Raw genomic sequence first — 72,089 nt, 5'->3', positions numbered from 1 at the left:
GTAACAAAATAAACTGATGAACAGAGAGGATCCAGAGACATGGAAGCATGGAACAGAGTGCAGAATCTCGGAGGGAAGGCGGGGGAGGGTGGGTGGGTGGGAGGTAATCAACCAAAGACCTTGTATGCATATATGCATGGACTCAGAGAGTGGGGTGGTGAAGTCCTGGGGTGAGGGTGGGAGTGGGCTGGAGGGAGTCGATGGGGGACAAAAGGGGACATATGGAATACTTTCAACAGTAAAGATTAAAAAGAAAAACAAACAAACAAAAAATTAGTGAGCATTACCTTTCTGTTTGGTGAGGGTATTCATAGCTCTTCTTCAATCTTTTTGCTACTATTGGTCCAAAGCTGTGGAAATAACTCCAAGTAAATTTGACCCAGTTTCTTCCCTGGCCTATTTTTCATCCTAAGAACCCAGCCCCTGAATTGGGAAAACCCCCAAGTGGTAAGGAACCCACCCCCTTTGAAGAAGCCAGCGGATGATAACTTGCTTTTCCTTCCATTGCCACCATTGATAGACTTTAACTTCTCCATGACCTGCAGCAGGAAGGTGGAACCACAAGGTGCCAGCCTTTCTAATGATCCACCAATGCTTCCAGACCTGTCCCTCATAGTATTGTCCCCCCCACCACAATCACCACCACCACAATGTCATTTTCTTACTTCCCAAAATACTGCACTGCTTTCTCAGAAAAAGAAGGGACCCATGATTCTCCAAGTCTTCCTTTACTTGGTCCAAACTGTAATTTATGCAGCAGCAATTCCATGATGTTTGTAAAAGGTGGTTAGCATTTTCCTAAATTCAGGATGTCTTACTTTACTCCCCAAATTTTATTTCTTTAGTCGTTCTTTTGTGAGTGGTTTGGGGGGAAGAGGGTCAAGAATCAGAATCAGTACCATGTAAGCTTGCTCTTATATGTTCATATTCCTTGGTTATCTACATTTCCTAATTTTCCTAAAATTTATACTGCTTGTGCAATTTAACATTTTAACTAAGTTTATTTAAAAAGACATGTCATTAACTTTCATCTTATATTTTTCAGTCAATCAATTAATTCTGGCAACAAATATTTGAGCTTATAAAATGTTCTAGGATGACATTATCTAATTTGTAATTGTCTGTTTAAATAGAGCCCTTTACTCCCTTTACTATTAGTATGTTAATTATATGAGCCAAGCAGAATGCACCTCTACTCAGAAGACTATAGGAGAAAATGATACAATTAAGTTTTTATTTTAACCTGAGGCATTCTCTATGAGTATTTTCAATCCCAAGGCTATTATAAACAGGACAAAAACATCAGCATTTAGATTAACAGCTGGATTTTGTTTAAAATATTTCCTTAATTATAATCTATTTAATTTGTTTTGCAGTTTAAGGGATTTTTGTTGTTATTGTTATTGGTTTCCAGAGAAAATCTCTTACTTGTGTTTCTTATATGATAGTTCTGTGTTTTGGGGATGCAGAACTGAAAAAATATTATGGCAGTTGTTTTTGAAAAGCTGTCTTTTTACTTTGCTCTTTTTAAGTTTTGCACCCAAGCAATAATTCCCTTTTAGGAATAGGTCTTCAAAAAAAGTCATATCTCACTAAATCATGCAGAAATAGAAATTGCCAAAATTAGAGGAAGCTCAGTGAATCTTGGGGGGAAAGTTCCAAGGGGGAAAAAAAAGAACACAAGTAAATCCTGCTAGTATATTTACTCCCTCTGGAAACTCAGAAAGACCTGAGCAACATAAAGCTAAGTGAACCCAAGATGCTGGTTTTCTTCACCTTTCTGCTTTTAGAGAGACTGGAGACAAAGCCCACCTATAACCACCATAGCAACAGCTCTCAGAGAGCCAGGGTGGAACTTTATCGTTCATTTCAATAGAGACCAATTTTAATTTTAGGACTCCACATATGACTCAGACTTAAAATCTTCAAATTGTAGAGACTGAAAATGCATCTTTGACAAAAAAAAAAAAAGTGGAAGAAATAAACTAAGTATCAAGATATGATGCCAATGATAAGATGACGCTGGTGTCCATGCAATGTAAATGAAGAAAAGGAAGTAGAATAACTGGAACATCCTGGTGTCAGGAAATTGGGCTCCATTCTGTCTCTGTTCTTTTGCTTGTCTGCCTTTTCATGGGAGCACAGTGTTGTGGAATGAACATTGGCCAGATCACCAATAAAAACAAAAAAACCTTCTGTTTTCAATGTAGAAAATGGATGACATCCTTAGCTAATAAGTGTTTCATTCTATCAACAGCTCTTGTTAAATATATTAAATATGGTCTCTGTCATCAGATTTCACTGTTTCGGAAAGATGCATCTGTTATATACACAGAAAAGCAGGCCATCCGTGAAACATGAAAGCTACGCAGGACGCATAGCGGAGGCAGAAGGCCTACCCATCCTACACCTAAGTGGCAAAGCTCTGCCATATGGTTCTAATCAAAGACCTCAAAAGTACACTTCATATCAAAATCTAGAGAAACGACTCTAGATTAAATGCAGGCTCAACAGATATTAATTGCAGGATTCAGTAGAAGTATTTTGGTTGTATAACATATATGGTCATTTCTGGTAGATAAACTGGATTTTTACAGGCCCTTACAGAATCTATAAAGAAACCTACCTACTTTTTATAGTCTTTCTGACAATATTTTGTATAAATGTTGACAGTTATCCTTTAAATTGTGTTAACTGGGTATTGAAGAGCAGCAAGAAGCAACGAAAGGAATAAATGGGCTCAGTAGGGATAGTGGGAGTGGTGAGAATCTATCAGTGATAGAAGTTGGAATAACAACAGGGAAAGTGCAGAGGGACAATTAGAGAATCTACCCCAAACCTAGGATGCCTCCTTCTTACTCTTTGAGATCACCTACTGCTGTGCCTCACCAGCCCAAAGAGAGACACAAATCTCAGCTTCCCAAGAGAGACGGAATAATGGTCCTATAATGGCCCTTTAAAGGTGCCTACATTCTAATTCTCAAGTCCAGTGAATACGTCACCTTATATGGCAAGAGGGACTTTGTAGAATTTAGTTTTAAGGATCTTGAGGTGGAGAGATAATCCTAAATTATCTTAGTTGGATCAATGTAATCCCTAGGGTCCTTATAAGAGAAAGGAAGAGGAATCTAATAAAAACAAACTCATAAAGACAAAAGAGATTGGTGGTTGCCAGAGGTGGGGGGTCAGGGAATTGGGTGAAGGTGGTTAAAAGGTACAAACTTCCAGTTATAAGGTAAGTAAATTCTGGGGATGTGATATATATCATGGTGGCTACAGTTAAAAATATTATATTGTGTGTTTAAAAGTTGCTAACAGAATAGATCTTAAAAGTTCTCATCACAAAAACTTTGTAACTATGTGAAGCGATGAATGTTAACTAGATGTATTGTGCAATATACATTTTGCAATATGCAAATATCAAACATTATCTTATACAACTTAAACTAATACAATGTTATATGTCAATGACATCTCAATAAAACTTGGGGGAGAGAATGAAAAACTTGTTTTCAAAATGATTGTACAAATCTTATAGTCTCAAATTTGTCCCACTAGTGTTAGGGCCTTATTATTCTTAAAATCTCTGTAGGATCCAGTAATGCTCCCTCTTTCATTCCTGATATTAATAATTTGTGTTTTCTCTCTTTTTTGTTATCAGTCTTGCTAAGAGTTTACCAAATTTATTAAACTTTTTAAGTTTCATTCTAAGAATTAAAAATAGTATTTGATCATTTTCTCTAGGTTTTTCTGTTTCCTATTTCATTTATATTTTTTATTATTATTCTTTTCCTTCTCACTTTTATTTTTCTAACTTAAATGGAAACTTGATTGCTAATTTTAAACATTTCTTCTTTACTATTCTTTTAAAGCTATACATTTCCATCTAAGCTAAATAAGGTATATTCCACAAATTTCTATATATTGTGTTTTCATTATCATTCAGTTTAAAATATTTTCCAATTTTTCTTGTAATTTCCTTTTGACTCATGGGCTCTATAAAATGTACTATTTAAATTCCAGGAAATTGGACATTTTCTAGAAATTTTCTTGTTACTGATTTTTAAAAATTCTACTAAGGTCTGAGAACATACCCTAAGATTTCATTCTTATGAAATGTATTGAAAGTTGTTTCATGGCTCAGGATAGCATCTATTTTGGTGCATATTCCATGTGCTTTTTAAAAGAATGTGTATTCTTTAGTTGTTGAGAGTGTTTTATAAAAAGGCTTAATATTGTTATTCAAATTTTTATGTCATTCTTATTTTTTAAATATTTAAAACTAGTGGCCTGGTGCATGGATTCATGCACATTGAAAGGAAATTAATTAGAATAAATATTTTAATATTGCTATTTGCCCTTTCTCTATAATAGAAGTGTCAGAGGCGAGAGGGCACTCTGCAAAGTTGCTGTCGTAAAGGGTGTGGAACGCAAATGCAAGTGTGCAGTAAACCAGATTCGAGGCCAACAGTGCCCCAGCAGCAATATAACCCATGGCCAAAGGTGGAATCGTGTGGTCCTGGGAGGAATCGGGCTCCCTCCTCTCTGGTTCCAGGGTGCATCACCAGAGAACCACCTCTGCCAAGTCACTGCAGCTCGGCAGCTCCTGCGTTGAGCATCTGCTCCCTGGTAGTCAGTGCACGTCATACCTACAGATTGGTCGGATGGTCGGACAGTCACTTAGCCTTTTATATATAGAGACCAGAGGCCCGGTGCACGAAATTCATGCATGGAGGGGGGTTGTCCCTCAGCCCAGCCTGTACCCTCTCCAATCTGGGACCCCTCGAGGGATGTCCGACTGCCCGTTTAAATGGGCAGTCGGACATCCCTCTCACAATCCAGGACTGCTGGCTCCCAACTGCTTGCCTGCCTGCCTTCCTGATTGCCCCTAACTGCTTCTGCCTGCCAGTCTGATCACCCCCTAACCACTCCGCTGCCAGCCTGGTTGCCCCCAACTTCCCTCCTCTGCCGGCCTGGTCACCCCTAACTGCCCTCTCCTGCAGGGTTTATCACCTCCAACTGCCCTCCCTTGCAGGCCTGGTCCTTCTCAACTGCCCTCCCTTGCAGGCCGGGTGCCTCCCAACTGCCCTCTCCTGCTGGCCATCTTGTGTCCACATGGGGGCAGGATCTTTGACCACATGGGGGCAGCTATATTGTGTGTTGCAGTGATGATCAATCTGCATATTACTCTTTTATTAGATAGGATAGAGGCCTAGTACAGGGGTGGGGGCCAGCTGGTTTGCCCTGAAGGGTGTCCCTGATCAGGGTGGGGTTCCCTTGGGGCGTGGGGCAGCTTGAGCGAGGGGCCTGTGATGGTTTGCAGGCTGGCCACGCCCCCTGGCAACCCAAGCGGAGGCCCTGGTATCTGGAATTTATTTTCCTTCTACAATTGAAACTTTGTAGCCTGGAGCTCCCTCTGTGGCCAGCAGCCATTTCTGTTGGGATTATAATTGAAACTTTGTTGCCTTAAGCGGGTGGGCCCAGCCAGGGTGTGCGGAAAGCTTTGCTTCCCCTGTTTCCGGGGGCAACCCTGGCCTGCTCTCCCAAGCTCCATTCTGCCGCCATTTCTGTTTGAATTTGTTTACCTTTTATAATTGAAACTTTGTAGCTTGAGTGGAGGCTTAGGCCTGGCAAGGGCAGGCGGAAAGCTTGGCTTCCTCTGTTACCTAGGAAACCTTGCTCTCTGTGGCTGTAGCTATCTTGGTTGGGTTAATTTGCATACTCGCTCTGATTGGATAGTGGGCATGGCTTTGTGGGCATGGCTTGTGGGTGTGTCGGAGGTATGGTCAATTTGCATATTTGTCTATTATTAGGTAGGATTTTTAATTTCTGAGAGAGGGGTGTTAAAATCTCAAGTTGTATAATTCTATATTCCTCTTTAGTTTTGTTACTTTTAGTTTCAGGTATTTTGAAGCTCTGTTTTGAAGCATATACATTTATGATTCTTATGGCTTCCTAACTGGCCCTCTTATCATAATGAAGTATTCCTCTTTACTTGTTTTATTGATCTGCTTTGTTTTGAAGTCTACTTTTCTTATATTAATATAGATCACCAGCTTTTTTACCTCACTATTTAAATGGTATATGATTTACTTTCAATCTATCTATCTCTTTCTATATTTAATGTTTACATACAAGTATCGTTAAGAATTGCTTATTAATCCAGACTGACAATCTCTGCATTTTAGTTTAGTTTCTTTACTTTTAAAGTAGTTATTGATATGATTAGTTTTCGGCCTACTTCATCATGAATTGTTTTCTATTTTTGCATCTGATCTTTGTTCATTTCTTCCTCTTTTAGATTAATCATATATTTTGAATATTCTATTTAATTCCTCTATTGCCTCCTTAATTCTTTCTATTTGTACTATTGATTTTAGTCTTATGAGATACAAAGAGTTCTGGTGATGGATGGTGGTACCACTAAACTGTACACTTAAAAATGGTTATGATGGAAAATTTTTATGCCTTTTACCACAATGGAAAAAAATTTAGAAAAAGAATAAAAGAGATGTTCAACTTCCCTTATAATTAATCAAATAAAAATTAATAAAAACTTTAAGATAAAAAACACTAACAAATGAATAAGGGGCTTCCAGTCAAGATGTCAGAGTAGATAAATGTGCTATTGGCATCCTCCATGAGAACTTCAAAATTACAACTAAACTACAGAACAAATGTCATTGAGAACCACCTGAAATCTAGCTGACCGAAGTCCTATAACTAAGGATATAGATAAGCCATTTAAGACTGGTAGGAGGGGCTAAGACATGGAATAAGCTAGTCCCATATCCATGGGTGGTGGTTAAAAATCAGAGGGATATCTCAGCTGTGGAAGTCTCTCCCTGAGGAGAGAGGAGTCCTAGCCCCATACTAGGCCTCCAGCCCAGGGTTCCAGTGCTAAGAAGAGAAGTCCCCGTAACTTCTGGCTGTGAAATCCAGCAGGCATTGTGGCTGAGTGAGACAGAGGGCTGCTGGAGTCCTAGGCATTCCTTTAAAAGGGCCCATGCACTGACTTACTCTCCCACTAACTCTGAGCTGCAACTGAGGCAGCAGCTTGAAAAGTACCAGGGACAAATGTGGAGGATCTGAATGGTCTGGCTTCAAGGAGAGCTGGAGGGGCAACTTTGTCCCAGACAAAAGTGCTGGCAGAGGCCATGGTTTCTTTGCTGAACACAAAAGTGAAGAGTGACAAAAGGGAACAGAATATCCAGGAACTGTGGGACAAATACAAAAGGTATAGCATACATGTAATAGGAATACTAAAAGGAGAAGAGAAAAAGGTACAGAACAGAAGAAATATTTGAACCAATAATGACTGAGAATTTCCCCCAAATTAGTCAATGATTAAATTATAGGCCCTGGAAGCTCAAGGAACATCAAGTAGGATAAAAGCAAACAAAAGAAAACAAACAAACACACAAAAAAATCTATACTTAGGCATATCATTTTCAAACTGTAAAAAAAAAATCAAAGATAAAGAAGAAAATTTGAAAGGTGCCAGAGGGGGGAAAAGTTTACATACAGAAGAGTAAAGATAAGAATTATATCAAACTTCTCAGAAACGATGCAAGAAGAGCGTAGAGTAAAATATTTAAAGTACTGAGAGAAGAGAAAAAAAAATCAACTCTGAAATCTGTTTCCTGCAAAATTGTCCTTTAGAAGTGAAGGAGAAATAAACTTTCAGGCAAACAAAGAGGGAATTAGTTGCAAATAAACACCCCTTGTAAGAAATCTATACTAATGAAAGGGTAATATGCTAATTAGACTGATATACTGGACGTCCTTCCAGACAAAGCCGCAGCGGCTGTGAGGGCCGAGGAGGGCAGGCAGCTGTGGCGGCTGTGAGGGCTGCAAGGGCTGAGGAGGGCAGGCAGCTGCAGCGGCTGGCAGTGGCAGCAGCAGCAGCAGGGTGATGGGGGTGGCGCCTTTCCCTGATCGGCCTGGCCGCCTCCCGCAGAGGGAGGCCAGAGGCAGCAGCAGCGGCGGGGTGATGGGGGCGGCGCCTTCCCCTGATCAGCCCAGTCACCTCCTGCAGAGGGAGGTCAGACTGCGGCTTAGGCCCGCTCCTGCGGGGAGAGGGCCTAAGCAGTCAGTAGGCCATCCCCTGAGGGATTCCGGACTATGAGAGGAGGCAGACTGAGCTGAGGGATCCCCCCTCCAGTGCACGAATTTTCGTGCACCGGTCCTCTGGTGCACGAAAATTTTCTCTATTTTCTTTAGAGAAAAGGAAAATAATATAGGTCAAAAACTCAATGTACATAAAGAAAGGAAGAGCACTGGAGAATGAAAAAGTGAAGATAAAATAAACGCTTTTTATTTTCTTTTCTTATTTAGTCTAACAAATAACAGTTTGTTCAAAATAACAATAGCAACAGTGCATTTGATTATGTATGCTTTTGTGCATGCTTATGTATAACCAAAATGAATCATACCACTGATACAAGCATTGAGGGGGAAGAATTAGGAATATTTTGTTCTTATGTAGAATTTATACTACCCGAAAAGCAGTATAGTGCTATTCAAAAGTGGGCTTGAATTAGTGGTAACTGCAAATTGCAAACTCTAGAGCCGTGGTCAGCAAACTGCGGCTTGCGAGCCACATGCGGCTCTTTGGCCCCTTGAGTGTGGCTCTTCCACAAAATACCACGGCCTGGGCGAGTCTATTTTGAAGAAGTGGCGTTAGAAGAAATTTAAGTTTAAAAAATTTGGCTCTCAAAGAAATTTCAATCGTTGTACTGTTGATATTTGGTTCTGTTGACTAATGAGTTTGCCGACCACTGCTCTAGTATGACCACTAAAAAGAGTTTAAAAAGAAGTATAATTGATAAGCTAAGAAATAAGACAACATTGAATCATAAATGCTCAATTAAACCCATGAAAGACAAAAAAAAAGTGTGGAAGACAAAAAATAAGAAAAAACAAAGGACAACAAATATAAAACAGTAACAAATATGGTAGAATTAATCAAACTATATATCAATATCACTTTGAACATCAACTATCTAAATGTACCAATTATAAACAGAGGTTGTCAGAGTGGATCAAAACAAGACCCAACTGTAAATTGTCTACAAGTAACCCTCCTTAAATATAAATACACATATAGATTAAAAGTAAAGCGATGAAAAAAGATATACCATGCTAGCGCTAATCAAAAGCAAGAGTACCTATATTAATTTCAGACAGAGCAGACTTCAAATCAAAGAGTTATCATGGATAAACAGGGGCATTACATAATGATAAAAGGATGAATTTTCTAAGACATAACAAACCTTAAAGTATATGTACCTAACAACAGCATCAAAATGCATAGGCAAAAGCTGATAGAACTGCCAGGAGAAATAGATGAATTCACTATTACAGTTGGAGATTTCAACATTCTTGTAACAAGAAATAAACAGACCCAGCAGGCAGAATATCAGTAAGGAAATAGTTGAACTCAAAAGCACCATCAATCAACTGAATATAATTGACATCTCTAGACTATTTCATCCAATAACAGCCAAACATACATTCTTCTCAAACTTACCAGGACCATTCACCAAGACAGACCACATTCCAGGCCATAAAACATAACAAATTTGAAAGAATAGAAACCATGCATGCTCTAAGACAACATTGGAATTAAGCTAAAAATCAATAACAGAAAAGGAGTTGGAAAAATAGCTGGTGTGGGATGTTGATATTGGGAAAGGCTGTGCATATGTAGGGTAGGGGGTGAGTGGGAACTCCATTCTGTTTGCTCAATTTTGCTGTGAATTTAAAACTGCTTTAAAAAAGTAAAGTTTAAAAAGTAGAGGAAGAAATAAATCAATAAAAAATTTAAAGAAATAGAAACATTACCAATAAAAATGTAGGTGCTACAGTAAAGCCAATATTTTTAAAGTGGCAGGTGTGATCAAGAACATTACCTGAAAAGACTTTCTGAACCTCCTAAAAATGACTCTAACATTATAAACATGTATTTATATCAAGCATGTCTGCCATTACTCAGTCCAGAAATAGTGTCATTTAAGCAAAGAAAGAGAGGTAGTATCAGATTCTTAGAAAGAATACAATGACAGAATTGTCTTATAATTTGAAACATTTGGATACGAAAGCCTATTAGAATATAATATATTCAATATACTGGAGTCAAAATCACTGAACAATTTAATTTTAAAAGTTTGGTGGAAAATGAAATGCAATTTTAAATCCTTTAACTGTTTCCAGAAAACAGTTCTCTCTCCTCACAAAAAGAAGCCTAATATAATCTCATCTCTAAGCTCTAAAATTATTTTAAAGCAAAAATATTAAAATAATCAATAATCATATTAAAGCCTTAAATTAACTCAAATCTTGGTGGCATCCTCATTTCATCTGTAATGCCTCTACTTAATCCCCTGAAAAGTCTCTTTAAAAAATAAAGGTATACTATGGGGAGAAAATAATCATTCTCTTCCGAAATGCATGATCTCTTATGCTTCCATTGTCTCCACCTTCAACCAAGTGAACCTGCTGATCTGTGGTGAAGTCTGTTGACTACAGCTTAAACTGGCATTTCAGAACAGAAAGACTTGAGGCTAATAAAAGGTGATCCATTGAACTTTGCCTCCAAAAATGAAAAAGAAAGAGAGAAAGAGAGGGAAAGGCAGAAGAGGGGGACAGCGAAAGAGAAAGAGAAGAAATGTGGCGCGTGCAAACACACAGACACACGCATACACACACACACACACACATACACACACAATTACACAGTACACAAAGTACAGTCTGTAAAAATTCTCAAATGGACAGTTTCTAAGGCTTTGAATGTGACCTTCACTGAAGGTTTTCTCAGATAAATGAAGAGCTGCTGCCACCTCATGGAGAAATGAAAGATCTCATTTAGAAGTACTATTCTGCAATCACAAATTTACATCTGTCTTTTCTCTTCTATTGGACTATTACAAAGAAAGTAACTACAAACGTTACTTATAGAAAATGCCCATTCTTCTTAGTATATGATTTTCCTTTAAAAATGACTAATTCAATTTTGATGATCATAGTATTAAATAGCACATGCATATGAAAAGAATGAAATAGTCTCACTTTATTACTTAGATGTAGATATATCATCATTCAAATTCTGTTCCCCAAACATGACTGGGCAGAGATGCAGTCTGATATGACAGGCTACTGTGCCCTGAACACACACTTTACAAAACTAATAGCTAAATTTCAAAATTTAGAGAATAGCAATATTGAATTTGATCTTGATGCTCCATGTCCACCTTCCCTGTAACATCCTAACTGAAAATAAAAAAATATTTTGCTTTTTGTACTGCTCTCTTTCCAATTTCAGCTCTTATATCAAGCCATGTGATCCTAGCAATACAAATGGGCAAGCACAAGAGCTAAAATACAATGAAAAATTCACTTCCAAGGAACATTCATATCTTAACGATCAAACAAAACAATATCCCTCTCTCTGCAGAAGACGAATCTACACTAATAAAAGAGTAAGATGCAAATTGACTGCCCCTTCGTGACGCCCACCAGCCAATCAGGAGTGAGTATGCAAATTAACCCAACAAAGATTATGGGTTAATTTGCATACACAGGTGTCAAGCAGTGGGGGGTGGGGCAGGACTCTTGCGTTGTCGCCATGGCGACGATGCAGGCATTCCGCACTGCCCCAGCCACTCCGGGCCTCTGGGCAGCATGGGAAAGCAGAAAGGCGGCTCTGGGCCGGAGCAAGGCGGTGCCAGCAGCCAGGGGAAGGAAGGCCCATTTTTGCACGAATCTTCATGCATTGGGCCTCTAGTATTCTATAAGTGTGGATAAGATACAGAAAAATATAACTTCAAAGTCTGAATGTAATTTATTTTATTGTCTGTCTCATCCCACTACAATATAAATTCCATGAAACTTGGGTACTTGTCTGTCTAGTTCTAGGTTGTAGACAATTTCAATGATTTATTTTGTAAATAAGAAAATTAACATTGGTTTACACAGTGATAACCACTATATTTTCACTAGCAACTGTATCTTCATTGCATTCCCATGTTTATGAAAACATTTGATGCTGCCCATCCACAAAATAAGACTGGTTTTCTTTTAAATTTGAATCAAAGCAGATCTAAAATTCAGTTAAGGTTTAGAAACTACTGAATTTACTTCAATCTCTGTTTTCAAATACTAATCTAGGAACTGTAATACTTATCCTTTATGAGTCAAGACCCATTTTTTAAAAGAAAAAAAAAAAAAGCTTTTATCCCCTAGTACTACTGAGGTACAATTTACAAATAAAATCGTAAGATATTTAAAATGTACATTGTATACATATGCATTGTGAAAGAATTCCTCCCATCTTGTTAACTGACATAACTGGGATGTAATTTATACAAATGATATTTATCACTGGAGCTTGAAATGGGATTTCCATTTAAATCATTTGCAACTAAGTGAATTTTAATATTTCCATATCCTTCCCTTTGAATGCTTCAACCAGGCCTTCTTCACTATCAAATTTGTGTTTAAAGGTAAGGTTTTTACAATTCTGTTTACCTTCTGTTGACCCTACTCCAGCCCTTACTTAACCAGACCTTAATTCAATTTGAAAATAAATCTGAAATTCTTGTATTTTGCATATTCTTATTCAGTTTCTTACAAAATTGAAAGAAAGAATCTAAAGGTAAGTTTGCTTTTAATTTCATCACCAAGACTGGTTTATATAGAAATCTCCAAAAATATATTTTACACATATACACACACAGTAGGACTTCAATGGGTTTTTGTTATATTATTCTTTATAACATATCTACATTATCTATATTCTTTTAAAAATGAAAAAACAATGAAATAAAAACAAAAGAATACATGGTTGCAATATTATTATCAGATTAAGCAAAATTCAAGGCCCAAACTAATTAAGACAAAAAAGGAATATTATATAGTAGTAAAAGATAAAAAAATCATAAATAATATATGTATTGTGTCTCTTTTTAATACATTTTTATTGATTTCAGAGAGGAAGGGAGAGGGAGAGAGAGAGAGAAACATCAATGATGACAGAGAATCATTGATTGGCTGCCTCCCACACACCCCCTACTGGGGATGGAGCCAGCATCCTGGGCATGTGCCCTTGACCAGAATCAAACCTGGGACCCTTCAGTCCGCAGGCCAATGCTCTATCCACTGAGCCAAACCGGTTAGGGCTATTGTGTCTCTTTATGGACTAAATAACATAGAGCTAAAACTTGATAAAACCATATATCTTGATAATACCCTTAAAGCAACTGTTTCAGAATTTGACAATGATAAAGAAGATGTGAATGATAAAGGTTTTAATTAATAAATGCATCTGTATAAACTTTGTTTTCTATAAATATATATTAGATTACTTATCTCAATGAAGTAGTTTTAAAAATCAATAAAAACCTCAACTCCATTATTTATTATCTTTTGTGACCTTGGAAAAGTTACTTAATCTTTCTAAGTTACTATTTCCTTTTCTGTAAAATAAAAACTATCACACCTATTCATTGGATTGTTGTGACAGCTTACTAATTTTTTCCTAGCACTCATGGAAATATATCTAATACATATGCCTTTAAGCAGCGTATTCCATGCAGTAGTGTGATAAATGCATTTGAAGGTTTAATGATTAATACAAATGAAAGATAAGCACAGGATCTGGCACCTATGAAACAGTTAATAATGAGTTATTTTTTCTTTTTGTAATTATATTTCTTTCTGGTTTCCATCTTCCATGACTTGAGTGCTAAGTACTTTTTAGACTGTCTTTGTATCACAGTTCACTTCTACTTAGAAAAATGTTAGATGCTCCAAACTGGTCAACCCCAACATATTGCAATATAACATACCAGGTGAATTTCTCTTGCCTTGGATGCCCTCAGCTATCCAAATGTAAATCTAAAATAAGTAATGATAAAAACATAAATCAACCAACCAGAAAAAAAAAAATCAAATTATGGCCACCAAGAAAACCTTATTAATTCCAAAAAGTACAGAGATTTTATGTTCCATTTTCTAACCATAACTGAATTGTAAACTAGAAGTTTACAAGAAAAATTAACCTAAAAGGAAAAAAGAAAAAAACAAAGTCCTTACAATAAAGACCTACTCGTCCAAGTAGTTTTTATATAAAAACAATTAAAATGCATTATAAATAAAAAGAATACTTGATATCAAAATCTCTGGACATAGCTAAACTATGTACAGTAGAAAATAGTATAAATGCTTCTATTACTTAAAAAAAAAGACTGACAATAAACTAAGGATGCAACTAAAAATCATTTTTTAAATTATAATAAATCCAAAGAAACTTATAGAGAATTAAGAATCAAGGTTGATGACTCAGCAGTCCCGCCCCTCTAAAAATCCTGACCCAATTATATATATTTTATTGATTTTTAGAGAAAAGGAGAGAGAAACTTCTATGTGAGAGAGAAACATGGATTGCCTCCCATATGAGCCCAGACTGCAGATCAAACCAGCAACCTAGGTATGTGCCCTGACCAGGAATCAATCCTGCAACTTGTGGTATATGGGACAATGTCTAACCAACTGAGTCAGACAATGTCTAACCTGGTGGATCAGGGGAAGGCACCGCCCCCATTATCCTGCTGCTGCTGCCACTGCTGGCCTGTGCCTCAGCTCTTCATAGCCACCCATGGCTGCCTGAGCTTCGGCCCTCACAGCAGCTACAGCTTTGTCTGGAAGGACGTCTGGAAGATGATCACTCTAATTAGCATATTACCCTTTTATTAGTATAGATTTGGGGACCATTACAACCACACAGAACTTAAAGAAAACACATGGCCCTGGCTGGTTTGGCTTAATGGAGAGAGCATCGGCCTGTGGACTGAAGGGTCCCAGGTTTGATTCTGGTCAGGGGCACATGCCTGGGTTGCGGGTTCGATCTCCAGTAGGGGGCTTGCGGGAGGCAGCTGATCAGTGATTCTTATCATTGATGTTTCTATCTCTCTCTCCCTCTCCCTTCCTCTCTGAAATCAAAAAAATATATTTTTAAAAAAAGAAAACACATGATCTTCACTTTGGGCTTTGTCATTTTACAATACCCTTGTGCAGTATTTTAACTTCCCTCAACTTTCCTTTACCCACTCTTAAAATGCAATCTATTTTGGGGAAGATGATCAGGAAAGTGATTCCAGTGGGTAGAAGGTTTTTTTTGGAGGGGATGGAGTCGTGAAAATATTTAAAAATTGAGCATGGTGATGGTTGCACCACTCTGAATTTACTTTAAAAAAAAGTTCATTGTACACTTTAGGTGACATGTACAGTATCCTATATAATAAAGAGGTAATGTGCAAATTGACCATCACTCCAACACACAAGATGGCTGCCCCCATGTGGTCAAAGATGGCCACTCCCATGTGGACACAAGATGGCCAGCAGGGGAGGGCAGTTGTGCGCAATCCAGGCCAGCAGGGGAGGGCAGTTGGGAGGGACCAGGCCTGCAAGGGAGGGCATTTGGGGGTGATCAGGCCAGCAGAGGAGGGCAGTTGGGGGCGACCAAGCCTGCAGAGGAGGACAGTTGCGGGGGGACCCAGGACGGCAGGGGAGGACAGTTAGGGGCGACCAGGCTGGCAAGGGAGGGCAGTTAGGGGTGACTGGGCCAGCAGGGGAGGGCAGTTGGGGGCAACCAGGCCTGCAGGGGAGGACAGTTAGGGGCAATCGGGCCAGCAGGGAAACAGGTAGGCTTTGATCAGGCTGGCAGGGGAATGGTTATGGGGTGATCAGGCCTAAACAGGCAGTCAGACATCCCTCTCACAATCCAGGACTGCTGGCTCCTAACTGCTCACCTGCTGCCTTCATGATTGCCCCTAACCGCTTCTGCCTGCCAGCTGATCACCCCCTAACCACTCCCCTGACAGCCTGATTGATGCCTAATTGCTCCCCTGCCAGCCTGTTTGCCCCTAACTGCCCTCCCCTGCAGGCCTGGTCGCCCCCCCCCCCCCCAACTGCTCTCCCCTACAGGCCTGGGTCCCCCGCAACTGCCCTTCCCTGCAGGCCTGGTTGCCCCCAACTTCCCTCCTCTGACGGCCTGGTCACCCACAACTGCCCTGTCTTGCAGACCTGGTTCCTCCCAACTGCCCTCCCCTGCTGGCCATCTTGTGGGGGCAGTCATCTTTGACCACATGGGGGCAACCATCTTGTGTGTGGGAGTGATGGTCAATTTGCATATTATTCTTTTATTAGATAAGAATATATAGGATAGAGACCTGGTGCATGGGTGGGGGCCAGCTGGTTTGCCCTGAAGGGTGTCCCAGATCAGGGTGGGGGTTCCCTTGGGGCAGGGGGAGGCCTGGGCGAGGGGCCTGTGGTGGTTTGCAGGCTGGCCACGCCCCCCGGCGACCCAAGCGGAGGCCCTGGTATCTGGGATTTATTTATCTTCTATAATTGAAACTTTGTAGCCTTCAGCAGAGGCCAAGGCAGGCCAGGGCTGTGGAAACTTAGCTTCCTCCATCGCTGGGGGCAACTCAAGCCTCCTGCTCTCTCCAGCTCCGTGGCTGCCGCCATTTTTGTTGGGATTTATTTATCTTCTATAATTGAAACTTTGTAGCCTTAAGCGGAGGCCAAGGCAGGCCAGGGCAGGCGGAAAGCTTGGCTTCTTCCATTGCCAGGGAAACCCAAGCCTCCTGCTCTCTCTGTGGCTGCAGCCATCTTGGTTGGGTTAATTTGCATACTCACTCCTGATTGGGTGGTGGGCGTGGCTTGTGGGTGTACTGGAGGTATGTTCAATTTGCATATTACTCTTTTATTACATAGGATAATGCTGGAAGTCCTAGTCAAAGCAATCAGACAAGAAGAAATAAAAGGCATCCAAATTAGAAAGGTTTAAGAGTAAAACTGTCATTATTTGCAATGACATGACACTGTATATAAAGAACCCTAAAGATTCCACCAAAAAACTACTAGAACTGATAAATGAATTCAGTAAAGTAGCAGGATACAAAATATCCAGAAATAGGTAGTATTTTTTACACAAATAATGAACTATCAGAAAAGAAAACAATCACATTTACAATTGAATAAAAAAACTATGAATAAATTTAACCAATTATGTAAAAGACCTATACTTGCAAAACTGTAACTGAAGAAGATACAAATAAATGGAAGCACATACCATGGATAGGAAGAATTAACATCTTTAAAATGTCCATACTACCCAAAGCAATCTGTATACTCAGAGCAATTCCTATTAAAATACCAATGACATATTTCACAGAACTAAAACAAATATTCAAAAAATTTATATAAAACCACAAAAGATCCTGAATAGCCACATTTATCTTGAGAAAGAAAAACAAAGTTGGAGAAATCACATTATCTGATATCAAACTAAACCACAAAGCCCTAGTAATCAAACAGTGTGGTACTAGTATAAAAAAAGACATAATATACATCAATTGTAAAGAATAGAGAGCCCAGAAATAAACCCACACCTATATGGTTAATTAATATTTGACAAAAGAGGCAACAAAATGCAATTGGGTAAAGATAGTCTATTCAATAAATGGTGTTGGAAAAACTGGGCAGATATAGGTACGTGCAAAAAAATGAAACTAGACCACCTTCTTACACCAGACACAAGAATAAACTCAAAATGGATTAAAAACTTAAATGTAAGACTCGAAACCATAAAAATCCTAGAAGAAAACATAGGCAGTAAAATCTCAAACATTTCTCTATGTTTTTTTTTCTGATATATCTCCTCTGGCAAGGAAAACAAAAGAAAAAAATTAAGTGAATAGGCCCTGGCCAGTGTCGTCCAGTTGTTAGAGCATCAGCCCCATGCACAAAAGGGTCTTGTGTTGAATTCCTAGTCAATGGCACATACCTGGGTTGTGGGTTCACTCCTTCCCCTCAGTAGGGGCAAGTGCAGGAGGCAACCAGTCCATGTGTCTCTCACATCGATGTTTCTCTTTTTCTTTCTCTCCCCCACCCCTTTTACTCTGAAATGTAATGGGAAAAAATGCTGGAAGCTACCCATTGTCCACACTATCATGAAAGTGCTGCAGGGAACACAGAAGGCTGATCGACCAGGCTTTAGCAAGGGCTAAAAGCTATGCACCGATTGTTCTGTCAAGACAATGGTGGCTCAAGGGAATCCCCAAACCTGATAATCTTTTACTGTTTACCAAAACTTACCTTTGATATGCATGTTTGCTTTGCTAAAGGGCAAATGTATATTGTAGTAAATAAAAAGCTATGGGTCTGGAGATTTGGGGAACCTCTCCACTAGAGAGTAAGGTCTCCGCCTGGCTCCCCCCATGCCTTCTAAATTTATATTTCTTGTCTAGTGTATCTGTTTATGCACAGCCCCTTCTCCAGATCCTTAATCCTCACTGCAAAAGGTTGCGGGGAAAAAATGTCTTCAGAAAAGGATTAAAACCAAAGTAAACAACAACAACAACAACAACAACAAAGAAACAAACAAAAAAAACAACAAATGGGACTATATCAAAGTAAAAAGTTTTTGCACAGTAAAAGAAACAATCATAAAAATGAAAAGACAACCCACTAAATGGGAAACTATTCAGCAATGATATATCTGATAAGGGGTTAATATCCAAAATTTATAAAGAACCCAAAAGAAAAACAAACAATCCAATTTAAAATTGGGCAAAAGAAGTGAATAGACACTTCTCCAAATAGGACAAACAGATGGTTAATAGACACATGAAAAGATGTTCACTGCCACTAATCATCAGAAATTCAAATTAAAACTACAAAAAGATATCACGCCGTCTGGGGAGGAGGATCCAAGATGGCGGCGTAGATAAACATCTGGGCTGGTGCTGCCCACAACAATTTCCAAAACTACAACTAAAAGACAGAACGTCTATCACCCAGAACCACGGGAAAGCTGGCTGAGCGGAACCTCTACAACTAGACCGAAAGAGACGGTGCAATCAGGACACAAATGCTGAAAAACTGAGGTACAGGGGAGCACGCGCACGTTACGAGCTGGCGGCGGAGCCCAGCTGGAGGCGGGCTTTGCTTGCTTCAATCCGAAGAGAGACAAGCCCCCAATCTCTCTGAAATCCAGTTTCTGGGGAGAGACTGGGCTGTCTGCCAGCGGGTCGGAGAGTGAGGGTGGCTTACTAGCAGAGCTGCGTGGAGGTAGAATTGTTGGCTGCGCCGGGGCGCGAGACTGCAGGGACGCGGTTGGAGGCGGCTCACTGCCAGCCATTGCTGTTGGCCACGCCCTAGCCTAGTGACACCCTGAGACTCCGCCCCGCACAATCTACAAAAACACCCAAGCTCCTAGCAGCGGCTTTTGCATATGAATGGCCTTCTCTATTGCAGTTTAAACTAGTAAACTTGCAACCAGTACAGACAGCTCCAAGGCCTCCAAACTCCAAGCAGGGAGGAGAGGATGCCAGTTCTCGCTGTAGCTCCTGCAGGGTAGCCTCAGACAGCAGCTGAACTAGCCAATGCACCTAGTGGTCAGTGTGAGACACCAAATTTCAACTCCTCACATCCATAACTGACACATTCGGGAGGCGGACTCAGTGAGCACCAAAGCCCCACTCAAACAAGCCCTGTACCACAAGCGTGTCTCCAGCGCAGCAGCGCTTCCATTATAGACACAACAGGTCCTCACAGCCAATTGTCCTGGAGGTCAATTCCTCCCAGTGTACCAACAGCAATCAAGGCTTTTAACTACACCAAGACTTTCCACTCAGCCCACAAAGGGGGTGTACCAAGAGCGACGACCTAGGGTGATTGGGGAAGCTGAGCTACCGGCCCCTATAGGTCACTGGCCACACAAAGCCACTCCATCAACAGAGGGAGGCAGCCAAAATGCGGAGACACCGAAGTATGTCATGAATAGAAGAGATAGAGGAAAGTAAACTAATGGACTACACAGTGTTCAGAACCACATTTATAAGGTTACTCAAGAATCTTCTAAAAACTGCTGAGAAACTTGAAGAGACCTTCAAGGACCTTAATGAGAATACCAAAAAAATGGAAAAGGACCAGTCAGAAATTATGCATACACTGTCTGAAATAAAGAATATACAGAAACTCAACTGTAGACCACCGTACCCCAAGAGTCAAACCAAAGATCTGGAATATGAGGAAGAAAAAAACACCCAACCAGAGAGGCGGAAAGAAAGAAGAATCTAAAAGTGTGAGAATAGCGTAAGGAGCCTCTGGGATGGCTTTAAGCGTACCAACATCCGAATTTTTGGGGTGCCAGAAGGAGAGAGCAAGATACTGAAAACCTATTTGAAGAAATAATGACAGAAAACTTCCCCCACCTGGTGAAAGAAATAGACTTACAAGTTCAGGAAGTGCACAGAACCCCAAACAAGAAAAATCCAAAGAGGACCACACCAAGACACATCATAATTAAAATGCCAAGGGCAAAAGACAAAGAGAGAATCTTGAAAGCAGCAAGAGAAAAACAGTTAGTTACCTACAAGGGAGTACCCATACGACTGTCAGCTGATTTCTCAACAGAAACTATGCAGGCCAGACGGGAGTGTCAAGAAATATTCAAAGTGATGAACAGCAAGAACCTACAACCAAGATTACTCTACCCAGCAAAGCTATCATTCAGAATTGATGGTCAGATGAAGAGCTTCACAGACAAGAAAAAGCTAAAGGAGTTCATCACCACCAAACCAGGATTACATGAAATGCTGAAGGGTATTCTTTAAGAAGAGGAAGAAGAAAAAAAAGGTAAAGGTAAAAATTATGAACAACAAAAAGACATCAAATACATACCTACCAACAAGTGAATCTAAAAATCAAGTGAATAAAAAATCTGAAGAACAGAATAGACTGGTGAATACAATAGAATCAGGGACATAGAAATGGAGGGGATGGACAATTATCAGGGGAAGGGGGTCTGAGGGGTGCAGGAAGAGATTAGACAAAAATCTTACACCTATGGATGAAGACAGTGGTGGGGGGGTAAGGGTATGGGGTGGGGTGGGGAATCAGGTGGAGGGGAGCTATGGGGGGAGGGGAAAGAGGAACACCTATAATAATCTGAACAATAAAGATTTATTTTTAAAAAAAAGATATCACCTCACACCTATCAGAATAGTTATCATCAATAAATCAACAAACAAGTGCTGGTGAAGAAGTGGAGGAAAGGGACCCACATTCCCTGTTGGTGTGAATTTAATTGGTGCAGCCACTGTAGAGAAAACAGTATGGTCGTTCCTCAAAAAATTAAAAATGAAACTGTCTTAAGACCCAGTGATTCCACTTCTGGGTATATATCCAAAAAAACTCAAAACACTAATTGGAAAGAATATATGCACCCCTATGTTTATTGCACTGTTCCTTAAAATACCCAAGCTATGATAACAACCCAAGCGCCTATCAATATACAAGTTGATAAAAAACTGTGGTACATTTACTGGAATATTACTCACTCATAAAAAAAGAATAAAATCTTACCATTTGTGACAGCATAGATAGACCTAGAAGGTATTATGTTAAGTGAAATAAGTTAGTCATGATTTCACTTATATGTGGAATCTAAAAACAATATAAACAAAGAAACAAAACAGAAACAGAACTCATAGATACACAGAACAGATTGATAGTTGCCAGAGGGGTGGGGGGTTGGGCAACTAGGTAAAAATGGTGAAGGGACTGAGAAGTAACATTGGTATTTATAAAACAGTCATGGAATGTAAAGTAAAGCATAGGAAATATAGTCAATAATATTGTTATAACTATGTACCCAGGTGGGTACAGGAAATATCAGGGTGACCACTTTGTCAAGTATATAATTGTCTAGCACTATGGTGTACACCTGAAACTAATACAAAATAATCTATACTAATAAAAGGGTAATATGCAAATTGGTCAGGATGCCCTCACAGTAACAATCAAACAGCAGGCTTCGTGGGGCGACCAGGCCGGCAGGTGGGTTAGTGAGAGACAACCAAATGACTAAACAGCAGGCTGCGTGGGGCAACCAGGCTGGCAGGGGGGTTAGTGAGGGACGACCAAATGACTGAACAGCAGGCTGTGTGGGGCGACTAGGCTGGCAGGGGGGGAAGTTGGGGGCGACCAGGCCAGCAGAGGGGGGCAGTGAGGGACGACCAGGCCGGCAGAGGAGGGCAATGAGGGATGACCAGGCTGGCAGGCAGAGGCAGTTAGGGGTGATCAGGCTGGCAGGGGGGGCAGTTAGGGGTGATCAGGCAGGCAGGCAGGTGAGCAGTTAGGAGCCAGCAGTCCCAGATTGTGAGAGGGATGTCCAACTGTCGATTTAGGCCCAATCCCCTGGATCAGGCCTAAACAGGCAGTGGGACATACCCCGAGGGGTCCCAGATTGGAGAGGGTGCAGGCTGGGCTGAGGGGAACCGCCCCCCCCTGCACAAATTTCGTGCACCGGGCCTCTAGTAATGAATAAAACACTAATTGAGGAAAAAAATAACAGGAAAAAACACACACTTTATACTAATAAGATATACTCCAAGAATGTAAGGATGGTTTGGCAATGGGAAATGTTCAACATAATTCATTATATTAAACCAAGCAACAAAACCATTTGCTTATACCAATACATGGAAAAAACAAACAAAAATACATAATGAAATGAAAAAATTCAGCTGCCATTCCTAGTTACATTTAAGTCAAGTATTAGAAGAATAAAGCTAAACCAACTTTCTAAAATATTAAAAACTATTTCTTAAAATTAAGAACAAATAGTATCTTAAAAGGCAAAATACTAAAACTATTGTCATAAATTCAGATCAGACAAAATTATCTTTACTTCCACATATTATTTTGAGCCTAGTAAATAAGAAACACTAAAAAGAGATTGGCACTAATAATAAATTTGGTAAGGTGTGGTTTGTGAAAACATAAACTATTTTTTCTCTATTACAGAAAAAAAAATAGAAAAATTTTAAAATCTTGATACTCTATAGTAACAAAATTGATAAAATGCCTAGGAATACATTAACAAATATAGCTAGAGGGTAGACCTAAAGAATATTCTAAAATGTTATTGAAGGATATAGAAACTGAATTAATGCAAAGACATGCCATGTTTCTGGACAGAAAGACTTTTTAAAATGTCAGTTTATAATCTAATATATAGATTTAATACAGCTCCTGTCACAATTCCAAAGGACTTTATTTTGTAACTGGATAAAGTGATTGCCAAAATAAGTTTAAAAAAATAGTACAGGAAAGAACTTGACTTACACACAAACTATAAATCAAAATGGTCATACGTTGGCAGAGGGAAGACTATATTTGTAGAACAGAATAGAATCTAGAAATAATTCAACTGTATTATCTATTAATTGAAAAAACATCCATGATTCACCTAGCAGCTTGGTGTCTTCACTTCCAACATCTTTCTTCCACTCAACCTCAGGCACCCACACATGTTTATAATTTCTCTCTACTCCCAAAATCTCAGTCAAGAATCTCTCCAACATTGCCTATTTTTCCAGCTCCCTTGCCTTGGTATGTACATTCCAAAATATTTGACCATATTAGGAACCCCCATCCTTTGGTTCTACCATATTATTTTCACTATCAAAAATTTCCTACTGAACTCATTAGTTAAAAGACCAATGACGGTTCCAGCTGAGGAGTGGACATCTAAGCACGAGTTTGTTTCTAGGCCCTCACAAGTACGTGATAAAAATATATTAAGGAATTAAAGAACAATTCTTTTTTAAAAAAATATATTTTATTGATTTTTTACAGAAAGGAAGGGAGAGGGATAGAGAGCCAGAAACATCAATGAGAGAGAAACATCAATCAGCTGCCTCCTGCACACCCCCCACTGGGGACGTGCCCGCAACCAAGGTACATGCCCCTGACCGGAATCTAACCCGGGACCCTTCAGTCCGCAGGCCGACACTCTATCCACTGAGCCAAACCGGTTTTGGCAAAGAACAATTCTTAACAGTGAAGAACATTCTATGAGGTATTTCTAAATTTAAGCAAAATGGAGACAACATGGATGTGTCTCATGGATAAAAGAGGAGAAAAAGCAGGTCTAGAAAATGTATGTTGAGCCTGCAACAGAGGCCAGAGCCCATGTGCCTGTGGGCCACAGAGAAAGCCCCAGGCAGCATCAGATACAGTGGAAGTGAGGGTACCAAGTGAACCAAACATTATATACAAGCAAACTTTTTGGTAATAGAAATGTTCCAGATCTTAATTGTTATAATCGTTACATAAAGGCATATTTATTAAAACTCATCATGGATAAAATGATTGTCAAAATAATTACAGTCAAAATATAGTTCTAAAATCTATGCATTTTATTTTATGTAAAATATACTTCAATAAAGATACTTTTAATTGCTCTAGAAACATATTCTCCACAAATATGAAACAACACAAAGTTACTCACTGCCAATACATGGGCAACTGGTTGAATAAACTGTTGAATCCACAATGGAGGACTTGCAAAAGAATGAGGGATAGCTCAATGAACTAAAGATGTATAAAGAGCTTTTTCAGGTCACATTGTTAAGTTAAAAAAAAATAAAGAAGATCCCAAAGAATGTATATAGTACACTACATTTTGTGTAAGAAATGGAAAAAAGAATATTGCATGAATTTTGCAAAAAGAAAAGTGAAGGGGAGGGCGCCCGGCTGGCATGGCTCAGTGGTTGAGCATCGGCGTATGAACCAAGAGGTCATGGTTCAATTCCCGGTCAGGGCAAATCTCTCTCCCTCTCCCTTTCTCTCTGATATCAATAAAAACATTAAAAAAAAAAAAAAAAAAAAAGACAGGGAGGGCGTGAGATCAGGATGGAATCGATAGGTATAGGAACATGACTTCTCTGATTTAGCTTTTAATATGGTATTAACTTTTATTTAAGAGATTAAATAAATTAAAAGGGATTTTAAAAATCCTAAAATTGAATACAAGCAGGAACAAATGAATTTATGTCAAACAGATAATTAAACCACATAGGAAAAAAGAATTTATTCACCAGGACATCCCCCTACCACTGCCATACTCATTCTTGTGTCTCATAAAAAGTGCTTTATAGGCTTGGCCAGCGTGGCTCAGTGGTTGAGCATTGACCTATGAACCAGAAGGTCACAGTTCAATTCCCGATCAGGGCACATGGCCAGATTGTGGGCTCAATCCCATTAGGAGTCATGCAGGAGGCACCCGATCAAGGATTCTCTCTCATCATTGGCATTTCTATCGCTCTCCCTCTCCCTTCCTATGAAATCTTTTCCTTGGAATTTCCATTTTCTTTCCTCAAAGAACTATAAAATCTCATAGATTAATTTGTGAACACAGGGACAGAAAGGCGGAGAAAGAGCAAATGAACTGACATTTATCTTCTTCTGCCCTAGGACATTCAGTGCTCCTGGCATTGGACTCAGACCAGGACTTACACCATCACTTCCATTATCAAGTTTTTGGACTTGGGCTAAACTACACCACCCGTTTTCCTGGTTCTCCAGCTTGCAGATGGCAGATCATGGGACTTCTTGGCCTCCATAACTAAGGTCAGACTGGAAATACAACTAAATTAGGGAACATTCACCCGGAATTACCAACTGAAGTCCAGCTGAGAAGGAAACTTATATCAAGGATGGACGGAAAACACCTGGAGATTGGTAGGAAGGGTGAGGTCGAGAGAAGCTGACCCAGCTTCCATGGGTGGCAGGCCAAGAGTGAAGATGGATCTCTTGGCTACCAGAAGGTCTTTTCCCTCAGATGATCAAGGCCCAGAACCCAGGCTGGGCTCCACAGCCTGGAGTACCAGAGGCAAGAAGAGTAGCCCACATAGCATCCAGCTAGGAAATGGGCAGGGCTTTCTGGTAACTGGGGAGACTGGAGCCAGTCAGAGATAAACAATAAATAAGGCTACCAACAATAAAAAATATAGTTTAACAAATCTATTATTAGATAAGAACAGCAACATGCAGAGATGAATATACAGATGATCCCATTAAAAGAATAGGAGTAAAATAATATATATACACTAGAGGCCCAGTGCACAAAATTTGTGCACTAGGGGCAGAGGGTCTCTCAGCCCGACCTGTGCACTCCCGCAGTCTGGGACCCCTCGGGGGATGTCTGCCTGCCTACTTGCTGCTCCTTACCACTCGGCTCACTGCTCCTTAGTGCTACCACTGAAGCAGGAGAGGCTCCCGCCACCACCGCTGTGCTTGCCAGCCATGAGCCCGGCTTCTGGCAGAGCGACACTCCCTCTGTGAGAGCACACTGACCACCAGGGTGCAGCTCCTACATTGAGAGTCTGCCCTCTAGTGGTCAGTGCCCATCATAACAACCAATCGTTCTGGTCATTCCACCATAACAGTCACTTAGGCTTTTATTATATAGACTAGTGGCCCGGTGCATGAAATTCGTGCACAAAGGGTGGGTTAGCTCAGTCAGCTTGCACCCTCTCCAATCGGGGATCCCTTGGAGGATGTCCGACTGCCAATTTAGGCCCAATCCCTAAACCAGCAGTCAGACATCCCTCTCTCAATCTGGGACCACTGGTTCCTAACCACTCACCTGCCTGCCTGCCTGATCGTCCCTAACCTCTCTGCCTGCCTGCCTGACCGCCCCTAACTGCCTCTGCCTGATTGCCCCTAACATACCCTCCCCTGCCAGCCTGATCTCAACCCCAACTGCTCTCCCCTGCTGGCCTGATCTTGCCCTCAACTGCCTCTGCCTGCCTGATCACCCCTAACTGCCCTCCCCTGCCGGCCTGATCTCGCCCCCAATGGCCCTCCTATCTCGGCCTGATCTCATCCCCAACTACCCTCCCCTGCCAGCCTGGTTGCCCCCAACTGCCCTCCCCTGACGGCCTAATCTCGCCCTCAACGGCCCTCCCCTGCTGGCCTGATCTTGCCAACTGCCCTCCCCTGCCGGTCTGATCTTGCCCCCAACTGCCCTCCCGTGGCAGGCCTGATCTCACCCCCAATGGCCCTCCCCTGCTGGCCTGATCTCGCCCCTAACTGCCTCTGACTGCCTGATTGCCCCTAATTGCCCTCCCCTGCTGGCCTTATCTCGCCCCCAACTGCCCTCCCCTGCCAGCCTGGTTGCCCCAACTGCCCTCCCCTGCCGGCCTGATCTCGCCCCCAACGATCCTCCCCTGCTGGCCTTATCTTGCCCCCAACTGCTCTCCTCTGCCGGCATGATCGCCCCTAACTGCTCTCCCCTGCCGGCCTGATCTCGCCACCAACTGCTCTCCCCTGCAGGCCTGATATCACCCCCAACTGCCCTCCCCTGCCGGCCAATCTGGTTCTGATTAGTCGGTTTCTATGCCAGTCAGCGTCAAAAGCTCTGCCTCCTAGGCAGCCATTGGCTCCTCACACTTCACCCAAGATTTGGTTCTGATTGGTCGGTTTCTATGCCAGTCAGCGTCTCCAGGGCTATCTCTGGGCCTAATCAGAGAGGCGGGGCTGATCAGCAGCCCCCGTGGAGGCCCTGAGAGAAACAGAGGCACGGCTGCTGGCGAAGCCTGGAGAGAGAGAGGCAATGGCTGATCAACAGCTGCCATGGAGGCTGCAGATCAGACCCTGCCTCTCTCTGGGCCTGATCTGCAGCCACCTCAGCAGTCAGTGCTGGGTCACCACGGCAACCCATCACTGACTGCAGGACTGACTTCTGGTGTTCGGTCCAGCCTTCAGTCGGTCGTTACGGACCCTGGGTTTTTATATATTAGGATATTTGCATATGATTATAGAGGCATGGAGAAATGCAAAAAGGGTACACAGGCCAGGCTGTAACACTAATGACCTCAGGGAGGACGGGGAAGAGTGCATTTCCCATGACAGAGAAAACTAAATAAAAAACCATGAGACACTATAAAACAACAGGTCCTTAAAATCACATGTATGAAGTTGACTCACTTATATGTATATATCCACAAATATATGAAGATAACCTCACTAAAATATTAAGTTACTTAACAATATTGGCTTTCATCAACACATTAAGCCTGATGGATAAAGAGCCCCTACATATGCACTTTCACAGCATACATTTGGTTGTAAGAAAAAAAGAAAATCCAACTCAAACTGGCTTCAACAAAAAGGAATTTATTGGCTCTCATAAGTGAAAAGTGCAGAAATAATCTGACTTCTGTTCCAATTTGATGGAGGTTCCAAATTGCTTCAGGGTTCCAAGTTATAATCCCTCTTCTTTTCTTGGTACTGCCCTCAGGCTGGCTCCTTTATGTTAAAAAAATGATCTGCAGCAAGGTCAGACGTGAATCCTCATACCACACTATCTCCAAGAAGGTGTCTTCATCAGCAGTTCCTGAGAAAGCCTCAGCAAACATCATTTAATAAGTAGCCTGATCCAGGTAAGGTGCCTATCTATCCCTGAACCATTTACTTTGAGTGTGTGTTGGGGGGGCAAAGGAGGGGGGGAGGCGGGGAGAGCTGCATGGCACTGTTTAAAATTAACTGGGTTAACTCTAGAGCTGAAAGCATGGCAGTGCCATCCAAACCACATACTCAGTAATGGGGGGAGTGGGAGAAGAGGCGGTAATTATACAAAGAAAAAGTGAGTGGTATTGTGAGAGAAGGAAGTGGATGCTGGATGGGCAACCACAACATACACGAACAAGGAATTTATGCAATAAAATATTAAAAGTATTCAGTCTAGTTATCAAAGAAATATAAGTAAAATCATATAATTTGTTGCTTATCAGGTTGATAAAAAAAGAAATATTGTTTGTGTGTGAGAGAGAGATGGTGAAGGGGCAGGACTGAAAATCGGAGCTCACACTGCTATTGGAAAGGTGCTTATGTACAAAGCTGTTTTAACTAAAAGGCACGTAAGCAAATTTCACACCACAATTAGAAACATTACTGGTTTCTAAATATGCAACAAAAAGCTAACAACAAATAGTAAAATTCAGAGTCCCATAACGTAACAGAAGTTGACTACCTTTCCCCCCGTTCCAATCTGATAGATGTTTCCATGTTGGAAAAAATAAAGATCAGATTTCCTGGGTAAATCTATATTCTTTAAGCTCCAAGTCTTGACTTGGTCTATCTATTTCTTTCTATTATCTTCTTTCAACATTCCTAGACAAAACCCAGAATGAAGCCTATAGTTGACTAATCTTGGCACAGCTGGGGTCAGAACTAGTAAAATGTCTTCTGAAAACTGATTAAGTGCTTTTACCCCATACCAACTTGGGAAAATACACGAGGAACAAGAAATTCCCTAAGTATGATTGTTGAAATAGACCTCAATACATAGAAGCATAATGCTTGAATACTAAGAAGACTTACAGTCTAGAGTACCTACAGGATTGTTCCAGTTCACTTGAAAATCAGAAAAAATATATACTAAACTGTATTTAAAGATATTACAGCTATGAGGTAGGTCTGTGCCATCCCAGAGGTAGAATAAATAAGTAGTGGCATAAGAAGGATGCTCTTATAAGCTATGGGGCCAATCCCACACTTTGTACAGAATCATGTATATTTAAGTATGCAAACTACAATGAATCAAAATGAAGTCCAATTCCAGTGCACTCAATTAGAAAATCAACACCAAGTGTGAATTTAGATGACAATTAATTACTTGAAGTGAAAATACCTCCCCTCGCCCCCACAGAATTAGATTTTGAACAAGACTGTTCCTGGATTTTTCTCAAATCCAGTTACAAATAGGAAGTTAAGGTGCCATAAGTCCCCTGACATTGTACTATTCTAAGTCAGAGATTTTTATTCCACCCTGAGAAGATAAAATAACTGAGACAACCTACTCCACTACCTTAACTTTTTGGTTAAATGACTTGTACATGGCTGGTTTACATCAATGGGATTTATTCTATAACCCAAAAATCTGAAATATTTCTATTATACATAAAAAAGAAAAATAAGAAATAGGAAAACTCTTTCAACCCTGCTGAAACTAGTCACAGCAAAGGGAGCAGTGGTCAAGAACATGGATTCAACAGTGAAGATGCCTTAACTAGAATTCAACTCCATCACTGATTAGCTATGTGATCTTTGGGAAGTTACCTAACATATCTGTGGTTTCATTATCCTCATTTTTTTTTCTTTATTGATTTCAGAGAGGAAGAGAAAAGGAGAGATAGAGAAACATCAATGATTAGAGAGAATCATTGATCGGCTGCCTCCTGCACGCCCCTGACTGGGGATTGAGCCCAAAACCGAGGCATGCGCCCTTGGGCGGAATCGAATCTGGGACTCTTCAGTCCGCAGGCTGACGCTCTATCCACTGAGCCAAGCCAGCTAGGGCTCATTATCCTCATCTTTAAAATGGAGTACCAACCAATCTCTTAAGGTTGCTGTGATGTTTCATGAGATAATTCAGCACTTAGAACAGCACCTCACACAAAGGCAACTTTCAATAAATGCTATTACTCCATATTAGGAGTAATTGAGTATATGTTTGTTTAGGTCTATTTCTGTATTCCAAGAACTCAAACACTATATCCTAATTGTTCTAATTTGCAACATCTGCATAAAGCACTTTAATACTTCAAATGCTTGGAAAATAAAAATTAACCAATTCCTTTCAGTGGCTAATTTTAGATATAACAACTACTTCACTTAGAAAACCTCCACTATGAAACAATGAGCTTGCAACAAAATAGTAAAGGGAAAGCTACAGACTACCATAGAACTTGAATAACACTATATTCAGAGGTTCTTCAGCTGTTGAGAAAAATAGGTAAATGGATAATACTTCCTGAACAAATACATCTAGGGAAAGCAGGCTATATTTATTCAAAAACTATAAAAGGTTACAATATAAATCAAACAAAATTAGTTTTTAAAAGTTAAGTGACTCATGTATCCAAATTCTGACCAATTCAAGGCAATAATACAATGTACAGAAAGATTATTATATAGCCCAAAGGAGCAAAAAGCAATAAACAGAAATGCCTTATCAATACAGATACTACATGAATATACAAATCTACAGTTTTAATGTAACAAACAAATCCTAAGTACATGTGTTGGCTACCTTTTTCCAAATTAAAGTAGTAAATGTTTTATACTTGGTAAAAACATATATACTGTACACAACTTTTAATCACATGTAATGAGGTCTAACAAGTGTGAATAAAGTAGAATATAAGGTTTTATGTGGAGGTGGACATTTCAGAAAGAACCCAACTTCAAGTAAATCTACTATCACATATATTGCAAAGATGACCCACAAAATGTTTATCCTTTACAACTGCATACAGAGAACAAAATGCCCAGAAATTAATATCAGAATTGTACTGTGAAGGATATTAGAGTGACTGACTTATCTGAAAAGACAAATTACTTACTTGGGGGCTTAAATAGCAGAGGTCAATGTGAATTAAATAACATGAGTAAAAGAAAACATACAATGTACAATAGCTAGAGGTTAAAAAACTGAATATCGTGGGAAAGATTTATTAGTCTGTACAAGTTGGTTTTAATAAAATATTGACTTGTTACAATAAATTACCAAGATTTTCATTGCAACACTATTTTCCCACACACATCAAAATCTGGAAGCAATATGTCTTTCTCAAATTGTCATTTAGTGTTTTTTTATCCCAACCCTCAAAATACAGACATAGGTTTTTGAATATCAACAAGCCATTTATGGAAGTCATTAGATACAGCTATTCATAAACATTACACAGCTACAATGGAGGTACCTGGACAAACACTACCAACATTTATAGAAAAAAGTGTTGGTTTCAAAGTGTAAGTACTAACATGAGTCACATAAACACACTATTCGATCTTTCCAAAACCAAAATGGGGAAAACCTTATTGCCATTCTGCCAAACACCCACTGAAAATGCTGCACTAAGGGTCTTGAATCCAATGTACGTATCACAGAATTAAAACTCTAGTTAAGCAACTCAGCTACTCATTGAAATTAAAAAGTAAGATCAAACTTCTTTAACATACCAATGCTATTTTAGAAGCATCATCAGAACAGAGATTTAATTATAAATTGGCCTGGATTGCATCCTATAAAGAGAATTTTGCTTAGTACCAAAAGAGAATGTCAGCAAACATCCTAGGGAAAGCTGTGGAATCATGCTCTTTGTTATTCTGGAAGAAACTCACCAGGTCGGATACCTGCAATCTCTCGGCAGTTCTAGGAGTTCTACATACCAATTAATTCAGTAATTGATAGGAGTATTTAAGCAAAAAGAAGACCAAAAGTAGACCTTGTTCTCACATATATTAGATAGGTGGATTTTTAAAAATCACATGATAAATGTAAATCATAAAATCAAGTGTACTTATAAAGGTACACCAATTTTATGTTACATAAAAAACTGTAGGCTGCAAACTGTGCATGCTTACCATAACATTTTACCTGGGAAAGCCAATGAGTGAGATTTCTTGTAAATACTTATGCCATGATACAAAACAAATATGTGCAAACTGCAAGGTCCCTAAAATAGCAGTTAAAGAGTTTATATACAGAAAGATGTCACTATCTGATCAAATATGGCATTTCCCAGAGTCTATAACACAGAACAGTAACCTCCACAGGCTCCTCCATGGCCTTCTTCCCTGTGGGACAGTTTGACTCCTTTATTCTGGTTCTCACTTTCCCACAGTCCAGGCGTCTGAATGATCTTTTCAACAAGTTCCTCAAAGGCACACTGTACACCATCACAGGTTTTTGCACTTGCCTCTGAAATTCAAGGGAAAATGTCATAGTATATTCTTTCTGACCATACGCCTATGTTTTTATGGGAAATTATTATGGTATATAGATCAGCCTACAATATGTAAAGACCCAAAACAATTTCCCCCCAACAGGTTTAATATTAGTGAATTTCCTCAAAGTCTCAGTGCCTGTCAGCTTTACCATTAACGCATCTCCCAGATTAGCTAACTTTCCACCACCTGCCAAAAGCTGCAGTCAAAGCCACCAGCTTTATTCATCTGGGCTACTGTATTTTAAGAGAATAACTAGCCTCTTGATTCTGCTTTTATGGTCCATTTTCTACACAAATGGGTCCTTTTTAAAAAGAATATCAGATCACAGCACTATTCCCTTGCTTTCCACCACACTTAGAATTAAAATCTATTCCTTTACCATATCCAGTGAGGTCCAACATGACCTTTTTAAATCCCAGCTCCCATTATCACCAACCTTTCCCCAACACACACTGCTCCAGCCAGAGCTTTCTTCCTGTTTCTTAAATACACTAAACTGGTTTCTACCTACCTCAGGAAATATCTGCTATTCTCTCAGCCTGAAATGCTCTCCCTCTAGGTCTTCACATGAGTGATTCTTGCTTAAATGTAATGTCATTGCTTTAGAGAACTCTGCCTAATCAGTTCCCACACCGGTCATCCTCTCTTTCCTTACAATGTTTTATTTCTTTCAGATGATTATTTACTTATTTAACTGTTTCCTATACTAAAACATAAGCTCCATGAAAACAGGGAGTTCATTCTATTCACTATTATATCCTCAGTGGCCAATCAATATTTATTAAATAAACGAATAAATGTTGAAATGAAGGACACCCAGCAAGTAAGCAGTAGAGGGAGTACTCAGTTCCTTTCTAAAACTCCCTATACCTTCCACTTACAGCACCCTGCTTCTACCTATATATGATGTGCTCCCATATTAATTTATTGATTCCTAGTCAATTCTAACACTATGGACTAAATTAGTAATTCCTAAAGCTGACTTTACATTAGAATCAACTAGGGTGTTTTTTTATATATTGCCTTCTAGGCCTTCTTTCAAACCCATGATAAGGCACAGGGGCCTAAAATTTTGAAAAGCTCTACAGGTGCTTCTGATATAGGCGGTCCACTTTTCTAGATGAGGGGGTCAGCAAACTTTTTTTGTAAAGGGCCAGATAGTAAATATTTTAGGCTTTGTAAACCATATGGTTTCTATTGTAACTGAACTCTGCCAAGAATCCAAAAGCAGCCGTAGACAATATATAGGAACCTGAGGGTGGCTGTATTCCAATACAAATGATGGGGCCAAATTTGGCCCCTATTGTAGTTTGCCAAACCCTGCTCTACCATGCTTCTGAAATATTAATGTGCATGCAAATCACACGAAGATTTTATTAAACTGCAGATTCTAATTCAGAAAATCTGGTTATAGCTTGAGATGAAGCATTTCTAGCAAGCTCCCAGGTGGAGCCACTGTTGCCAGCACATGAACCAGCAAGGTACAACTTTAGCACTGGGAGCATGGCTTTATTGAATGGCATTACATCCTGAGAGGAATTATTTGACTGTGTTCTGTATGACTTCATATAATGAGATCCTATTTTTTATTATAGAAGGAAAAATAAAGAATCTGATTCTATAGTTAGATTTTATAGCATGAGACAACTATGAACTAAATACATCTATCTATAATAATAAAAGCGTAATATGCTAATTAGACGGGACGTCCTTCTGGACAACCTTCCAGATGAAGCAGGGGCTGCAAGGGAAGCCCAGGTCCCGGGTGCCAGAAGGAAGCCGGTGCCGGCAGCTGGGAGAAGGAAGGCCTACACTTGCACAAATTTCATGCATCGGGCCTCTAGTATCATTTATAATTAATAGAGAAAAATTTAACAGAAATTCCATTTTTAAATTGCTCAGTAACAATTAAATGATAAATATTCACACACCTACCTATAAATAACATGGAATGCTTTCGTGCAAATTTCAGGCCTTCATTTCTATCAACTTCACGATTTTCCTAAAAAATAGATGCAAAGATTTTAAAAAACTACCAAGACACAGAGAAAAATGCCAAGTGTCTAACTTCTTACCTTATCAATTTTATTTCCAACTAGCATGTTTACTATGTCATTTCTTGTGCAGTATGTCTCCAATTCATTTAACCAATTATCCAGCTTAACAAAGGTGTCTCTTCGTGTGACATCATAAACTGAAGTAAAAAGAGTCATTTATTAAATAAGCATTTAAAAATAAGAGCAATGATATCATATTTTTTATATAAAATAGGAACTAACATTACCATCTAGGAAAATCTGTTTTTTTAAGTCTTTTATGCTTAACAATCAGTATCTACTAATCCAAAAGAAGAAACAAGTACATGAAAAAAATACACATTTCAATTTTATTAATACATACTGTAAGAGAAATTAGTTATATCCTGTGTGATAACTGAAAATTAATTTAAGCAAAACAACTGCTGCCCCCATTCATAACAATAAGAAAATGAAATCTGTACAAAAATGAAGTGTTTTGGTTCAAATCTGTGGCAAAATATCAAAAATTTTACATGAATTTAAATATCTATGACCCTGTTAATTTGTTTCTTACAAAGACCAGAATTTGAAAACCCAAGTAAAATTAGTACATGGGATCCTGATTGTCTTCCTCTGTTATCACTTTCACATTATTGTGAATTATAGTAAGTAAAGAGCTTTATTAATTTACAGTATTTTCTAAACTTAGGAGATGCTAAAACCAAAACAATAAGACTCACTGTCAAATTAATAGAAGTAAAACCAAAGCCTCACAAGTCACAATATGAAAGAATTCTCCCTACAACTGGTCAATATTCATTTTAAACCATTTCCCAGGAGCATTAAAAACACTTTTAATGCAAGCCTGCAAGACAGAGCAGCAAGCACTATCAGCAAGCCTGCAAGACAGAGCAGCATCTGAGGTGTAGGTGTAGGTTCTGCTGCTCCAGAGCCTGGCCTCCAAACCTCCCAGCCCAGGATAGCATCTGTCAGCTCTGGCCTGGCTCTATCACAGGAATGTCGTTGATCATTATGAAAATCCCAGAAATGTGGAGTCTTTTGACAAGACACCTAAAAATGTTGGAGGATCTGTGGGGGCTCCAGCATGTGGTGATGTAATGAAATTACAGATTCAAGTGGATGAAAAGGGGAAGATCGTGGATGCCAACTATAAAACATTTGGCTATGGTTCTGCAACTGCCTCCAGCTCGTTGGCCACTGAACAGCTGAAAAGGAAGACAGTGAAGGAAGCCTTGATCATCAAAAACACAAATATCATCAAGGAACTCTGTTTTCTCCCTGTGGAACTGCACTGTACCACACTGGTTGAAGATACAATCAAGGCCACCCTGGCTAATTACAAACTGAAATAAGAATCCAAAAAAGGCAAGGTGGAGAAGAAAGAGCCCTTGGCAAAGCTTCCAGCAGGACACATCAGCTGCTAGCCCATCAGTCATGCAGTAAACATAGATTTCAAAAATCCCTCGCACACTATAATAAAAGAGCTATGTGATACCCACATTTGTGGCTCTACTGCAAGCAAAATACAGTTTAGTTGTTCTGAATCCTGTGGTTTCTTTCAGCCCACTTTTATCACTTTAACCCAATTTGTGTATATTTTGTATTGTGTGTATGGCCTTAAAACTGAAATCAGTAAGTCTCAAGTTTTGATAGTATAAGAAATGCACAAAAATTTATTTTACCTGAATCTACTTTGGGGAACATTACCAATAGAACTCCTTACTATGGTTATTTGATAGAACTAAGTATTATACATAAAACAGATCTGCATATATCTATACTAATAAAAAGGTAATATGCTAATTAGACCGAGTCGACCGGACATCTTCCGGACGTCCAACTTCCTTCTAGATAAAGCCACGGTGGCAGGGGCCGAGGCAGAGGCGGTTAGGGGCGATCAGGCCGGCATGGGAGCAGTTAGGGGGTGACCAGGCCGGCAAGTAGAGGCAGTTAGGGGTGATCAGGTAGGCAGGTGAGCGGTTAGGAGCCAGTGGTCCCAGATTGGAGATGGTGCAGGCCGGGCTGAGGGACCATCCCCACCCCCTGAACGAATTTCATGCCCTGGGCCTCTAGTATAATAAATAAATGAATGTAAGCACAAAAAATAAAGGACAAGCACTTTTCAATAAGTTACAACGAAAATCCACATTTGGTTTTTAAATTTTGTGTGATTATAAATCAATAGTGTTAAGGGCTTTGGGCTATTTTTTTATGACTAATAAAATGCCGCTAACTGAAAATCAGTTTCTGGTAATACTCTGAGACCAACTATATGTGGATTAATCCTCAATTATTTCCTTATTAACATGTACTTTTAAGTCTAATAAATTAGTCTGATCTTTATTTTTCAATTGCTTGACAAAGGATTGAAAATAAATTTTGAAAGTTCTGTTCCCATTGCAATTAGCTAATGTTTAATAATAGGGAAGGAGCAAAGGGAAGGCCAGACATTATGAGCATGGTCATCTGGGCAGCTTCACCAGAAGGCTGCAACTTTACACTTCCCAGGGAACCACCATTCCCCACAGATCACCGTGGGGAAGATACAGGCAAGCACCCTCCCTATGTCAGGGTGATGTGGGGAAGGTGCTTGTCTGTCAGCCTAACCTGGGAACAAAAATAATTGGCCAGAGGGGAGGAGGCAATGCAAGCCCAAAAAATTTGGGAATACATAATCCAAAGACAAATAATTATCTCTTTCTTGTGCCTCTGGCTTTGCTCCTGCTTCCTTGCACTCACCTGTGTGCCCTCTCTAGTCATGTGGCCCTAGAAGCCACATGGCCCACAGCCATGTGAACCCCACATGCAATGGACTGCAGCTGGGAACACAAGCTAAACTAGCCAGATGCTGGACTGGACTTGCAAATATAGAATGGAGATTCTGGGTATTGGCTTTAATCCTAGCATTGCTGAAGATAAGATTGGACTTTTACCATGGCAAGATAGAGGGAGATGAGACCTTGGAAACACAGGGGTTTAATGCCACAGAAATAAAACTTTCCACAAAACTTCATCCTCCCATGGGGAGCTCAGGAAATTCTTATCCCAGAAGCACCCCCATCCTAGCCAGTTTGGCTCAGTGGATAATGGCCTGCGGTCTGAAGGGTCACAGGTTCGATTCCAGGCAAGGGCACATGCCCAGGTTGCAGGCTTGAGCGTGCAGGAGGCAGCCAATCAATAATTCTCTCTCATCACTGATGTTTCTGTCTCTTTCTCCCTCTCCCTTCTTCTCTGAAATCAATAAAAATATATTTTTAAAAAAGCACCCCAAGAAGCCAACTTCCATGGGCAACAGGTGGGGACCCAGGGAGCACCTCACCAATAACCATTTCAATATTCATTAATATTAAATGAAGTTAGCACAATGTCAAGTTACACAAAAGTAGCCCTAGAGAAAAATAAAAACATATCGATCTTCACAGATAAGGAAAGTCAGAAATTACTATAATAAACAACAACATTTTAAAAATAGTATATTAAAATAAAAACTTACCTAATATAACACCCTGTGCACCTCTATAATAGCTGGGAGTTAATGTTCTGAACCTCTCTTGACCAGCAGTATCCTAAAAGTGACAATCAATTACTATTAAATAAAAAAAGTATAAATAAAAGACATTCAAAATACTAAGTTAAGAGTAGAAAGTAAACAGCATTATTAAAAATATCAATGCACAAGCTGATTTAAAATTTGAAATTTAAATGTGTTCTCTTAATGACAAGTGTTATCTTAATATATAAAAACCCAGGGTCCATAACATCCAAAACGACCGAAAGCTCCACCAACCGGAAGTCAGTGCTGGGTTGCTGTGGCGACCCAGCATTGACTGCCCGCCACTGCGGGTGCTGCGACCCAGCACTGACTGCAGATCAGGCCCGAAGACAGGCCTGGAGAGAGAAGCAAGGTCTGATCCACAGCCTCCGTGCAGTTGTTGGCCTTTGCCTCTCTCTTTCTCTTGGTGCCAGGCCAGCAGCCGCGCCTCTCTTTCTCTCGGGCCTCCACTGGGGCTGCTGATCAGCCCTGCCTACCTAATCAGGCCCATTGATAGGCCCAGAGACGCTGACTGGCATAGAAACCGACCATCAGAACCAAATCTGGGTGAAGTGCAAGGAGCCAATGGCTGCCTAGGAGGCGGAGCTTTTGAGGCTGACTGGCATAGAAACCAACCAATCAGAACCTAATCTGGGTGAACTGCGAAGGCAGAACCTAAGGTGGGGGCTGAGGAGGGGTTTTAAGGGCAACAGCTGTTTGGTGTAAGGTGTAAGAAAGCAGTTCAATTTTTTAATGAGCAGTTTGGCAGTATAATGCATATGGCTGGCTATCAGTCCAGATATATATATTATGTATTTTTGTCTGCCAAGAGCATCTCCTCCTGCTGAAAAAGGCTTATCCCCCCATTTAAGCAATCCTATCCTATATACTCTATCTATACTAATAAAAGGGTAATATGCTAATTAGACCAGGTCGACTGGACATCCAACTTCCTTCCAGACAAAGCCATGATGGTGGCGGCCAAGGCAGAGTCCATTAGGGGCAATCAGGCCGGCAGGGGAGGGCTGTTGGGGGTGAGATCAGGTCGGCAGGGGAGGGCAGTTAGGAGTGATTAGGCAGACAGAGGCAGTTGGGGGCGAGATCAGGCTGGCAGGGGAGAGCAGTTGGGGGCGATCAGGCAGGCAGGCAGAGGGGTTAGGGGCGATCAGGCAGGCAGGCAGAGGGGTTAGGGGCAATCAGAGGCAGTTAGGGGTGATCAGGCAGGCAGGCAGTTGAGCGGTTAGGAGCCAGCAGTCCCAGATTGCGAGACAGATGTCCCACAGGGATCAAGCCTAAACCGGAGGTTGGACATCCCCCAAGGGGTCCCTAACTGGAGAGGGTGCAGGCTGGGCTGAGGGGAACCCCCTTCCCCCCCGTGCACGAATTTCATGCACCGGGCCACTAGTCTATATATATAAAAGCCTAAGCGACCATTATGACCGGATTACCACAAGACCGGCCGGTAGCTATGACGTGCACTGACCACCAGGGGGCAGATGCTCAATGCAGGAGCTGCTCCCTGGTGGTCAGTGTGCTCCCACAACCAACCTCCCGAGGCTGGCCAACCTCCCACGGTCCCTCCCCCCGGCTGGCCAGCCCCGATCGGCCTGATCACTGGCCAGGCCGAGGGACCCCACCCATGCACAAATTCATGCACCAGGCTCTAGTATTAAATAAAATTAATTGCTGACTCATCTCAAAAATGCACCTAAGTAAAGGTGTTCTACCACTTTGGATTTAAGATTTTTATCAGACACAAAACCTATTTCATTGAAAGCTATGGTTCTCAACTCTGGCTGTGCAATGAAATTTCCTGGATAACGGGTTCCAACCTACAAATATTCTAATTTGATTGGTCTAGTCTAGGGACTGAGGGAAGTTTTTAAGACCTTACCAGGTGATTCTAACATAAAATCAAGGTTGAGAACCACTGGTTTAAAGAGAATTACAGGGGTGTCTTATTTTAGGTAAGCAACTTTTAGGTTGGATTTTTTAAAGTGTCTTCTATATATTTTCTTTTAGGAAAATGCATAAAACCAAAGCACTCATTTCTGACTCATGCTAGGGGTGATAAACATAAACTGTACACTAGCAGGAAATTAACCCTTTGCACTCGCTTGCTTTTTTCTCGATTCCTTTATTCTAATGCTAACCATGTTGAGTCACACTCGACATCCGAGTGCAAAAGGTTAAGATTTCATGAGGAAGGAACCTCATCTGCTTAAATACCAGTTTAACCCCAGTGCCTAGAGAAAGTCCTGCCATTGGATAGCTGCTCAACTTCTGTTGGGGGAAAACAAAATGAAAAAACTAACAAGTCTCTACTTCCAGGATGGTTCCTTCTGCCTTCTTTCTACTATCCTTGGACTGTGGCTTCAAGGTACCTAAGATTAAGCAAAGCAGGAGTTGGCAATCTGCTGCCTCAGCTCACCATGTGTTTTATTATATAAGGTTTTATTGAAGTTTTATAAAACCTGAACACAGCCCTAGGCCCATTTTACTCATGTACTTCCATATGGTCCACTTTTATGGAAAAGTTTGCACCAGAGAAAACAGGGGTTGGGGGACTGTGTGAAAAGGGTTAAAGGATCAAGAAGTACAAATTGGTAGTCACAAAACTGTCACAGGGATGTAAAGTACAGCATTGGGAATATAATTAATAATATTGTAATAACTATGTATGGTGCCAGGTGGGTACTAGAAAAAAGCGTGGAACACTATAAAGTTTATGATTGTCTAACTACTATAATGTACAACTGAAACTAATATAAAATAACTAGAGGCCCAGTGCACAGATTCATGCACCATTGGGGTCCCTCAGCATAGCCTGCGAGGATTGGGCTGAAACCAGCAGTCCAACGCCGCCTGCCACTGCTGCTCATCCCAGCCCCACTATGCCTGCTGCCACCGCTACTCAGTAGGCTCACTGCCTCTCCACTGCAGTCTCTGGGCTGCGGCGGCCAGCCGTGAGCCCTATGTCTAGCGCCATCAGTCAGCTGAGCAGCACTTCCACTCCTAAGTTGAGCGTCTGCCCCTGGTGGTCAGTGTGTGTTATAGCGACCGGATGACCAGTCATTCGGTTGCTTAGGCTTTTATATATATAGACTAGAGGCTCGGTGCACGAATTCATGCACCAGTGGGGTCCCTCAGCCTGGCCTGCAGGATCTGGCCAAAACTGGCTCTCTGACATCCCCCGAGGGGTCCCAGATAGCGAGAGGGTGCAGGCCAGGCCGAGGGACCCCACCGGTGCGTGATCGGGGCCGGGGAGGGATGCGGGAGGTTGGCCAGCTGGGGAGGGACTGCAGGAAAGGCTCCAGGGTGTGTCCGGCCCATCTCACTCAGTCCCGTTCGACTGGACCCCAGCAGCAAGCTAACCTACCGGTCAGAGCATCTACCCCTTGGTGGTCATTGCACGTCATAGTGACTGGTCAACCAGTCAACTGTCAGTCCCCTGGTGGTCAGTGCATGTCATAGCGACTGGTTGACCAGTCGACTGCCCCCTGGTGGTCAGTGCACGTCACAGCAAGCGGTTGAGTGGCCTTAGCATATCATTAGCATATTACACTTTGATAGGTTGAATGGAAGACCAGACGACTGGACACTTAGCATATTAGGCTTTTATCATATAGGATAATTAATGTAAACTAATTGAAAAATATAATTTAAAAGGTTTATAGTCTGATAATGTAAAGTATCCTGAAAAAAAGTAAAGCTGTATATCAAATGTCAACTTAGCTACCAGCCCCATGATTGTAAACTCAAATCTAGCTATGGAGCAAACAGAAGCTAGCTCCTTTAGATATAAACAGTGCTAACAACCTCTAAGAGGTTTAGAAGGTCGAGAAAAATTTTAAACCAGCAGTGACAGGCTCTGGCAATAACTAGTTTCTTTCCCTGGCCACAGCAGACAATGCTTTAAGAAAATAACAATAAGGTAAAGAGTGGTTTGAGGTAATTTATAGCCCAGAAGAGAAACTTAGGAAAATAACTTTGACGTAAACCACTCTGCACATTCATTGCTCTGCCACAGATAAACTTACATAAATGTAGAATGTCCTTGGCTTCCAGATTCTCACCACTACAGAAACTGGCCCTCCCTTACCCCTGCATTGTTAAAGTAAAAAAATAATTTCTCTTTACAGAAATTCTCCTTGCTTCAAAGTTTCTTATAAAACCTGCCTCTGATATTTAAAATTATTCAATTTGCATGTTTACTCTCAAAACAATATTGAATTAAAAGCTGCATAAAGTGAAGTGGATTTACTATCTAACACAGTTTATAATACTGACAATGTGATATAGATCAGGGCAAGGACCAAGCATGATATATTTTTGTCCAAAGACTTTTTGTTGTAACAGGAAAAAAGTCATTCAACTTGCATAGTGAAAATATCCACAATTTAATAATTAATTTCTAGAACTAGCAGAAAACCATTTGAATATTAATTTTGTTCCCTTTGGTCTTCACTGAGATCAACTTCAGTAACTGCCTTAATAAAACACAATATAAAAATCAGAACTGCAATTCCTGTAAATTCTGCATGAAGTCCAATGTTTTAAAAATAAAGACTGTAGCAAAAAATGTTTTAGTGTTAAAATATTACACATGATTTTGACACTTTAAATGTGAACATTTAATTAGGTCAGATGTTTGAGTCTTGACATTTTTTATTCACCGTAAAAAATATTTATATAGCCCTAGCTGGTTTGGCTCAGTTAGACAGAGCGTCAGCCTGCGTGCGAACTGAAGGGTCCCAGGCTCAATTTGGGTCAAGGCTACATGCCTGGGTTGCGGGATCGATCCTGAGTAGGGGGCGTGCAGGAGGCAGGTGATCACTGATTCTCTCATCATTGATGTTTCTATATCTCTCTCCCTCTCCCTTCCTCTCTGAAATCAATAAAAATATATATGTTTTAAAAATGTTTATGTAGAGACCTAGCCAGTTTTGCTCTGTGGATGGAGCATTGGCCTGTGGACTGAAGGGTCCTGGGTTTGAGGCTCGATCCCCAGTAGGGGGCTTGTAGGAGGCAGCTGATCAATGATTCTCTCTCATCATTGATGTTTCTATCTTTCTCTCCCTCTCTGAAATCAATAAATATATATATATTTAAAAATGTATATGTAGATATAATTTGAGCAAAAAACCCTGTGCCATAGTATTGGATCAGGATTTGTAACAACTATATCATTTGTATGTATAAATAGAAGATTTTTTAATGTGTTTGTTTTCAAAAACAGAAATATGCATTAAGTGTGAATGACATCTTTGTGAGGAAACACAGCAGGGCTTATTATCTTGATCCTATGATTTTATTTTCTGATGGAAGAAGAAAGAAGAGATTATTGAAGATGAGATGTATAAAGAGCTAGAAAGGATCTAGAAAGGCTAAATAACAGAATGTGGGAAATAGAAGTGAAGAAAAAATATAGAGAAAAATAACCTTAGAGTAGATCATAATACATACACAGCATTTTCAGGAGGCAGTGGGGGCAGGGCTATGTTTGATTACTCTATTTGACCGATCCTAGAAGGAGCTTCCAAATGGGAGAGAAACTGATTTTATTTATATAAACTAGAGGCCCGGTGCACGAAATTCATGCATGGGGGGGAGTGTCCCTCAGCCCAGCCTGCACCCTCTCCAATCTGGGACCCCTTGAAATTCGTGCATGGGGGGGTGTGTCCCTCAGCCCAGCCTGCACCCTCTCCAATCTGGGACCCCTCCGGTAGGATCGGGCCTAAACAGGCAGTCGGACATCCCTCTCACAATCCAGGACTGCTGGCTCCCAAATACTCGCCTGCCTGCCTTCCTGATTGCCCCTAACCGCTTCTGCCTGCCAGCCTGATCACACCCTAACTACTCCCCTGCCAGCCTGATTGATGCCTACCTGTTTCCCTGCCAGCCTGGTCACCCCTAACTGCCCTCCCTGCAGGCCTGGTCCCCCCCAACTGCCCTCCCCTGCAGGCCTGGTCCCCCCCAACTGCCCTCCCTTGCAGGCCTGGTCCCTCCCAACTGCCCTGCCCTGCTGGCCTGATTGCCCACAACTGCCCTCCCTTGCAGGCTTGGTCCCTCCCAACTGCCTTCCCCTGCTGGCCATCTTGTGTCGGCCATCTTTGACCACATGGGGGCAGCCATCTTGTGTGTTGGAGTGATGGTCAATTTGCATGTTACTCTTTTATTAGATAGGAGGATAGAGGCCTGGTGCATGGGTGGGGACCGGCTGGTTTGCCCTGAAGGGTGTTCCGGATCAGGGTGGGGGTTCCCTTGGGGTGTGTGGTGTCCTGGGCGAGGGGCCTGTGGTGGTTTGCAGGCCGGTCATGCCCCCCGGCGACCCAAGCGGAGGCCCTGGCATCTGGGATTTATTTATCTTCTATAATTGAAACTTTGTAGCCTGGAGCAGAAGCCAGGGCCAGCCAGGGCCGGCCAGGGCCAGCCAAGAAGCTTGGCTTCCTCCATTGCCGGGGGCAACCCAAGCCTTCTGCTCTCTCCAGCTCCGTGGCTGCCGCTACTTTTGTTGGGATTTATTTATCTTCTATAATTGAAACTTTGTAGCCTTGAGCGGAGGCCAGGGCAGGCCAGAGCGGGCGGGAAGCTTGGCTTCCTCCATTGCCAGGGAAACCCAAGCTTCCTGCTTGCTCCATGGCTGCAGCCATCTTGGTTGGGTTAATTTGCATACTTGCTCCTGATTGGCTGGTGGGAGTGGCTGGTGGGTGTGGCAGAGGTACAGTCAATTTGCATGTTTCTCTTTTATTAGTGTAGATAAAACCATAAAGGAATTAGAAGAAACTATGGATTCATATATTTCTTATACTGAGTGAGAAGATCTTCCTAATATGACATGACATCCAGATGCCATGAGAAAATAACTGATCTGACCACATAAATACTAAAACTTTGGTATGGCAAGAACAGCTCTCCCCTGACCTCCTCCACTCCCCAGACACACATTCTCACCCTAAACAAGATCTGAAGGTAAATAACAGACTAGAAAAAAACAAATCTATAGCATATAATAGAGTTAGTACTACACACATACAATAACATTAACATATATTCATCTTAAATAAGTTTTAAAGACAAATGACAGTGGGGAAAAAAATCAGCATTTGACAAAAGCTAGTATTTTCAATATATAAAGATTTAATCATGAAAAATATGAATGCTAATATAAAATGGGCTAAGTATATAAAAAGAAAATTCATTTAAGATATAATCAATAAATATGAGAGAAAATTCACTAATCAAAAGAAATGCAAGTATAAGAGAAAAATTACTCAGGCAAAAATGAAAAATAATTTTAACATATAGTACAGAAAACCTGTTTCATATGTACCAATGTTAAATCTTAACATTCTCTTGAGTCAATAATTCTATTTCTAGATATACATCCTAAAGTAAGTGGACAAGGACACACAGATGTATAAATTAGGATGCTCATTAGAGCATTGCTGATATTTATGAAAAATTAATAACAATGTAAATATCTTTCACTAGGGTTGACTAAATTAAGATACAGGTATAAGATAGAATATGGGTAGCCACCTGAACTGATATGTACCTCTATATTCACTACCAGAGAAAAATGTACAGAATGTAAAGTGTGTGTGTTGCTCCGGGGGAGTGGGGGGGAGGCAGACAAAAACGTGGAGGGAAAAAAAAAAGTTATAATCCTTTCTTTTGGATATACATATGTGTAACAGTATGTGCATGCCTAGGTATTTTAAAAGATGTTAGCTAAAATGTAGAAATTGGTTAAAGATTAATTTTCTTCTCCATTTTTTATTGCTTCAATTATCCCTTTTAGAATGAGCCTATATTATCCTATCAGTCAGGGAGAAACTGCTCTTCTTTAAAAACTATTTATATGCCTATGATAAAGATGTCACTTCAATAATACCTGCCAACCTATTTATTAGAGAGGAACTAGAAAGTAAATTAAAAACAAACAAAAAGCCTCTTATATGAAAGATCTCATGGCAACCATCAACCCTCAGATCCTACTCTGATCTGTACCTTTCACAAAACAGTAGCAGGGGCAGAAAGAGGTGACAAATCAACTATTAAAAGCATATGAAAAATAAGGCTCCTACTTTAGTACAGAAATCAGCCAGCATTCTTAAATTGTTAAATATATTTTTACTACCATCTAATTCAACATTTTTCAAATTGTATTCTGTAGACATTACTGTTCTGATTGACATTAAATATATTTTAGGGAAAGGGGCAAATAGGCCGCCAATCATGTAAATTATTGTATGTTAGGAAAAAAAAACCAATAGGACATTAGCCACACTTATACAGTTATTTGATATTTGGGATAAAATGTTTCTTAGGAATAGTGTGTCATTCAAAGAATGCCAGGAAGATGAGATCATAAAATGCATTAATACTTATACAGGCAGTCCTCGGGTTACATCGGACTAGACGTATGTCGTTTTGTGGTTACATTGCCATCTCCCATTTATTTATAAAAAAAAAAAAAGGTTCCGTGATTTCGATGTATGTACATATGTGCTTTGTTTTTTACTAGAGGCCCAATGCACGAAATTCGTGCAAGAATATGCCTTCCTTCCCCCGGCTGCCAGCACCGGCTTCTCTCTGGCACCCGGGACCCATGCTTCCCTCGCAGCCCTGGCTTCATCCAGTCAAATTAGCATATTATACTTTTATTATTATAGATTATTTATTTACCACAAGTAAAGATCATTTAAAATTTCTTTTAAATTTTTTTTACTGTTTCACTTCATTATTGCTGTGTATGTGCTCCATGTGAGTGACGTAGGTGCTTATGTAGGTGGGTTCCGACTTACAGCGAAAATTGCGATATGTCACACCGTAGGAACAGATCTCCGACGTAACCCGAGGACCTACTGTAGTTTCAATCCGTAACTGATGCCCAGACGGCACTTAAAATTTAACCACCATGTTGATGTCTTAATTTGGTGATTGTTGACTAGTTCTAACATTATTTACAATATGTTACAAATAGTACATGGAGAAATGAGATATGTAAAATACTACATTTCTATAACTTCCATATATAATATCTATTTACTATATTAGCAATCATATTTAAATAGAGAGACAGGCATAAATAGATAGGTAAGTAGGTAGGTATATAGGAGCAAGAGAGAGATAGGCAGACAGACATGGACAATAAACATCTTTGGTGTTTCTTTTTTTAAAATTCTTTATTGTTTAAAGTATTACATATGTCTCCTTTTCTCCCATTGACCTCTCCCCAGCCACTCCCACCCCTCCAGCACATACCCTCACCACCCTACTGTCTGTGTCCATGGGTTATGCTTATATGCATGGATACAAGTCCTTTGGTTGATCTCTTACCCTCCCTTCCCCCCACCTTCCCTCTGAGGTTAGATGGTCTGTTTGATGCTTCTATGTCTCTGGTGTTTCTGACAATAAAAGCTACCTATTTAAAATGAGGATACTTGAAGGGACCTCTGGGACAACATGAAGGGTAACTACATACACATCATATGGGTACCAGAAGAATGACAGAGAAAGGGATTGAGAACCTATTTGAAAAAATAATGGCTGAGAACTTTCCTAACCTGGTGAAGGAAAACGACACACAAGTCCAGGAAGCACAGAGAGTCCCAAACAAGATGAACTCAAAGAGGCCCACACCAAGACACTTCATAATTAAAATGCCAAAAGGTAAAGACAAAAAGAGAATCTTAAAAGCAGCAAGAAAAAGATAGTTATTACCTATGAGAAGCTCCATTAAGACTGTCAGCAAATTTCTCAACTGAAACATTTCAGGCCAAGAAGGGATCGCCATGAAATATTCAAAGTGATGAAAAACAAGGACCTACAACCAAGACTTCTTTACCTAGCAATACTATCATTTAAAACTGAAGAAGAAATAGAGTTTCCCAAAATAGAAAAAGCTAAAGGAGTTGATTACCACCACACCAGTATTACAAGAAATGTTAAAGGGTCTTGTTTAAGAAGGAGAAAAAACAAAAAGAAAAAACAACAACACAGGAACACTGTTATAAAGATAAAATGGCAATAAATATGTACCTGTCAATAATCATTTTAAATGTAAATGGCTTAAATGCTCCAGTCAAAGGTAGAGTAGCTGAATGGATAAGAATATAAGACCCATATATATGCCTTCTATAGAGACCCACCTCAGAACAAAAGATGCACATAGACAGAAAGTAAAGGAATGGAAAAAAAAATTCATGCAAATGGAAATTTAAAAATAGCTGGGCTAGCAATACTTACAGCGGCCAAATTGACTTTAAACAAGAGTCCAAAAATGACTACATAATGATAAACAGAGCAATCAAACAAGAGGATATAAACCTTGTAAACATTTATGAACCCAACATAGAACACCTACATACATAAAGTAAATCTTGATGGACATAAAGGGAGAGATCAACAATAATACAATCATAGTAGGGGATTTCAACACCCCACTGACATCAATGGATAGATCTTCCGGACAGAAAATCAAGGAAATAGCCACCTCAAATGACACATTACACCAGATGGATTTAATTGATAACTTCAGAGCATTTTACCTCAAAGCAGCAGAATATACATTCTTTTCAAGTGCCATGGAATATTTTCTAAGACGATGACATGTTAAGACATAATACAAGTCTCAATAAATTTAAGAAGACTGAAACTATATCAAGCATTTTCTCTGACTAAATGGTATGAGATTAGAAATCAATCACAAGAAAAAAAAAAAACCTAAAAAAACACACAAACATTTGGAGACCAAATAACATGTTACTAAGCAATAACTAGGTGATGAATAAGATCAAGGAAGAAATCAAAACATGCCTTGAAACAAATGAAAATGAGAACACAACAGCCCAAAAATTTATGGTATATGACAAACGTAGTCCTAAGAAAGAAATTCATAGCATTACAGAAAATAAGAAACCAAAAAAATTTCAAATAAACAATTTAACATTACACTTAAAGGTATTAAAAAAAGAACAACAAACAAAACCCAAAGTGAGTAGAAGAAAGGGAATAATAAAAATCAGAGCAGAAATAAACAAAATAGTCTAAAAAAAAATTCTAAAGATCAATTAAACCAAGAGCTGTTTCTTTGAAAAGATAAACAAGGTTGATAAACTCTTAAGCAGACTCATCAAGAAAAAAGGAGAAAGGCCTGACTGGTGTGGCTCAGTGGTTGAGTGTTAACCTATAAACCAGGAGGTCATGGTTGGATTCCTGGTTAGGGCACAGGCCTGGGTTGCAGGCTCGATCCCCAGTAGGGGGCATGCAGGAGGCAGCCGATCACAATGCTCTCTCATCGTTGATGTTTCTATCTCTCTCCCTGTCCCTTCCTCTCTGAAATCAAAAATTTTTAAAAAAAAGAGAACACAAATAAATAAAATCAGATATAAAAGAGAAATAACTGACACCATAGAAATTTATTAAAAAAATATTATGAGCCGAAACCGGTTTGGCTCAGTGGATAGAGCGTCAGCCTTCGGACTGAAAGGTCCTAGGTTCGATTCCGGTCAAGGGCATGTACCTTGGTTGCGGGCACATCCCCAGTGGGGGGTGTGCAAGAGGCAGCTGATCGATGTTTCTCTCTCATCGATGTTTCTAACTCTCTATCCCTCTCTCTTCCTCTCTGTGAAAAATCAATAAAAATATAATATAATATATATATATATATTATGAACAAGTATATGCCATCAAATTGGACAATCTGGACAAAATGGATAAATTCCTAGAAACATACAGTCTTTCAAACTGTATCATGATAATCAGAGAATCTGAATAGACAGATTACAACTTAGTGAAACTGAAGCAGCAATCAAAAAATTTCCAACAAACAAAAGTCCTGGACTAGATGGCTTCACAGATGAATTTTACCAAACATTCAAAAAAGAACTAACACTTTTCTTTATCAAACTATTCCAAAAAATTCAAGAGAAGGGAAGACCCACAAGCTCAGTTTACAAGGCCAGCATTACCCTGATTCCAAATCCAGATAGAGACAATACAAAAAAAGAAAATTATAGGCCAATATTCCTGATGAACATAGATGCTAAAATCCTCTACAAAATATTAGCACACTGGATCCAGAAATAAATTAAAAAGATCATACACCATGATCAAATGTGATTTATTCTGAGGATGCAAGGTTGGTACATTAGCTGCAAATCAATAAACATTATATACCACATAAACAAAATGAAAGATAAAAATCACATGATCATATCAATAGATGCAGAAAAAAGCATTTTATAAAATCCAGCACCCAATTAGGATAGAAACTCCCAGAAAAGTGGGAACAGAAAGAAGGAACATACCTCAACATAATATAGGCCATATATGACAGACTCACAGATAACATCATACGCAATGGAAAAAACTAAAAGTGTTTCCCTTAAGATCAGGAACAAGATAGGGATGTCTGCTTTCATCACTCTTATGCAACACTAGAGGCCCAGTGCATGACACTTGTGCACTGGGGTTGGGGGATGGGGGTCCCTCAGCCCGGCCTGCACCCTCTTGCAGTCCAGGACCCCTTGCTCTTTACCACCCACCTGCAGCGGAGGCAGAAGCTTCCGCCACCACTGCTGAGCTCGCCAGCCATGAGCCTGGCTTCTGGCTGAGTAGCGCTCCCCCTGTGGAAGCACACTGACCACCAGGGAGCAGCTCCTGCATTGAGCATCTGCCCCCTGGTGGTCAGTGCGTGTCATAGCAACTGGGCATTCTGCGGTTCGGTCAATTTGCATATTAGGGTTTTATTATATAGGATAGTACTGGCAATCAAACAAGAAGAAATAGAAGACGTCCAAATGGAAAAGGAGTAAAATTGTCATTATTTGCAAATTGCATGATACTGTATATAGAGAAGCCTAAAGACCCTACCAAAAAAAAACAACAAAAAAAAACCTAGAACTGACACATGAATTCAGTAAACTAGCAGGATACAAAATAAATATTCAGAAATCAGTTGTATTTTTATGCACCAATTAAAAACTATCAGAAAGGAAAACTAAGAAAAATATTCCATTTACAATTGCATAAGAAAACACACCTAGAAATAAATTTAATGAAGGGTATAAAAGACCTATACTCAAAAAATTATAAGACACTGAAGAAAGCATCTAAAGAAGATACAAATAAGTGAAAGTATATACCATGTTCATGGATAGGAAGAACTAACATCATTAAAATGTCCATGCTGCCCTGGCTGGCTTGGCTTAGTGGACAAGAGTGTCAGCCTGTGGACTGAAGGGTTCGTTTCCAGTCAAGGGCACGGACCTCAGTTGCAGGCTCCTCCCTGGCCCGGGCCCTGGTTAGGGCATGTGCAGGAGACAACCAATTGATGTGTTTCTCTCACATCGATATTTCTCTCTATCTTTCCGTCTCTCTTCCACTCTCCCTAAAAATCAATAGAAAAATATCCTCAGGTGAGGATTGAGGAAAAAAAAAATGTCCATGCTACCTAAAGCAATCTATAGATTCAACACATTTTTCTCAAGATACCAATGGCATATTTCACAGAACTAAAACAAATATACAAAAAAATTTACATGGAACCACAAAGACCCTGAATAACCACAGTAATCTTGAAAAAGAACAAAGTTGGAAAAATCACGCTACCTGATATCAAACTAAACCACAAAGCCCTAATCCAGTGATGGCGAACCTATGACACGCGTGTCAGCACTGACACGCATAGCCATTTCTGATGACACGCGGCTGCTGAGGCGGCCGCATGCCGAGGATGAAACATTTGCTGCTCCTGAGGATGAAACATTTGTGAAATAATGTTTTTTTCCTCAAAGTGACACACTACCCGAGTTATGCTCAGTTTTTTGGCGAAGTTTGACACACCAAGCTCAAAAGGTTGCCCATCACTGCCCTAATCAAAACAACATGGTACTGGCATAAAATATAGATCAATGGAACAGAATAGAAAGCCCAGAAATAAACCCACTCCTTATGGTTAATTAACATTTGATAAAGGAGGCAAGAATGCAAAGTGGAATAAAGATACGTCTATTCAATACATGGTGTTAAGAAAGTTGGACAAGAGGGCAAGGGTGGGCTGGAAGATATCAACGAGGGGGGGAAAGGGTACATATGTAATACTTTCAACAATAAAGATTTTTTAAAAAAGAAAGATGGACAGATATGTGCAAAAAATGAAACTAGACCACCTTCCTATACCATACACAAGAATAAACTCAAAATGAATTAAGGACTTAAATGTAAGACTCAAAACTATAAAAATCCTAACAGAAAACATAGGCAGTAAAGTCTCAGACATTTTTCTTAGTAATATTTCCTAGGGCAAGGGAAACAAAAGAAAAATATAAAAAAAGAAACTATATCAAACTAAAATGTTTTTTGTACAGCAAAAGAAACCATCAACAAAGTGAAAAGGCAACTTAATGAATGGGAGAACTTATACAACACCTCCAAAAAAATGAACAATACAATTTTTAAAATGGGCAAGAGACCTGAATAGACCTTTCTCCAAAAAAGACATACATATGGCCAACAGACACATGAAAAGGTACTCAACATCACTAATCATCAGAGAAATGCAAATTAAAACAACAAAGAGATATCACCTCACACCTGTCAGAATGGCTATCATCAATAAATCATTAAACAACTGTTGGCAAGAATGTGGAGAAAAGGGAACCTACATTCCCTGTTGGTGTGAATGCAGATTGCTACAGCCATGGTAGAGAACAGTGTGAAGTTTCCTCAAAAAGTTAAAAATGAAACTGCCTTAAGAGCCAGTGATTCCACTTCTGGGATGTATCCAAAGAAACCTGAAACACTAATTCAAAAGAGTATATGCACCTCTATGTTCATTGTAGCTTTATTTACAACTAGTGTCCTGGTGCATGGATTTGTGCACATTGAAGGGAAATTAACTAGAAGAAATATTTTAATATCATTACTCGCCCTTTCTCTATAATAGAAGGGTCAACCAAATTCACGATCGACGATGACATGCGTGCAATTGGTGCCACCGAGAGCTTTATATGTATCACGCATGTGCAAGTCAAGTTAGCCTTTTACTTATATATAGATAGCTAAGACTCGGAAGCAGCCCATCAGTAGATGAGTGGGGAAAAAAAAGCAGGGGACATTTACACAATGGAATACTACTCAGTCATAAAGAAGAAGTCTTACCTTTTGTGACAGCATGAATGGACTTGAACAGTATTGTACTAAGTGAAATAAACCACTCAGAGAAAGACAAATACCATATGATTTCACTTATATGTGTAATCTAATGAACAAAATAAACTAGCAAACAAAATAGAAACAAACTCATAGATACAGAAAACACTCTGACAGCTGTCATATGGGGAGGTTGTTTGTGTTGGGGGCCCAGTCAAAAAGATGAAAATATTAAGAAAAAAGAAAAACTTATAGACACAGACAACAATATGGTGATTACCAGAGGAAAAAGGGGGGTGAGAGGAGATATAAGAAGGTAAAAGGGGGATAAATGGTGATGAAAAGAGGCTTGATTTTGGGTGGAGAACATACTATACAATATATTGATGATGTATTATAGAATTGTACATCTGAAACCTACATAACATTATTAACTAATGTCATCCCAATAAGTTCAGTAAAAAATTTTTAAAAATGAAGAATTCAGCATTACCATGAAGAAGGTTTTTTAGCAGAGCAATGTGGATCAGAATGGTTTGGTGCACAGGAAAATGAAAAAAAGAGCCAGTATGTAAAAACTGGGCATCAGTATGAAAAATAAACCCAGCCCTGCCCAGTGTGGCTCAGTTGGTTGGAGCATCATCTTGTTCACTGAAAGCTTGCCAGTTTGACTCCTGGTCAGGACACATACATAGGTGGCAGGTTCGGTCCCCGGTACGGGCGACTATGGGTGGCAATTGATCAATATTTCTCTCATACATCAATGCTTCTCTCTAATGCTTCTCTCTCTCCTCTCTCTCTCTCTCTCTCTCTCTCTCTCTCTCTCTCTCTCTCTCTCTCTCTCTCTCTCTTTTTCTCTCCCCCCGTTCCCGTATCTCTAGATCAACAAAACATGTCTTTAGGTAAAAATAAAGAGAAAAGAAAGATAGAGAGACATAAACAAACCCAAAGTTGGTAAATTCTAATTTTATAAATATTTATACTAACAAACATGAAAAATTATTTTTTCTAAGTATGACTCCATTCCCCTTCACCCCAGTAACTGTCTTTAATATCATGTTAGCTCAGTCTAAGCTGCCTTTTTAGAACTTTAAAGAAATACATTCAATAACAATGATTCTGACAGGCAAGATGGTTTTTTAATATTTTGTTCTGTTTTTCGATATTCAGAAGGGACTATATATTTTAAAATTTTAAGTAAAATAAGTTTCTACCTAGTTACCCAATTATAACTATTTATTGCTCATCTTTAATCAACATATTTCCCAAAAGTTATATAATACAAGACCTCAATAACACTACATACATCAATATCTGCTTCTTTAAAAAGTACAGTTTAATATTCATAGAAATACAGTTTAAAAACTCTTACCCATATTGCAAGTTTAGCCTTATTTCCATCCACTGAAATTGTTTTCACCTTAAAGTCAACACCTTGAAAAAAATAAAAATTTTGGTAAGAATCCCAGTAAAATATATTTTTAAAATAAATTACCTATAAAAAGTCACTTTATCAAATGCCCTAATTTACACCCCAAGTCCTTAGAGTTATGGATGTAAAGATAAAAGAAAAGTATCAGTAAATTTCAGCACCTTAAGATTTAGTCAGGATAAATGAAAACCAGATGCTTGAAGAATTCAAACACTGACCTACCTTTACTTCTTGAAAAAATAAAAACGTTATTGAAAAAATAAAATTCAATGTAAGGTGGGCATTAAATATGCACATTAGTAGCCAAGAGTTGGAATATTCATGGTGCTAATGGAGAAAAGACTATCTATGGCTGACTGTGGAGCCGGGCAATTTTCAGAAGCTCCCAAAGCATCTACACACTTAAGAGCACTGTTCATAGCTGACCAACCCCTTAACTCGGATTCTGACTGTAGGCAACTTGGAGGACTGATAAAAATATAAAAGAGCCATTCACTCCTTGTCTTATAAATTCTTTCTTTGTTTTTATCCTATAAAACAGTATTAGTTTTATATAACCCTATCAATGATTACTTGCTACTGCACAATTTCCAAAAGACAATTTACACACCAAAACATTTGTGCCCAACCCATTAAGAATCTTCATACGTAAAATTTATCTGGAATAAAAAAAGACCCCGAATAGCTGCAGCAATCCCGAGAAAGAAGAATAAAGTAGGAGGGATCTCAATACCAGATTTCAAGTTGTATTACAAAGCCACTGTTCTCAAAACTGCCTGGTACTGGCACAAGAACAGACATATAGACCAATGGAATAGAATAGAGAACCCAGAAATCGATCCAAATCACTAGGCTCAATTAATATTTGACAAAGGAGGCAAGACATACAATGGAGTCAAGACAGTCTCTTCAATAAATGGTGTTGGGAAAATTGGACAGATACATGCAAAAAAATGAAACTAGACCACTAACTTACACCATACACAAAAATAAACTCAAAATGGATAAAGGACTTAAACATAAGATGGGAAACCATAAAAATATTAGAGGAATCCACAGGCAGCAAAATCTCAGACATATGGAGCAGCAATTTCTTCAGCGATAAAGCTCCTAGGGCAATGGAAACGAAGGAGAAAATAAACAAATGGGACTACATCAAAATAAAAAGCTTCTGCACAGCAAAAGAAACCATTAACAAAACAACAAGAAAGCCCAATGCATGGGAGAACATATTTGCCAATGTTATTACCGATAAGGGTTTAATCTCCAACATTTACAGGGAACTCATACAACTTAACAAAAGGAAGACAAACGATCCAATCAAAAAATGGGCAATGGACCTAAATAAATACTTTCGAAAGAAGACATAAGGAAGGCCAAAACATGCTCAAAGTCACTAATCATCCGAGAGATGCAAATCAAAACAACAATGCGGTACCATCTCACACCTGTCAGAATGGCTATCATCAACAAACCGACAAACGACAAGTGCTGGAAAGGATGCGGAAAAAAGGAACTCTCATGCACTGCTGGTGGGAATGCAGACTGGTGCAGCCACTGTGGAGAACAGTATGGAGTTTCCTCAAAAAACTAAAAATGGAACTCCCATTTGACCCAGTGATCCCACTTCTAGGAATATATCCCAAAAAACTAGAAACACCAATCAGAAAGGATAAATGCACCCGTATGTTCATAGCGGCACAATTTACAATAGCTAAGATTTGGAAACAGCCTAAGTGCCCATCAGCAGATGAGTGGATTAAAAACCTGTGGTACATCTACTCAATGGAATACTACACTGTGGTAAAAAAGAATGAATTTTTACCATTTGCAATAGCATTGATGAAACTGGAGAGCATTATGCTAAGCGAAATAAGCCAGTCAGAGAAAGATAAATATCACATGATCTCTCTCATTTATGGAATATAATGAACAACATAAACTGATGAACAAAAACAGATCCAGAGACAGAGAAGCATCAATCAGACCATCAAACCTCAGAGGGAAGGTAGGGGAGGGCGAGGATAAGGGGGAGAGATCAACCAAAGGACTTGTATGCATGCATATAAGCCTAACCAATGGACACAGACACCAGGGGGGTGAGGACATGAGTCGGGGGGTGGGGGGGGGGAGCAATGGAGCAATAAGGACACATATGTAATATCTTAATAAAGAAAAAAAATTAAAGAAGAATCTTCATACGTTCAAGAGGGATGCTTAAAGTTCTGTAAAAATATATTCATATTAATTTATGTAACGAGAAGATCTTCATAAGAAGTCACATGAGATTTTACAGCAACCCAAAAAAACCTCTTCCTTTTCAGGAAAAGGAATGTCACATGCCATCTGGTTTAAATGAACAGTAACTATCCACATATCTTTAAAGAGAATAAAAAATAATACGCTATCTACCCAACTGGCCAGAGGGAAAACATTAGTTCAAGAGGCTTGGGAAAAAACTTTTAAAAGATCTTATTTGCTTGTCACAATTAATTCAGAAAGCCACAGCTAAGATGAACAGCACTATCATATACTAATGCTTAATAGAACACCTGTCACTAATAAAAAAAATATTAGTAATTCTTGGATGATTTTTGGTAATTCACTACATATACAAATAAGGTACTAAAAATGCATTTCAAAATGGGTTCTATGCCAGGTTTTTCTGTGTGCCGAAGATTAAGAAAAAAAAGTTTGGTGTTTTGGGCTAGAGTGATAAAGGAGTAGATAAAGTCATGGGTGCCATGCCCTCCTCCAAGCTCATCATCCTCCCAGCACCTCCAAATGTTCGCTAACAAGGAAGCTTGCCCTGTCAGCTCACCACTTCTACCGAGTACTGGAAGTTCTAGCCAGACAATTAGGAAAGAAAAAGGAAATAAAAGGCATCCAAATTGGAAAGGAAGAAGTAAAATTATCTTTGTTCACAGACAACATATTCTTAATATGTAGAAAATTCTAATGATTCTATTCCACATGTATACAAAAAAAGAACTAATAAATGAATACAGCAAAGTTGCAGAATACAAAATCAACACACAAAAATCAGCTGCATTTCTATATACTAGCAATGAGCAATCCAAAAAGAATATTTTTTAAAAAATTCCATTTATAATAACGTCAAAGAGAATAAAATATTTAGGAATAAATTCAACCAAGGAGGTTAAATTGCACACGGACATCTATAAACACTGCTGAAAAAATTAAAGAAATAAAAAAGTGGAAAGACATGTTGTGTTCATGATTGAAAGACTTAACATTGTTAAGATGACAACACTACCCAAAGCAATTTACAGATTCAATACAATCTCTATAAAAATTCCCAAAGCTTTGCCCTGGCCAGTGTGGCTCAGCTGGTTGGGCATCACCCTGTACATCAAAAGGACACTGGTTTGATTCCCAGTCTGGGCACATGCCCAGGCTGCAGGCTTTATCCCCAGTTGGGGTATATGTGGGAGGCAGTGAGATGTTTCTCTCTCTCCCTCTCCTTTCCTCTCACTCTAAATAAATCTTTAAAAAAAAATTCTAAAGGCTTCTTTGCAGAAATGTTTATGAATTGGCTTTTAGACTCTATCTAAGGATGGGGGCTGGTTTCCAGGGGACCCAACCTTGTGATTAGAACATTGGGACATTCAGACCCACCCCTGACCTCTGGGGAGGGGAGAAGGGCTGGAGGTTAAAACACTCACTAATGGTCAATGATTTAATCAATCTTCCCTATGTAATAAAGCCTTCATAAAAACCCAAAAGGAGGGAAGTTCCAAGAGCTTCCACGTAGATTTGGGAAGAGTGGTGCATGGAAGCTCTATAACCCCTTCCCACACATCTTTCCCTATGCATCTCTTCCATCTGCCTGTTCCTTTTATAATAAACCAGTGATCTAATAAGTAAAATGTTTCTCTGAGCTGCTCTAGCAAATTAATTGAACCTGAGGAGGGACTCCAGGGAAACTCTGATTTATCAGTCATAAGTACAGGTGACAACTTGAACTTGTGACTGACATCTTAAGACCAAGGAGGGGGTTGTAGGAACACCCCATGTATAGCCGGTCAGTCAGAAGCACGGGTGACAACCTGGGATTTCCACTGGCATCTGAAGTGGTGGGGAGGAGGGAGTGGGCATATGAAGTGGGAATAGGGGAAGTGAGCAGTCCCATAGGGCTGAACCCTTAATCTGTGGGATCTGATGCTATCTCAGTTACATAACAGCAATAATCTTCTTCTTGTTCTATATATATAAAAGGCTAAAATGCAAAGTGTCCCCTCGGGAGTTCAATCAGGAGATCGGGAGTTCGATTGCTCGCTATGACGTGCGCTGACCACCAGGGGGCAGCACAGAACGAAGAAAGGCCCTGGCCGGCAGCCAGCAGCCAGGGAAGGAAGGCTCTGGCCTGCAGCTGGCAGTCGGGGAAGAAGGCCTAGGGATCCTACCCATGCACAAATTTCATGCATCAGGGCTCTAGTATTGTAATAACTATGTATGATGTCAGATGGGTACTAATTTAGCAGGGTGATCATTTCATAAGTTATATAAATGTCTAATCACTGGTTGTACACCTGAAACTAATATAATACTGTACGTCAACTGTAATTGAAAAATAAACATTGTTTCAAAAACAATGTCAAAGCCATGAAAGATAAAGATTTAAGAACTGTTTGGATTAAAAGAGATTAAAGAGAAATCACAACTAAATCCAATGTGTGATCCTGGACCAGAACCAATTCTTTTACTTTTACTATATAAAACATTAATGGGATAATTGATGAAATTTGTCTGTATACAGCAGAATTGTATCTATGATCATTTAGGAAATACATAATAAAGCATTTAGAGGTTAAAGGCATAAGATCTGCAATTTACTCTCAAACAATTTGGAAAAAGGCAAGAACACTGTATGTAGACAAAGAGAACGATAAAGCAAATGTGATAAATATTAACATTTGGGGAATTTGAGTAAGATATACAGGAATTCTTTGTACCATTTTTACAGCTTTTCTTTAAAAAATAAATATAGCCCTGGCTGTTTTGGCTCAGTTGTTAGAGCATCAGCCAGCAGACCAAAAGGTCTTGGTTTCAATTCCAGGTCAAGGGCATGTACCTGGGTTGCAGGCTCAATCCAGGTGGGGTGTGGGTCAGGACTCGTGTGGGAGACAACCAATCGATGTGTCTCTCTCACATCGATGTCTCTCTCTCACCCCTGTCCCTTCTTCCCTTCCTTCCACTCTCTCTAAAAAAAAAAAAAAAATCAATGGAAAATTATCCTCAGGATTAAAAAATAATAAATAAAAATAAATATAAACAGACACACAGTAAGTGAAAACAAATGAAGCCAGTTCAGAGAAACCATTTTCCCTAACAACAATGCTAGGATCATCCTTACTACATTCTACTCATTAGATCATAAAATTTTAGAGCTGGAAGAAAAATGTACTCTCTCTCTCACCAAAACTTCTCCATTTTCAAATTAAGGCAATGAAGTTAAATGCCTTGATCAAGATCACAACTATTTCAAGTCAGAGCCCAGACTACTATCTTGCTCTGACTCAGCTCTTTCAATTATGACAAGCTATTTCTTGATATCATTATATTGTCATCTACCCCCTAAACATATGATACCAAAATATTTAGCTCTATCTTTTCATATATTCTAAGAAGCTCATGCAACAAACCACTCTCAGGCAATCAAAATTTCATTTTAAAAAGGCACTCAGGTATCACTGCTCCTAACAATCTTTAATAACTAATATTGATAAGTATGTTGAGTTCAGAATTCATGCCAGATACTGTAGCAATGCTAAAAATACCAAATTAACCCATTCTACTGTAATGTGACACTGTTAGGTCTATGATGACAGAGACCAAATCTGTATTATTCATCATTATAACCCCATCTCTTAGGATAGTGCCTGGCATACAATAAATATTCTAATAATTGACTGCTGCTGAATAAAAGACCATCTACAGTACAGGAATGTAACTGTGTTTGCAGATAATCATAAGACACAGTGTTAACACAGTGTCATGAGACAATAGATTAGGAAGTTATTTTTACTTGGTGAGAGCTACAAAGGCTTCAGAAATTTAATGACATCAAAGTTAAGCTTTGTAAGACAAATAAGATTTCAACAAACATAGAAGTAATGGGGTGGAGAAAGAAGGGTAGGGGGAGTTAAATTAAACAGCCTGAAGACAAGATAATATTTGACAATTCTACTGAATTTTTAAGCACAGGCTTACCTATGGTTGCTGCAAGTTCTGGATCAAAAGTATCATCTGTGAACCTCAAGAGCAGGCTAAAAGAGATGTTAAAAAGACAGATTAAAAATTTGACTTTTCTTTCTAATCATTTGATAAATGTGCTCATGGTTGTTATATTTAGCCACAAATAGATGCAATAGGAATAGCTGATGTAGGTCTGTTCCCAAAATATTACCTCAGTGTAGGTATACACAGATGGATTAAATTATTGGAAAGGCAATTAAAGAATCCCCAGAACAAAGTAGTTCGTATTAGAAAACATATTCCTCATGCTTCCTTATACAATTCCCCAAGTGTGAAAAGGTTTGTTTGTTGTAACTTTCCTGGTATAACCTTCTAAGAAAATGATATAGCAACATGTGATGCTTTAACTGATATGGACAAAAGGGAGAAAAATAAGTCTCTCTAAATAAAACAAATTAATTTTTTAAAAAATATGATGTGTAATCCACTCTGAATTTAAATAAAAACAGAAAGGTGTGAATGTCTAGCATTTTGTAATACATAGTATGACCACTACCTAAGTGGGATAAAAGGATATACTAGTAAAAAGTGAGGGCAGATGTCCAGAGTACACATATGCTGGCAAATGATATGCAGGGTATGTGAAATCAAGTAGGCAATAGGGAGCTACTGAAGAGTTTTAAAGAAAGGAAAGGCAAGAACTGCTCTACATTTTGAAAAGTTATGCCAGCAAAAAAAAAAAAAAAAAAAAAAAAAAATCAACAGGAGACAACTGCCATAGTTATGATGAGATTAATGAAGAATTAAACTAGAAAATGGTAAAGAAATTAAAAAGGGGTGAAATGAAAGCAAAAGATACCAGTGTAGAAGAATATTCTAAGATTTTTACATCTCCTAAGATTATTTTATTTAATACTAGAGGCCCGGTGCACAAATTCGTGCACTGGGTGTGGGGTCCCTCAGCCCTGCCTGCGCCCTCTCGCAGTCCAGGACCCCTCACTTCTTACCACCCGCCTGCAGCGGAGGCGCCCGTCTTCTGGCTGAGCGACACTCCCCCTGTGGGAGTCATAGTGCATCATAGTGACTGGTCATTCTGACATTCGGTCTATTTGCATGTTAGAGTTTTATTACATAGGATGAGGTAGAAGGGTCAGTTATTAGAAGCTCTTCAAAAATAAAGCCTAAGCTTTCGTTAAAGCCCTAGATTTATACAATTAATCAATCTTCCCTCACATTACCTCCTAAAGTAGGACAAGACTGTTCTATTGAACTGCTTGCATTAATAAAATCAAGGCAACAGATATCAGATGTCTGAGTTGTACAAAAATATTTCTATAGGCTGCAATTATTGCTGTTAGAGATTTTTTTTTTTTTTTTTTTTTTTTTTGGTCCACAGAGTATATTGCAAAACATAGAATTCCTAAACCCAGTATCATTGATTGTATTTGAAGGATTAACTGTCCTTTTCTTGATTTTGCTTTCTTGTGTTTACCATAAAAATCAGCACCACAAAAGCAAAGAAGAGTCAAATTGTAGATTTTTCTACTTAACATTGAACCCACATGACTATAACTATTTTTACTTACTTTCAACATGAGTTAGGTCAGAGCAGTAATTAAGAATCTTAAAAGACTACTTACAAAAATTTTCTTCTCTCTGCAACATTAAACTTTAAATAATATAAGTGAAAATGTCATTAAAAATTTCCATTATCCATAATTTAAGATTAGAAAAGGTATGTGTCTATACTTGGTCACCACAGAAAATATCATTATAAAAACATAGGTTAATATAACCTTATACAGCAGCAGTAGTAGTAATAATGACAATACCTGAATAATATAAATAACAATGGTACTGGCTATTATTTACTGAACATAGACAATGTGCCAGACAAGGAGCCAGGGGTTTTTCTTATGTTAATTGCTAATCCTTACAATATCCCTTGTCTTCAATGATACTTTGTCAGGAAAGGCAAGGATTTAGTATGGTGCAAAGCAACAAATTTTAAAACAGGCTCTTAATATAAATCAGCAGATCTTAGCCAGGGATACACTGGTAGCTCAAAATGCATCCAAAATTCTATGCATGCATTCTTGTAGGCAGAGAGTCCATGTCTCTACTGGATTTTGAAAGGAATCCACAACTTGAAAATGATTAAGAACCAGTGCTCTAAAGAGTGTATGTCTACTAGTAAGCTTTCATATTTTCATAAAAGAAGCAAAACACTCTCCATGCAGAGCTAAAGATGGAAGGAGTAACTACCACAACGCCGCTAAGAGGAGATCAAATTTATAATAAATAGTGTGATTATAACTAATCTGCATTTCTCAACTTGCAAATTAAATTAGCCAAAAAGGATGGGGATACAAGGGACGGAGGAGGGATAGCAACTTGGATAATAGACCTCTAGAATCCATTCTAGTCTCGGAAACACTTTTCAACTTCTTTATTTCACCCTGGCTAGCCCTAGAATCAAATAATCTTATACATTTAACATTAAATAGGGTTCGAGAGATTTCTATTCCAACTTCATTTTTCAAATGAAGAAATGAAAGTCTAGAGTGTTGAAGTATCACACACAAGGTCACACCAAGTGGCAACACTAGTCTCTTAATCCTAATCTCCTGGCTCCTAACATACATGTTCATTACACTGCAAGAGTCTAAAATAAACTGAAAATGTAACCCACTAATTTGAATTAGTTAAGATATCCTTTGTTGTGCAATGATTTCTTAACAACACAAGTGATAGCTCATTTCCACTAACTCTAAATCTCTAAAGAAATATAAATGAACTACTGGTTAGAACAAGCCTTTAAGATTATACCCATGACATATGTTTTTGTACTAACTCACCTTAAAAAGCATAGGCTCCCATTTTAGTAGAGTTATTTACTCTCATCTTATCCAGAAAGATAAGTGTTGTTTTCCATTACACATTACAGATACAATAATGTATATCTAGCTACAAAAAATAAACCAGCTTTCTTCCTAAATGCAATCCTTCCTTGAAAGAGACAGTTAAAAGTGTTAAAACTTCGTAGTGAGCAATTGATAACTCACCACGAAGTACTGAGAAAAAATTTGGGAGCAGATTAGATCCAAGTAAGTTTGTATGAGAGAAGGGAACCAAAGAAGCCAATAATTACACTTAACAAATTTTACTCTAGTCTAGAGGAAGAACCACAATTATGTAAACACTGTACTTCCAGTTAACCTTCCAGAAAATTATAACACAGCTTAACTAGTCATCTATCCAATACATTTAGAAGAAGTGCCAACCAACCATGTATTAGGTTGGACCACATGAAATGACATTCAACTATTAATGACTTCAAAATCAGCAATTTCAGAGGCCTTAACTTAAATAAGGGTCAGATCTCAAGAAAAAAAGAAAGGTTACAAGGCTATGGAATTCCTATTAAGACAATATTCAATATGTTAACTAACTTTTTAACGCTCAAACATAATAGATGGTGATCACAAAGTTATTTTATTCAGCCCTAAACACACACACACACATACATACATACACACACACACACACACACACACACACACACCATACTTTTTGGGTAGCCCATAGTGTTTCAGTAATTTATTCCTTATGTCTTATGTGCAAGTCCCTTATTCCAATATATACAGAGCACATTAAATGAGGAAAACTATGAAAATGTGTTGTCATATTTTAAAAATATAAAAAATTTCAGAATGTATTACAGAATAAGATGTCAAACTGAGGTATCTAAAAACGTAAGACTTTATGAAGTAACTTCAAAGATAAGTTTATCAGGAGGTATTGCTAAACTGTGAAACTGCTTGCCACTCCTGAAATTTGAATACTGTTTAAAGATCAAGGCACCCTAGAATATACCCTATAACCTATTCACAATCAAATGGCAAGAATAACTTCACTGGGAGAACTCTGTTCTAAGACCTGGATGAAATCACTTCCCGCTTGTGATACCCACCCAGCTCCCCATCTTACTTTAGACTCCACTCGAACAACTGTCAATGTTATTTCCCCAAGAAAGTGTCAAGAAAGAAAAGGCATGCCCTAATTTGTTCTCCTACCTCTGTGTGATGTGGCAGAATGAGAACTATAACAATTACCCTTTCTTTTTAAAGGTGGCCTACACCTTAAGCTCTGTCATCTTAGGGGTTTACTCAAGTAGTCAGAAGACCAATGAGTTCTTTCACAGCTCACTCATTATCTATACTCTGTGTGTGTGTGTGTATGTCTGTGTGTGTGTGTGTGTGTGTGTGTGTGTGTGTGTGTGCATGCAATGGGGTGCACCAAAATAGGCCAAGAATACGACCTAAGGTGCCACGAAACTTCCTGCGAAGAACATATTTAGACAAAGCCCGGAGACATCCCAAAGTGATCAAATGACAATGCTTCACTCGCGGGGTGACAGGGGCCTAGACAACCTCTCGCGCTCGGCAGGACTCGGGCCTAACCTCGGCCGGACTTGGGCCCGGACCTGCCCGCCACGCCCTGTGCTCCTGGGCAGCAAACGGCCGGCCCTGGGAATTGTTTTCTCGGTGAGACGGGACGGAAAGCGACCCACAGAATTCGGGCCTGGCGGACGCCCTGAACCAGGGCGGCGCGGGGCGCAGAGGCCTCCGGGCCGTGAGCTGCGGAGAGACCCCGCAGGGCGCGAGCGGAGCCGGCCGCCGGTTACCGTTCCGTTCGCGGAGAGACGGCGGCAGAAAAGGCCCCGCCGGCCCGGGCACGGCCCGCAGCCCCGCCTCACCTAGACTTGCCCACGCCACTCTCGCCGATGATGAGGATCTTCAGGGTGGTCAGTACGTCCTCTTCCATCCTGAACCGCGTCGGCTCCGAGCCCAGCCGCCCCTGTCTGGCCCTTAACCCTTCGCCAGGGAGAGCTGCCCGTGCGCGCGCACTGCTCCGCGGCCGCCACCTTCCTTTCTCGGGGGATATTGGAATTGCTGAAGCCCTACTTCCGCCTTGAGGTAGTTCTGCGTCTGCGCAAACCTAGAGTCACCGCCCGCCCCCCTCCCCCCCCCCCCCCCCCCCCCGCATCTTTTGCGCAAGCGCAGATGGGGGAAGCCGGGTGTGCGTTCACTGACTGCTCAGGCTCTTTCTGCTCCCCAACCCTAATCTAACCCTGCTTCCCTGCTGGACTTGAGAAAGCGCTGCGATGGGGGAGAATAATAATCTATTCAAAATGTCAGCCCTAGCTGGTTTGGCTCAGTGGATAAGGCGTTGTCCTGCGGACTGAAGGATCCCTAGTCTGATTCCTGTCAAGGGCACATGCCCAGGGTGCGGGCTCCATCCCCTGAAGGGGGCATGCAGGAGGCAGCCTGTCAATGATTCTCTCTCATTATTGATGTTCCTCTCTCTCTCTCCCCCCTTCCTCTCTGAAATTAATTTTTAAAAAATTTTAATAAAGAAAATAATTATTTTTATAAATATATAAGTCAACTAATAATAGGTCTATTTTTCTAATAAATAAATACATATATTTAAATTTTGGAATAAATATTAACAACATAGCCACATACCAGCTCTTTAGAGTCCTCAATATTTGTAAAAGTATACAATAATTTGTACAACACAAAAAGTTTGAGACGGTTGCATGGTACTATTCACAACAAGATTAAAAAATTAAAAATAAAATTTTAAGAACCAGGCCTGGATTTATTGATGACGCATGGAACATCATCGACCCACTTTGGCAACACTATAGTCTCTTAAATTTTTTTACTACTTCTTGGCCACTTCCCGGTTTTTTGTAAGATTCTCTTGCTCACCTTTCTTTTTTTTAAATCCTCACCCAAGGTTATTTCTTTTATTAATATATTTTTATTGTTTATAGTATTACAGATATCTCCCTTTATCTCCTTTACCTCCCTCCTCCCAGCCCCTACCTCCCCACCAGGTCTTCACTACCCTATTGCCCATGTCCATGGGCTATGTACATAAGTATACAAGTTCATTGATTTATCTCTTCTTACCCACCCAACCCCACCTCAAGGTTTGTCAGTCTGTTCCATTCCTCCATGCTTCAGGTCTTCTTTTGTTGGTCAATTCGTTTTGTTCATTAGATTCCACAAATAAATGAGATCATTTGTCTTTCTCAGATTGGCTTATTCCAATGAGCATATTTTCCATGCTGTCCCAAAGGGTAAGAGTTCCCTCTTTTATACAGCTGCGTAGTATTCCATGGTATAAATGTACCACAGCTTTTTACCCACTCATCTACTAATGGGTACGTGGGTTGTTTCCAAATCTTAGCTATTATAAATAACACTGCTATGAACATAGGATGAATATATGCTTTCTGATTGGTATTTTGGGGTTTTTAGGCTATATTCCCAGAAGTGGGATTGCTGGGTCAAACAGAAGTTCCATTTTTAATTTTTTGAGGAAACTTTATACAGTTTTTCACAGTGGATGCAGCAATCTGTATTCCCACCAGCACTTGTTTTGTTGATTTTTTTATGATAGCCATTCTGACAGGTGTGAGATGATATCTCATTGTTGTTTTAATTTGCATTTTTCTGATGATTAGTGATGGAGCATTTTGTCATCTGTTTCTTGGCCATTTGTATGTCCTCTTTGGAGAAATGTCTATTCAGGTTTTCTGGTTATTTTTTCATTGGTATGCCCTTTTGTTGAGCTGTATGAGTACTTTACATATTTTGGATATTAACCTCATTCTCTCTGAGTTCGAAGTTACGTTTTCCACTCTTAAGTCACTGCAAGAAGACTTCTCCCGGAGCTCTTTTTGTGCTCCGTTGCCCACTTCCAGTGCATTGAGCTGAGATAGCAGATATAAGGGGGGGTGGGGGGTTGGTAAACTCTCTGCTGATTCTGTGGTATTTCAAATTCTGCCCTTCCCCAAGCCACATGCTACTATCTACTTTTCAGAGTCTTCAAATGGTGGCTCCATACATTCTTTGCAAATTTTATAGATTCATTCAGTGGGAGAGAAAGGGTGGAGTATATTTACTTCCTCTTCCCTGAAACTTGACCCTTTGATCAGTGGCTTTTCAATTTTGGAATTTCTGGCCCTGTACTTTACTCACGCAGCTAGATCTATTGAGTAACAAAGGATAATCTACCATGTCAAAAGCTCACACTTCAACAGAATATCTTTTATTAATGTATTTAAAACATAATTATTTACTTTATGATGTGCCATTCATAATCATTGGTATACATGGAGGGAATTGTCAGGGTTTATCCCAAACCATTTCTTAACCCAGTTATATTGTCAAAGAAATATCCATTTAGGAATAGGCTACCGACCCTCTCCCAAGCCTAAACCTATGATTGGCTAGCCCAGCACCACATCAAAATTACTTATCCTGCTGCTCTCACCTAAGTGTGCTTATGTTAAGTATGTCTACAGTTCCAGTACCAAAAAGAATTGAAAAATACACAACTTGGCAAGTCTGGGCCCATACCTATCTATCTTTTATCTAGAGTACCTGAGAACTCCATGCCCTATGGGTACACCAAGCCAGCTGGCTGGAACCTGCTTCCAGCTTCCTTCCTGCCAGCCTCTTTTCCGGTGGGCTGGGTCTTGTTCTTCCTTTTCTCTAGTTCTGAGATAATTCTTAGAACTACCTGGCTCTGTAACTAACCTTCCCACTATCCTGTTCCAAAGCAAGTCTGTGTCCTTCTTCTTTAGATTAGGTTCTCCTTGTTGATAAACGGGACTGAATCTGTCCACTCTTGCTATTTTGGTCTTTTATTGGTATAACATTCTCCCACTTTCTATTTATGATAACTTTAGTATCGGCTTTCTCCCTTAATGCATTAACTAGCTAAGAAAAAATATCTACACTAATAAAAGGGAAAGATGAAAATTGACCGTACCTTCATGATGCCAATCAGGAGTGAGTATGCAAATTAGCGGGACAAAGATGGTGGCGGCCACAGAGCCAGCCAGAGCAGGTGGGAGGCTTGGGTTGCCCCTGGCAACCGAGGAAGCCAACTTCCCACCCGCCTGGGCTGGCTGCCTTAGGAGGGGCCTGTGAGCGGAGGACTTGGGTGGCTGTTGCCCAGGCTGGTTGCCGAGGGAGGGGCCTGCAAATGACCCTCAGCCCCTTACCCAGGCTGGCCACGCCCCCAGGGAGTGAGGGTTCTTGATGGGGCGTGTGACCAGTCTGCAAATAGCACTCAGCCCCTCACTCAGGCTGGCCATGCCCCCCCAGCAGGGACCCTTACCCCATGGGGGCGTGGCGGGCCTGCAAACTGCCCCAGCCCCTTGCCCAGCCCAGCACCATCCCCAGTGGGGACCCCCACCCCAATGGGGGCATGGCCGGCCTGCAAACCATCACAGGCCCCTTGCCCAGGCCACCCTGTCCCTCAAGGGAACCCCCACTCTGATCCAGGACACCCTTCAGAGCAAACCAGCTGGCCCCCATCCATGCACCAGGCCTCTATCTATACTAATAAAAGGGTAATATGCTAATTAGACTGGGAGACCTTCCAGGAAACCTTCCAGACATTCTTCTGGACAAAGCCATGGTGGCTGGGCCGAGGTAGAGGCGGTTAGGGGCCAAGAGGGGAGGGCAGTTGTGGGTGATCAGGCCAGGATGGGACAGCAGTTGTGGGTGATCAGGCCGGCGGTGGGGGGCAGTTGGGGGTGAGCAAGCCAGCAGGCAGAGTGGTTAGGGGCAATCAGGCAGGCAGGGAGGTGAGTGGTTAGAAGCCAGCAGTCCTGGATTATGACAGGGATCGGGCCTAAACCAGCAGTTGGACATCCTTCGAGGGGTCACAGATTGGAGCGGGTACAGGCCAGACTGAGGCACACCCCCCCGGTGCATAAATTTCATGCACCAGGCCACTAGTTAAATAATAATGAGCATCATTTTTTTCTAGTTCCTAATTTTAATGAGGCTAACTATAGTTTCACCTACTGTTTGTTATTTCTTATAATTTATTAATGTAATGTATTATATTAATAGGTTTTGTTATATTATTCTACTAGAGGCCCGGTGCACGAAATTCATGCACGGGGGTATGTGTCCCTCAGCCCAGCCTGCACCCTCTCCAATCTGGGACCTCTTGAGGGATGTCCGACTGCCCATTTAAGTAGGATCGGGCCAAAATGGGCAGTCGGACATCCCTCTCACAATCCAGGACTGCTGGCTCCCAACTGCTCACCTCCCTGCCTTCCTGATTGCCCTTAACCGCTTCTGCCTGCCAGCCTGATCACCCCCTAACCACTCCCCTGCCAGCCTGATTGATGCCTAACTGCTCCCCTGCCAGCCTGTTTGCCCCTAACTGCCCTCCTCTGCAGGCCTGGTCACCCCTAACTGCCCTCTCCTGTAGGCCTGATCACCTCTAACTGCCCTTCCCTGCAGGCCTGGTCCCCCCCAACTGCTCTCCCTTGCAGGCCTGGGTCCCCCCAACTGCCCTTCCCTGCAGGCCCAGTCGCCCCCAACTTCCCTCCTCTGCTGGCCTGGTCACCCCTAACTGCCCTCCCCTGCAGGCTTGATTGCCCCCAACTGCCCTCCCTTGCAGGCCTGGTCCCTCCCAACTACCCTCCCCTGCTGGCCATCTTGTGGCGGCCATCTTGTGTTCACATGCGGGCAACCATCTTGTGTGTTGGAGTGATGGTCAATTTGCATATTACTCTTTTATTAGATAGGATGCTAAGATATATCTTGATTGATTTTGGTAAATTATTCCTTTATATACTGTATAATTCTATTTTCTGACATTTTATTTATGAGTTTGCATATATAAATATATTCCTAAATGAGACTTATTTATATTTTCCTGTAAGTCACTTTTACTTCGAGATAGAGCATAGCAGACATTGTTCTAAGGTAATCATAGATAAAGCATACAGGCACTTTTTTTGTGGAAGGGCTCATCGTGATAGATATCTGTTGTTTCTAATGACCCCAAATCTATTTCCTCTTCTTCTTAGCATGCACCTAATTTCCTTGGGAAACACTTTCCTTAATGTCATTTGGGGAAAACTGATACCTTTTTACACCAATTCCAAGATGTGGCACATAACTATTGCCTAGCTAATCAACTCACTCTTTCAGTTAAAAGGGTTTAATTCATGAATGGGCACATGATTCAATGGGATGAAATTATAGAACTCTTACTAAAACTGTCAGGAGAAGTACATGTTATAAGAGATGCTGAAAGGTTAGGACATGGGCCTAGAACTATTGGGAGCCCTCTAGCTATCATCAATAAGGAACCTGAACAAGAACAGAATCCAGAGAGAAAAAGGGAGAGCCAACATATGGACAAAGAGAGCTCCTGACAAATTGCTCCTCTGGATAGAGCTAGTTGCTCTCAGATTTTTATGTTTTATGAGCCAATAAATTCCCTTTTGAAAGTGTCAATGTAAGAAACATTCAAACCTGTAGAGAATTTTTGTGAGTTTATTTGATTCAAACTGTAGACAATTATCAGGAAGCAAAATCTCAACATATTGAGATTATGCTCCAGAGAATGGCAGTTTTGCATCTTATTTTATACATCACAATCAAAAGAAAAGAATTAAGTGGGTTACATGAAATCTATTGGTGATAGGTCGGAGAGATGGGAGAAAGCAAAGTGGGGAAAGGTCTGAGATTGGATAAAAAGTAAAATTATATATATATTACATAAGTGGGTACAGGATAGTTAACAGTCAACAATTAATTCAATAACAACCAGGGGATTTGTGGTCTCTGTTCTGTTGCAGTACCTGTGCTTTGAGGGTTGCAGAAAAAGGAAATTACTTTGACATTCCAAAAGTATATCATTGTAGAAGCAAAAAAACAACAGACAGGCTTAATTAAGGTAAAGACTGACTTTATTCAGGGAAGATTTTAGCCTAGGATATGACTACCTGCCATAAACTGCTTTTAGTTAGTAAGTTTTAATTTCAGACCATTCTTTATGTTACTTTAGATTTATGAGCTTTTAAGGCCACCATGCAGGCCTCTCCCAAGATTGTCAGGTTTAGCATATGGCCCCTTTTGGTCCAAAAGAAAACCATGAAATATTTGAAACATACAGGTCCGAATAGAGAATAATAATATGATGAACACTT

General features: G+C 40.0%; 1 protein-coding gene across 2 annotated transcripts; it reads right to left on the bottom strand.

Moving 5' to 3' along the window:
- Positions 1 to 28,018: 28,018 nt before the first annotated feature.
- Positions 28,019 to 66,014, bottom strand: RAB18 (RAB18, member RAS oncogene family). 2 transcript variants are annotated; one of them, XM_079769867.1, is made up of 7 exons: positions 65,802 to 66,011; positions 61,058 to 61,113; positions 54,764 to 54,825; positions 38,191 to 38,263; positions 34,734 to 34,852; positions 34,594 to 34,660; positions 28,019 to 32,629 (listed from the first exon to the last, which is right to left on the bottom strand). In XM_079769867.1, the coding sequence occupies exons 1-7, from the start codon at positions 65,867 to 65,869 to the stop codon at positions 32,457 to 32,459; spliced, it is 618 nt and encodes a 205-aa protein (XP_079625993.1). In that variant the 5' UTR covers positions 65,870 to 66,011; the 3' UTR covers positions 28,019 to 32,456. The 2 variants fall into 2 exon arrangements, with proteins under 2 accessions (XP_079625993.1, XP_079625994.1); XM_079769868.1 differs by lacking the exon at positions 34,594 to 34,660 and having other exon boundaries at positions 65,802 to 66,014.
- Positions 66,015 to 72,089: the final 6,075 nt, after the last annotated feature.

This window comes from Cnephaeus nilssonii (genome assembly GCF_951640355.1).
Source record: "Cnephaeus nilssonii genome assembly, chromosome: 4".
In the NCBI taxonomy this organism is placed as follows: domain Eukaryota; kingdom Metazoa; phylum Chordata; class Mammalia; order Chiroptera; family Vespertilionidae; genus Cnephaeus; species Cnephaeus nilssonii.
The sequence above is the reverse complement of the archived record's forward strand: the minus strand, read 5'-3'. Positions and strand labels throughout refer to the sequence as shown.

Bases quoted from the DNA above. Each gene is read 5' to 3' on its own strand.
- RAB18 (XM_079769867.1), bottom strand. From the start codon at position 65,869: ATGGAAGAGGACGTACTGACCACCCTGAAGATCCTCATCATCGGCGAG. The intron at 54,826-61,057 runs GTAAGCCTGTGC...ATTTTTTTCAAG, and splicing joins AGAACTTGCAGCAACCATAG to GTGTTGACTTTAAGGTGAAA. The intron at 32,630-34,593 runs GTAGGTGTGTGA...CTTGAATTTCAG, and splicing joins GCATTCCATGTTATTTATAG to AGGCAAGTGCAAAAACCTGT.